This window comes from Rutilus rutilus, assembly GCF_951802725.1.
Source record: "Rutilus rutilus genome assembly, chromosome: 15".
NCBI lineage: Eukaryota > Metazoa > Chordata > Actinopteri > Cypriniformes > Leuciscidae > Rutilus > Rutilus rutilus.
The window spans coordinates 22941291-23013379 of record NC_140220.1 but is presented as its reverse complement, the minus strand read 5'-3'; the positions used below and the strand labels follow the sequence as shown (position 1 = coordinate 23013379).

At 38.8% G+C, this 72089-nt stretch overlaps 4 protein-coding genes and 2 long non-coding RNA genes across 6 annotated transcripts in view; 4 read left to right on the top strand and 2 right to left on the bottom strand.

Annotated features, from left to right (window-relative positions):
* The window catches only part of LOC311305239, a 20877-nt gene extending 8890 nt beyond the window's left edge, over nucleotides 1-11987 (bottom strand). Inside the window, exons 1-2 of the long non-coding RNA XR_014629986.1 lie at nucleotides 11680-11987; nucleotides 10760-10898 (exon numbers count right to left, since the gene is read on the bottom strand). This is a non-coding gene — a long non-coding RNA (uncharacterized lncRNA). The remainder of the gene's footprint in view (nucleotides 1-10759; nucleotides 10899-11679) is intronic.
* An 8211-nt stretch (nucleotides 11988-20198) lies between these two features.
* Nucleotides 20199-22934, top strand: jun (Jun proto-oncogene, AP-1 transcription factor subunit). Its single transcript, XM_084432815.1, has one exon. It carries the CDS (start codon nucleotides 20554-20556, stop codon nucleotides 21478-21480), a length of 927 nt encoding a protein of 308 aa, XP_084288941.1. The 5' UTR covers nucleotides 20199-20553; the 3' UTR covers nucleotides 21481-22934.
* A 1938-nt stretch (nucleotides 22935-24872) lies between these two features.
* caiap (CARD- and ANK-containing Inflammasome Adaptor Protein) lies at nucleotides 24873-28742 on the top strand. Its single transcript, XM_084431431.1, has 2 exons — nucleotides 24873-26308; nucleotides 27883-28742. Exons 1-2 carry the CDS (start codon nucleotides 24911-24913, stop codon nucleotides 28732-28734), a joined length of 2250 nt encoding a protein of 749 aa, XP_084287557.1. The 5' UTR covers nucleotides 24873-24910; the 3' UTR covers nucleotides 28735-28742.
* A 1101-nt stretch (nucleotides 28743-29843) lies between these two features.
* On the top strand, nucleotides 29844-34976 carry LOC311305237 (uncharacterized protein). The gene is made up of 5 exons (XM_084432816.1): nucleotides 29844-29979; nucleotides 30146-30186; nucleotides 30287-30361; nucleotides 32485-32671; nucleotides 33923-34976. Exons 1-5 carry the CDS (start codon nucleotides 29913-29915, stop codon nucleotides 34327-34329), a joined length of 777 nt encoding a protein of 258 aa, XP_084288942.1. The 5' UTR covers nucleotides 29844-29912; the 3' UTR covers nucleotides 34330-34976.
* A 4085-nt stretch (nucleotides 34977-39061) lies between these two features.
* Nucleotides 39062-45215, top strand: faslg (Fas ligand (TNF superfamily, member 6)). Its single transcript, XM_084433397.1, has 5 exons — nucleotides 39062-39128; nucleotides 41346-42031; nucleotides 43106-43151; nucleotides 43253-43309; nucleotides 43735-45215. Exons 2-5 carry the CDS (start codon nucleotides 41735-41737, stop codon nucleotides 44139-44141), a joined length of 807 nt encoding a protein of 268 aa, XP_084289523.1. The 5' UTR covers nucleotides 39062-39128; nucleotides 41346-41734; the 3' UTR covers nucleotides 44142-45215.
* Nucleotides 45216-61153: 15938 nt separating this feature from the next.
* Nucleotides 61154-63496, bottom strand: LOC311305431. Its single transcript, XR_014630011.1, has 3 exons — nucleotides 63001-63496; nucleotides 62365-62476; nucleotides 61154-61372 (listed from the first exon to the last, which is right to left on the bottom strand). It is a non-coding gene; the product is annotated as an uncharacterized lncRNA (long non-coding RNA).
* Nucleotides 63497-72089: the final 8593 nt, after the last annotated feature.

Below are 72089 nucleotides of genomic sequence, written 5' to 3'. Positions count from 1 at the left end.
TATTCAACATCATATTCTACTCTTCCAGAAAGAGTCCAAGCTGAAATGTCTTTAATCATCTGTACATTGAAGGCACATACAGACACACACAACAACAACAAGGCAATTTCTATTTCCAACTGCTGTGGCAAGCTGCAGACAGGCTGGTTAATGTGGAGCCCTGCTGCATGAGGCCCACAGCGACATCAGAGCGGAGAGAGGCACAGATCACATCACTAATGCACCGCTTAATACAGTCTTAGAATAACACATACATATACACATGCCAAGTTCATCACCAAACACACGGCCTGTCTTGCAGCTGAATGGACACTCAAGCCTTTAATGCCCAAGGGTGATGCCAGGGGCCACTGCAGAGCCACACCTGTCCCTCTCTGCCACTTATCTATTGTGTTCAGATTAACCAGACAGACGGCAGACGGACAGTCTGCACATACTGTCCATGCACATATACACTGTGTACCAGTGTGTTTTAATATTGACTCTTATAATGACCATGAACAGTTGTTTATTTGTCCACAGCCATTTTCTGACACTTAGAATTAAACAGGTTGTTGCCACACTGTAAAAAGTGATCGGTTGACCTAACTTAAACTTAACAATTCCACATAACTTAACTTTTTCAATTACGCATGAAGTTTACTTAATAATTTTAAGGCCTCACTTTTTTAAGTTAAGTCAACTGATCACTTTTTACAGCGATACTGTGGCTTTAAGGGATAGTTCACCCTAAAATTTTAATTCTGTCACCATATACTCGTACCCTGAAGTCCTTCCAAACCTGTATGACTCGTTTTCTTCTGTGAGACACAAAAGAAAATATTTTAAAGAATTTTTCAACTTTCTGTCCAAACAAGGAAAGTCAGTGGGGTCCAAAACAATATTCGATTGGACCCCATTGACTTTTAATGTAGACTTTTTTTAAATAAAAATTCAACTGTGTTTTTTATAAATTGTCTGGAGCTATTGTCTGAATAAATTGTTATTAAGCTTCCGTTTAATGTAGTATGTGGACATATTTAAACATCAAAATGTCATACGGCAAGGGTGGGTATACATATTTCTGTGCATGTCTGAGCATGACAATAGTTACATAATGTCCAATAAGCCAGCCAAAATCACTCCTGTGCAACAAACAATAGATGGAACACATCCAGATCAGGTCACAGATGGGTTTCTAAGACACAACAGCACATAGCAACACTGATGAAGTCAAATTCTGTAAGAAATGAGTATGTGTTAAATGATATAGCTAGAAAGTTAGCCACTAAACATGTTCACATTATTCACAACTCACAATAGTGCTTTAGTAGCTGCAGTTAAATGGACCGTTCTTCGAAATAAGATTTTTATGTCAGTAAAAACTTTTCAATCTGTAAGGTGAGTTGAGTTGTTTGTTTGTTTGTTTCTATGAATATAAGCAAACTTTTCAATGTCTGTTCTGTGCTGTATTGACAAGCCTTGAATGCTCATTAACAAATGAATATCTTTTGCATGGTAACCATGTTGATAATGTGTTCTGGGAGATTAGTTACTGGTCTTAGTAAAAAGTGTTTTGTTTTTCCCTCCAATTATGTCATCCAGTTATGGAAAGAAATGGTACAGGACAAATTATGCATCAAAGTTTAATATTTAGGATTAGAGTTAAGCACCACTATAAAAACGAATATGGTTTCTGAAAATTTCTGTCATTTTGTTCATTCATTTTTGTTTTCTATTTGAATGTATGTTAAAATGTAATTTATTCCTGTGATGGTAAAGCTGACTTTTCAGCATCATTACTCCAGTCTTCAGTGTCACATGATTATTTTATGATGATTTAATGCTCAAGAAACATTTATTATTGTTATCAATCTTGAATCAGGATTCTTTGATGAATAGAATGTTCAAAAGAAATAGAAACGTTTTAACAACTGAATGTGTCCTTGCTGAATTAAAGTTATTTTCTTTAAAGGGGTGGTTGATTATGATTTCACTTTTCTAACTTTAGTTAGTGTGTAATGTTGCTGTTTGAGCATAAACAACATCAGCAAAGTTACAACGCTCAAAGTTTAAAGCAAAGGGAGATATTTTCTTTTAAAGAAATCGCTTTTTAAGGACTACAACAAATGGCTGGTAGGGACTACACGACATTCCTCCCGGGTTAGTGACATCACAAACCTTAAAATTTACATTAACCCCGCCCCCGGGAACAAGATTTATAGATGATCAAGACAGAATATGCTAATCAATGACTAGAAGATGACTACACATAAGCTACATAAATTCATCAACTAACCATTCAGAAATGTCCTGTTGCATTCAACATGTCGTCACTTCTTCTTGAGTCTCTCCATCATTGTCTGAATCCGGTTTGAACATAAAAGGCTAAACGTTTTTGAAATTTTCAGGGCATGTCTGTGTAAGTGCAAGCTGTTGAAGCTCCGCCCTCTGTGCCGGGAGCAGCAGCTCACTTGCATTTAAAGGAACAGACACAAAAACGGTACGTTTTTGCGCACCCTCAAAAATGGACAATTTTAACATGCTATATAAAAATATCTGTGGGTTATTTTGAGCTAAAACTTCACATACACACTCTGGGGACATCAGAAACTTATTTTACATCTTGTGAAAAGGGCATTATACCACCACTTTAAATAAAAAACAGACTTTTGAGCGGTAGTGTATTACTTTTTATTTTATTATTTTTTATATACAATTGTGTTAGACTGTAATGGCTAATATATATATATATATATATATATATTACAATAGTAAAGACATTAGAATTAGTAGTATAGCTATGTGTTTTGTTTCTTTAGCTGTGGTTACCATGATACAAAAATGTATAGGCCTATCTTTTTGTTTATGCCTGTTGCCTACATACAGAATGACAAAGCTAAGGATTGTTCTTCTGTGAAAGAGGTGAGAGGAGAGCATTGTACAAGACTGAGAACTCTGTCAGTGTTTATAGGGACGTCCTCAGCCAGTATGTGTGTCTGTGTGTTGAATAAAAGTGTGCTCCTCACCTCAACACTGTTTTCAAGTTCACTTCCAGGAGACAAAGGCACTATTCTGCTGAGGAGGAGAAAAGAAGGGGGAGCGGAGGAAAGAAAGAGGGGCTGAAGAGAAAGACAGTGGAACTTTCCAAATCATTTGAGTTTGGAATTTTGTTAGAAGGTGCTACATAGCTCAAAATATTTGTTGTTTCAGTCAGCATGGCAACCAGTACACAGGCCAGCAGTTTGATAATGAGACTTAACATTGAAACTGCTGCCTCAGATTCTTACCCACATACAAACAACGTGAGAGGTTTCAGGACTCTTCTCGCACTGTTTATTTTTCTCTCATTTTTTCGATTGCTTAGATTTCACTGATGGCATGCTCCAATGACAAATGTTGAGTGACAACGTCTCTCAGGTGAAACCAGTGACCAGAAACGGTAAAGAGAACAGACCAGAACAAACATCTGTCACTCAATTATTAATCTCTCTCTTCTCTCTCTCTCTCTCTCTCTCTCTCTCTCTCTCTCTCTCTCTAGTGCAGACACCCATCGAAAAAGAGTCTAAAGCCATTGAACCATTTACAATTCATTCTAATCATTTAAGGGGCAACACAGGTTAATTATTGTTATGGCTTTGCAATAATGCAAAAGATTAACCACAATCTAAGGCTAGAATATTACAAAGCTAAATTAGAGTATACAGTTCACTCATAAAAAGAAAAGTCTGTCATCATATACTCACCTTGATGTTGTTCCAAAAGCTGTGACTTTCAGCTTGTAGAACAGAGAAGGTAATTTTTGCAAGAATATCCCAGCCAAAGCAAAAAATGACTAAAAAGGACAATTAACATATCATATATGTGATCTATACTAATTGTGCACAATACTCAAGTTTTCTGAAGTCATACAATATCTTTGCATGAGGAACAGATCAAAATGTATTATCTTGACATCTGCCTAGTTCATCTTGGCAAATTTACGAGAGAAGTAACATTTATTAACTATTTGTTCAGATCTTTTTAACGAAACGCTGTGGCGACAAATCTGCAAAATGATATTACGTTGTTTCTTGCACATTTCACAACACATTCAAAGAGAAATGTCTAGTGAGTGGCACTAAAACAGTTTTGCAGCAATTGAGAAATTAAATGTCCAGTGATTGTTAAAGGTTAATGTTCTATCGCATTTGAAAGTAACATACCACCTATATTAACCCCTAAACCTAACCGATAGTGTTGACAAAAGCAAACACGATTAAAAATGCATTTGCTGAAGCATCCGTGCCATTTCAGCTTTCTTTTTATCATGACTTGTGTTTTTATGGGCTCGCACCAAAGTGCTTCACATCGCAAGAGCAATGCTGTGTACCAGGTGAGCTAACAAGCAAGTTTACTATTTGAAAAGCAACACTTAGGGAGATGATACTGCAAAAAAAATATTTTCTTCGTTTAGGATTACTTTTTTTTTTTTTTTTTTTTTTTTTTTTCAGGCCTGATATCTAAAAATTCTATTTAGAATTTTGAAATTTGAAAACATTCTATGTCTTGTTCACAGAAACAGAAACAAGATTCTCACCCCATTGGCAGATCAATTAGCTTGGTTTAGGCAAAAACTCACTTCAAATTTATTTTTATTTTTTTAAATCTGCCATTTTACTCATCTAGTAAATGCATTTAGACTTTTTTCAATTTTTAGATATTTGGACTGGAAACAAGACAAAAAAAAATAAGTAAAAAAATAATTTTTTGCAGTGTATGCTATGCATATGTCAAAATGTATTAGTTTACAAATCGTGCAATATGGTAAACGTGTTTTGAGGTCATAATATTGTGCAATGAACCATGTAAAAATAAGTATTTATCGATCAATAAAAGTTGTTGATGTTTTACTGCCACTAGTGTTCATTTCAGCTGGAAACTTATATGCTTATATGTATAGGTACGCTTTTGGAGGAAAAGAGCAACCAGTAGAATATTCAAAATAAATAAATAAAACTGTAACATACAAAGATTCACCCTGTATTTGATTCTTATATCTAGTATAAGCTTAATTTTTCCTAAAGAGGAAGGTGGGAAGAATAAAGAAAAAGAAAAATAGAAATGACAACAATAAAAAGGGAGAAACGTAGATCCAAGAGGTTCTTCTGTTGCTATGCATGCATGTGTTTATGTATGTTAGAAACAGATACAGTGAAACAGGCATGAAATCTGATCACAGATCAATACTCAGCTCTGCTCCACAGAGACCAGAGAACATCAGATAGTGGCTTGTGGGGTGGAGTGGAGGGTGTCTTAATGCACTCGGCTTGGTACATTGCAGGAGGTGCCCACAAATGCTCACCCAAGTTCTTAAAAGCATGTTTTCTGCTTTGGCTGATTGCCAGAATTGGTGTAGAGGTCTACTTCTAATATTTGAAAAGTAATCATAAATAAAAGCAAATGAAAAACAAGAGTAAAAAGCTAAAGGTGAAAAGACTGTTAAATCTTGCCTCTATATTCAATGTAACTCACGTCAATTCACCCGTCATCTAAAGCAGATGACGGACCAAACATTGTACAAAGCCATTTGGGCTAATTACATCATTAATTATTCATCAGTACTTGACCAGATTGAAGGCAAACCAGAGCTGTACACATTAGACAGAATAGAGGCATGATTAGCTGTAATCATTGAATGCTTAGTGTCACAGTAAGATATGATGGTGGTCTTTTGTAGCAGCCCTCTAACCAAAATCAATTACATAAGTGGACACACAGCAACAGGATTCGTTAAATGGGAAACGGTGTGTGTGTGTGTGTGTGTGTGTGTGTGTGTGATGGATACGGTGGACGGTTGTGTTATCTGATCACTCAAATGCCAATAATCATCTGTGAAAAGAAGCAGTGAGTAGTAGAAATATGAGAAGAATATGGCTTTTAAAATTAATTATACTTTAAAAAAAAACATGGATTCTTTGGCAGATGGAAAATAAGACTTATCTTCCAGAGGAAATGTAGACACCAAAACGAAACATCTAAACATTAAACTAAATGAAAATAAAAAGGCTTTGCACAGACTTGCTGTCTGAGGGGAAAAATGCAAACTGCGGACGAGTATTACTACAGTTTTTGTCGTTTAGAGACTCATGACTGGTAACTGAAAGGTGGTGTGTCCCATAAGGGACCATCCACGAGCTAACACCATTGTGTCCTTGGGGAAGGCACTTAAACCCAGGCTGTTCCAAAGAGACTCTGCCTGTATTATGTTCAACCCAGGCTCATTGGAAAAACGTGCTGTGTCTCCTCTACCTAAAACTCCAAAAACGTACATACACTGTACATGCAAATCACTGCAGTTTCCAGCAACACCAAAAACTTTTCACACAAATTATGATTACAGGGGGTTAATTTTGTTTAATAAAGACTTATTTTCGTACTTTTCCATGTACAAATTATGAGCTTAACTCACTTTTAACATAGTGAATAATTTGTAAATGAATGCATTTTGACATTTGTCTCACCAACTATTACCAGCTTCATATGTTTGGCTTTTCTAATGTAGTAAACTTGCTCGCTGCATGTTTGAGCTCTCATGTGGTTTTATTAACACTATCGGTTAGGTTTAGATTTGTATGGAAGCTTGTTTCCGCCACAGAATAAAACATTTTAAAAGACAATTGCAATTAATCGCAATTATAAATCGCAATTCTGACTTTATTTCTCAGAATTACAAGATATAAAGTCAGAATTGTGTGATATTAAGTCGCAATTGCGTGTTATAAAGTCAGAATTGCGAGATATAAACTTACAATTGCGAGATATAAGGTCAGAATTGCGAGAAATAAACTAGCAATTGCGAGTTATAAAGTCAGAATTGTTTGTGATTGTGAATATGAGCCAGATGCTGAATGAGCTCTGAAGAAGACAGTGATGATGGTATGAAACATCTGCTCAAACTGAACCATTACAAGCTTTAAAAGGTAACAAAATTGCTTTATTTCATTCTTCTGTAATTGTTACTCTAATATCAGGAGAGTCTTATATTATCCCGACAGTTAGAGATCCATCCGTGTTAGATATAGATCCGGGTCGCTTAAGACCCGAATATGTAATAATGATTGGCAAAACATCCATGCATTTAAGGGTTAATAAACTTGCAGATCTGCTTGAAAAAGAGATTGATAACAATATAAAAGCGGTAATCTGGAGGTGATATGATATATTTCACAATTGATAAGAAAGCAGTTATATGATCTCCATTTTGGTTCCCAATTCATGTGAAAACAATCAAGCTGGATTTCGTCTAGTTCACATCACTTGCATCTCTTGGCAAATGCTATTTTGTGCATGGTAAGTTTTGGTAGCAAAACCAAAGGGACAAACACATGAGTAAAAACATGATGTGAACAATGCTTTCCATTTCTAGCGCTTTCCCCTCTTGAGTCATTACAGTGGTAAACAGCTGCCATGGTGAAACTCAAACGCAGCACGATTCGGAGCCAAATAAATACAATGTGAAAAGAAACATGAGGGAGATGGGCGGGGGGGCGGGGGAAGGGCGTATAATCGAACATGTGCACCAACCAAGAAATCGAAAAAAAGTGTGAAAACCGCCTGAAAGGGTCAGAGTTGGGTATTTTAAAGAGGACTTAAGTAAAAACACTAAACAATGACCCTATTTTAAGCCACTGGTTTCTGGAAAATCCCATTGTAGATTATAAACTATTTCAAGCAGTCCTGAAAGTCTTTTACTCATCAAATGTCTATCGGTTTCTCCATCTCGGTTGCTTGCCAGACTTGAGGACATGTACTGTCACTCTTGTATCGCAGAGAGATATAACCGAAACTCTCTCCTTGGGTCATACACTTACCCCTCACGTCTTAAAGCCTGTAAATGTTTCCCACCGAAACTGAGAAACACGAACACAGAGACACACAAGTGCGAGAGAGAGAGATTTTCGCTCTGAGGTGGGGGTCTGTCGAAGTTGCCTGCCACCATACGGGGTTAAATGGTGTGGAACAGGTTTGGCGCAGAGCGACACATTGTTGGGCACCTGTGCAAACAGCACAGCCCATCTGAGCTCAGTGAGTCGCTGCTGCCTAATAGCTATCGATCATTCTGCTTCAGCAGACACACACACACACACACCTCTGTTAGAGGCTCTGACACAGGCTGGCAGTTAAAAAAAAAAAAAATCAAACAGGCCCTCTGAATTATACAGGCAGGAGGGGGGACGCCAGTCTGTCAGATGTCAGAATTAGGCCCAAATGAGCGTCTGGATCTCAGCTGGACTTTTCCAGCGCAGTGGGCCTCTAGTCCAAAGAGAACAAGGTAATGGGACTGGGGAGGAGGTCAGGTTAAGAGAACATTCACCTGTAAGCAGACGAACTGGAAGGGGGCCAGTCGCAGAGGTCGTCAGATTTGGATTTGAGCGTTTGGCAGCCTCACAAAGCTCCACATTGTGGCCAAAAGAACCTGTTGAATGTGTGCGCATTTTAAATAGGCCCGTTGAAGTTTAACATGCCGCAAACATAAGGGTGTGGTGGATTTCACGTAAATACTAGTGGACACATTCGGTTTCGAGAGCGAAATTAGCGAGACACATAACAGACCAACATACAGACATGTACACTCAGACATTACCCACTCTGGAGTAAATCTATGGCAAAAAAAAAAAAAAAAAAAAAAAAAAAAGATTAGACCTCTAATGCAAACTGAGATTTCCACTATTATGGCAGTAACTGACAGGTATATAGGCCACCAAGCAAACCTGTTATTTATTTATAGCGTTCAAAGGTTTGGGGTCAGAAAGATTTTTTAAATGTTTTTTCAACTGCTCAACACAGCTGTATTTATTTGATTGAAAATACAGTAAAAACAGTAATACTGTGATTTTTTTTTTTTTTTACAATAACCTACAATTAACCTATTTTAATATATTTTAAAATGTCATTTATTCCTGTGATGGCAAAGCTGAATTTTCAGAATCGTTACTCCAGTCTTCAGTGTCAGAAAATCATTCTAATATGCTGATTTGATGCTCAAGAAACATCTCTTAATATTATTATCAATGTTGAAAACAGTTGTGCTGCTTTATATTTCTTGGAAACCTTTTTATGATTCTTTGATGAATTGAAAGTTCAAAAGAACAGCATTTAACTGAAATAGATTTTTTTTTGCATCAATGTAAAAGTCTTTTCTGTCTATGAATATCTACTGAATATCCCCATGCTGAATAAAAATAATAATAATAATAATAATAATGTTTATTCTTAAAGGGTTATTTCATTACTTCCGTTACTGGAAGCTAGTGATTACAGTTTATGAAGTTAGAATTAAAACGCATGACTTCAGGAGGCCTTTATTAACCACCTGGAGCAGTATGGATTACTTTTATTATGGATGGATGTGCTTTTTTGGGCTTCAAAATCTAAGGTACCATTCACTCCCATTATAAAGCTTGGAAGAGCCAGGATATTTTTTAATATAACTCCGATTGTGTTTTGCTGAAAGAAGAAAGTCATATACACCTACGATGACTTGATCATTTGTGGGTGAACTAACCCTTTAAAATGTGATGTTCCAAACCTCCTTTACTTTGTTTCCCCAAAGAACATATTTTGAAGAATGCCTTTGTCTACATAATGAAAGTCAATGTGGTCCAAACCAACAAACAAAATAGACATTTTAAACCTCTTTTGTATCCACAGAAGAAAGTCAGTCATACAGGTTTGGAACGACACATAAGGGTGAGTAGGCTATTGATGATAGATTTTTATTATGCTTTTATTTAAAAACATAGGCCTATTCTTAAATCTGATTATCTTGCATACAGCTTTTGCTTCTTTAATACATAAATTAATCTTATTTAAGAATATTAAATAAAAAAATTTACAGGACAAAAATACTAATTAGGAAAACAATTGCTGTGTTTGACAGGTATGACAGTGACGGGTCTATTACCCTGACATTTCCTTGAGATTCAGAGGACATAAAGCATTTCCCAGCGTAAGTTACAGCTCAATGAAGGCGTCACTGAACCGAAACAATCAACGAGAAACAGAACTCCACAGTGTAAACCTGAGCCTCGATTAATCAAGATGTTTTAACGACAGCGCTAATAAACTCAGAAAACGCACTCCCGCTCACCTCCTCCACGCCTCCGGGGAGACTGCGGGGAATCACAGTCTGTTTTATAGCTTTATTAATTAAAAAAGCCTGCTGAGATAACTCTCAACATGTCATCAAACAGAGATGAACGGCAGCTTGCAGACGTTACACACTGGCGTTTTTTCGACCTGATGGAGAAGGGCGCATGCTGATGGATGAAAAGTCCTGCTGTCAGACAATATTGATAGTGTAACACCCCTGTCTGTGGCTATAAAGAGACATGAAGGTGACAAGCTGTAGCGCATCCATCCAGGCAATTCACACACACTCCAATGACCAAATGATTTGACATAATATTTCAACCTTTTATGTCCCGCAATGAATCAGAGATAAAAGGCTGAGCTGACGTTTAAATCTGCTTTTTACAATATCTTACTGACATCGAAAATTAAAAGGAGAGGTCTCAAGAATCCATTTCAAGATCTAAAATACGATCGGGAACACATGTCCGTGTTTAAAACACTTCGCATGTCAGATCATATTTTAACCAGCGCAGGGAAGTCTGCAGGGTCTATAAACTAAGAAATGTACTCTCGGTTCACTTGATTTTCATTTTAGTGCTTCACAAAAAGTCACGATAAAATAACTCACAGAGCAATAAGATCACTCCACTGAGGTAATACTGACCTTTAGATGTGGCGATTCTGCTCCAGATCTTTCTAAAATGGCACCACCATTAATGCGCTATAATTGGCCTGTTTTAAAAGGGTCAGACGACTCGGAGCAGGGCTGCTTGTAAGTTATGCTTCAGGGGTATCATCAAACTCTGAAATAAAGCAAACAACATATAGAGGGAATTAAAAAGTAATTTATGGCTAATCTAGTACTTGGTTAACAATGTGAGCACATAATCAATGGCCAAATAAGAGTACTATGGGTTCAAATGGGAGTACTATTTTACTGGTCTTTATGTTGTTAATGTTAATGAGGCAGCTTTGGCATAACCGAGGTTTTTCCATCATACCGTACATTACAATCGGTTCAGGGTCACGTCCGTGGTTAGCACAAAGGTTTGTTTCAACTGGGTGGAGGGGGCACATGTCACCTTGTGCGACTGGGAACATTTGTCGCATGTAAGCATAAACAATGGAAGTACTTTGACAAACTGAATGAGGGTGAACTGAGGTGCTAATTCTTAATTCATCTCTGTTCATCTGAACCCTCTTTGCCCAAGTCAATCAGTTTGTCATGGATTAATGAACCTGTAGCGATGTCTGCGTGTGTGTGTGTGTGTGTGTGTGTGTGTGTGTGTGTACCTACTTTACTATATTTTGTGGACAAATTTGTACCCAGAAGTGACCAAAACGTGTGTGTGTGTTACAGCTCTGACCCAAGTAAAAAAAAAAAAAATGCATCCTTGATAATCTACTTGCATCTTCTGCGGATCATTTGCTCTTAACTTTCTACCCACCCTCATATGCTGTGAAATGTGACCATGTTTAAATTCGCGCTTGTGATTCTAAAAGCATTTATGATTCAACCTAGTATTTACACAGGAAACATTCAAAATATTCAGTCAAATAATATGTAGACAAATGCAAGCTCACACATTGGCAGGCCAGTAAACTTGACCACAGTTACAGCTTTAAGGAAGTGTAAACGTAGGGATGTTGGCTCTGTCTCATCTCCTGTCACTTGTTGATAGAGACGTGCTGTGGAGAGCAGAGAGCTGGATTGGCACGTCCTTCTGCACTCAAAGGAGTGCTGTGAGACATGCTGAGAAACAGCTGTCTCGTCTCCTTCATAGCAGTGCCTTTAATTATGTCTGACCTACAGAGAAAAGAAGAAACCCGCCACGACCTCACCAAAGCACAGTGCAGTCACTTTCCCCAATAACACCAACTGACCATTTCATAATTCAAACGAACGAGGTGGAACGGCAAAAGAATATTAAGACTGGTACGATGTTTTCACAACTGCTTTCCTGTTATTATTTTTGAGTTGTTGATAAAACTATGAAGAAGAAAAAAAACACACCGTCCACAAGGACGCAGCTGGTTGAGAAAACAACCTGCCTTTTTTCCCCTCTCCGTCAACAGCTGAAACAACAGCAGTTCTTGGAGGGAAAGCCTTTGTGTTATTGGTAATCATTCTGACACCCGGCCAAGCAAAAGAAACTGAGCCATGCGTCATAAGGTTCCAACCTACAACCTCTCAGCCTACACACACCAGCAGCAATCTCCCTTAGCGCAAGACCATGGGCCCACAAAGACCCTCTCTGGAGAATTTACTCGCTTTGACTAAAAAGAGTCATTGTTTCTATATAAAACCGGGCAGTTCTTAAGTGATTACCACCACAGTGTGCACATACACATACACACTTAAAAAATAAAGGTTCCAAAAGATGAATATCACAGTGATGCCATTAGAAGAACCATTTTGGACATCCCAAAGAACCTTTCAGTGAACAAAGTACTTTCTTAACCTAAAGAACCCTGTTCCACTATAAACAACCTTTTGGCCAATGGAAAGGTCCAATGGCAAAGACATAGAACCATCAATGCCAATAAAGAACCTGTATGAGGGAAAACTAGGGCTTAGAGTGTGTTATTGAGCAAAACAGTTGGGAGTTGGTGGAGCGTTCGCGCTGTGTGACAGAAAACGCTCAGGAAGTTCACTCCTCTCACGTGGGCACTGGGTTTTCTGGAAAGAACAAACCAACACAATGGAGCTCCACTAAAACTGTTTTCAAGGCAACGGATTTCCTGCCCTAGTTGTAGTAAGGATAGCTATGCAGAGATTGTATATGAGCGCGAGTGTGTGCACGAGCAGATAATGAAATTGATACAAGGCTAGAGCCGAACGACTAAAAAGACAAACACAACATTCTGTCTTATCAGAGTTAGCCTGAGCATAAACAGTCTCTGTTGATAGGAAAAAGAACACAGGATAGCGTAGGTGGCAAAAAGAAGAGGAGAAAGAGGAAGAGAGTCCATATTCTACACAAATACAATGGCACGGGTCACACCCCCACTTCAGTTCAGCTGGGCTGCAGAGAAGAATATGAACAAGAGGAGAAAAACAGAACGTGTTTCTCCAATATGAGGGTCAATGACAAATAAGAGTGGGTTACGCTTTATTTTAAGGTGACATGCTACATTGCACTTACTCAAATAAGTACTGAGTAATATGAATGAACTACATGTACTTACAATAGAGTTACGGTTAGGGTTAGTTACTTGTAATTATACATAATTTACTGTTATTACTATAGTAAGTACATGTAGTAACGTGTAACTTTGTCACCTTAAAATAGTGTTACCTAAGAGTGTCCACAAAAAAGAAAAGAATTTTTTTTTTTTTTTTAGAAATCAAGTTTAAAGCACATGTGCCATATTGTTAGTTAGTTGCTTTTATATTGTTTAGAAAAAAATATGTATAAAATTTTCAAGAAACAAATAAAATTTTGTCTGTTTTAAAATTTTGTCTGGTGACTACAAGAGTCATTTGGTGAAACCACAATGTCAAATGTAATAATATATTTCCTTACACCTTGAATACATCTTAGAGTATACATACCTTAATCATAAATAAAATGGAAAGAAGGAATATATTTTTCGAAGTATTGTTTTTACAAATATAATGAATTATCATATTAATTATATGATTATATGAATTCATTAATATCATTAACTTTTTGAGGGTTTGCATCATGGGACATTTTACAACCGGAACTAACCTTTCTTTGTAAAACAAAATAATCGTATTATTAAATTATTTTATTATTTTTAATTAGTATTATTTAAATATTATTAAAGAGCCTTACTGACTTTTTTTCCTGCATGTTGGTTGCACCACATGACATAATATTAAAATATTAATATGCTGTAAAGTAGTTTATAAAAATATGATATATACTAAATATATACAGTCTCTGTTTAAAGGAAAAGGAACACAGGATAATATATGAATGGTCATTAATACATGAAAAAAGGTTGTTTTTTTTATTATTTTATAAAAGTTGGATTAGGCACTGTGTAAATACAGAGCTTAGGACTCAGTGAGCTCACAACCTCAGTGAAACCACAAAAACCTGGACGTCACAAAATAACCACAAAAGCGCCTTCCGCAAATGGCAGAGAAAGATGTTATCATAAACCACATTAGTGTCTCACACTGCTGCCAACTATGTGGTGGGCACGATCACGGCTGGTAAACTTAAGATGTGGGTCTGCGCGAGTATTTTTTCAGCCCCTGGTGAATAAGTATAATAAATACCCCAAGCATATCAATCCCAAGATTTCCAACAACTGTCCACCATATGTCCGCCTGCAGAACAATAAATTACATTTTTCTTAAAAGCTGTGCTACCCTTGAACTCAACAGAAGCACTAAAAAAATGCAAGTATATTTAAAGGAGACATCAAACACAATGCATGTTATGGATCAATTAGATTATGTTTTCTATTTTGCCACTAGGGATCCATCTTTGCGTGCAAGTTTCTGTTGTCAGGGAGTTGCTTCATTTAAAGCACTAAGTAACAACACTGAACATGGAGGTACAGTATAGAGTTCGTCTTATCTCCCTCTCCACCTGTTCCAGTTTGTTCTATTTTTTTCTTCCTAAGGAAATGGTTATGAATGAAAAGCCACATGCCTTCACAATCAGCCTTCTTTATCAATCTTTCATTCACTGTAATTCAAAATTACAGGAGTTTATGAATAGATGAATGAGATGTATCAATATTTCAGTTGGTTTAAATTCAGTTAACAAACATGCATCTCAAAACATCTCTGCCTTTGTCCCAATGGAATGTGTTATGAAACACTAAAAACTGAATGAGAGTGAGGTAAGATAAAGACAAAAACTGGAGGAGAGGCTCGACAAAACAATCCAATGTGAAAAAAATGGCTTTCCAAAATTGGTTGAGATTATCAGTCTCTTATTAACTAACTTGAAACATAGTTCTCTACAAAGAAAAAATAGACTATTTTCTGATCAGATTTGGCTCGAACTATTAGATTCAATTAAAAATTGGTATCAAATCAATAACAAACTCAATTAAAAACGTTTGAGCTTTTTTTCTCAGTTCCAATGTTTGTGTAATAACAGTTTTGCCTTTGTATGCCATTAGACCTTATGTAGCTCTTATGTTTTATTGTGTTTTTTCATTTTTATTAGGTTTATTTTTTTTACATCTATATAGTTTGTATTAGGTTTATTTAGATTTAGTTATTTTATTACTTAAATCTAACCTAAAGGAAAATCAGAAATGTTGCAAAAAAATAGAATATATATATATATATACATATTATATATGTTGATATTGATATTCTGTTTTATTTCTGTTAATCATTCATTTCTGTTAATGATGAATTTTTTTATGGATTTAGTTTAGTTGACTATAATAAGTCACCAGGTCCATCCTAAAATGTATATCCGACATTCAACCATGATAAAATGGGTGATGAATTTCCAAGTCTTAAAGTAATAAAAACACCTCAATTCAACAACTTGCAAACTTTAGAGTATATTTACGCGACAATGATGTACAAAAAAATGGAAAAGATTTTCCTTTGCTTTTTCACCTACAGATGCTAATGTTGTCAAAATGATCTCCGTTCACACGGATCCACGAAAACAATTAAAAACGCTGTATTCTGCTGCTAGGCCAGTAGTTGGCGATGTTACTTTGTAAAGAAACACTACGCACCCATAGACTGAACACATAATACACATGCACATGACGTCACCGTCACAAATTTGCGCTTTTGTAGTTTACACTGAGACTATAATGGTAACGCTTTCAAAAACTTGCACTTTGAATAATCTTTTCAAAAGTTTGCGTTTTCAGGCCTCGCAATTTGCTGTTGTCGTGTAAATGAATGGCCAAAAAGCATAAAAAGTTCTCAGTTTTTAGTAGAAAACGGTGTCATGTAAACGGCCCCCGCATCATTCGTGTCTGTAGCACAATTCCATTTATAACACAGTCCTGACTCTAATTATGAGCAATAATAAGGCAAGCATCACTAAAACTTAGGTAGTGAGGTGATTACTGAGCAGTGATCCATAAAAGAGCCTATTCTCTTCCACATAAAAAAAACAAAAAAAAACTATGACCCCCACAGGGTTACCTGTCCTGTGTACTCTTTCTCTCTGTCCTGCTAGCGCCAGTGCTCTGATTTACTCTGACTGGGAGACAGGAGACGGCCGTTAGGATGGCTGTGGAGTCCTGACAATAGGCCTGGATACGACAGGATTACTCTGTGACCCTTGACCAGCCCTCCATTAGGACCCTGGTGATTTCTAACCATGGGCTCGAGGGCAATGAACTACAGAACACTAATTACAGACACACAGTGACAGGCCTGAGACCACAATGGGCTTTTATGAGGGATTGGACAGACTGGCATTAAAACAGAGAAGGGTGCAGCAGGGCAGGGGACATGACCGGGCAGCTGTTCCTCAAGCTCGCCTCAGATATAACATGATTCACAAACTCAAATGCACAGCAGCAACACTGCTCACGATATTATAGTAGACCTAATGCTTATGCCGAAGTTCTCGGAGATCATTTTCACGAACACCGAAAACTGGGATGGAAGATAGCGCCAGTATGACGCGAAACAGAGCAAGCGTGCAATGTGATACGAGAGTCATAAAAAGTTGCACGGGTGATATACCAACGCAATCTCAATTAGTGTGAATGATTATCCGATTTCATTCGTACAGTTTTGTACAATTTGCTTACGCCCAGTGGTGTTATGTTTATGATGGGTTTTTTTTTTGGGGGGGGGGGGGGTGTTTAAACAATGTTTTCGTACAATTCATATTGTACAGCTTCATAGAAAATCCCCAACTTCACTGTAAAAAAAAGTTGCTTCATTACATTTTTAGGTACAATCAACTTTATGTTTAAGTCATTTCAACTTCAACTTAAAAGTTAGTTGAATCCTGTATAAAAAAAGGTTGAAAATTGCTTAACTTATGTTGATGAGTTAAAGCAATGTAAAAACATATTTTTTCATAACTTGTTGATCATATAATTTTTTTAGTGTTGTAAAATAGTTGGATGCTGGATGGCAATCACGTGTTCCAACTCACCATGTAATATTAATTGAAATAATGAACAGTATAAATATCAAAATATAATTATATTTCTAAGTAAATGATCCACCCAAAATGAAAACAATGCCTAAAAATGCATATCAAATCTGGAATTCGCGTAAATAAAGAATTGAAGAATGCACCAAGCATGTAATTACTATAAACACTACTCCTTTTGGATTTATTTTCTTTCTAGGCGTGACCTAGGACAGAACGTAACTGGATGTCATACAAGGACGAACAAGTTCTAGTAAAACAAAACATTCCCGTTCTACTAATGTTAATGGAAAACATGGCTGATTTAGATTCTGAAGCAAACACACCCTTTAACAATAATATAAAAAAGTTTAAACCTGTTTAACAACACAGCAAATTACAGCTGAGTGAACATGCATGTTTGTATGAATCCAGCGCAGTGTGTTCGGTTTTCACAAATTCAGCATGTGGCGGTGGGCAATTACTATACGGCCCCGTCTCAGAGGCGGGTAACTGGGCGATATTTACACAAGACCCTCCTCATAGATGGACGGACCACTGCTGAGACGGCCAGAGGTACTGCAAATAACGACAGGCCACGTCAAAGAAAACAGCTCATGGATATCTGATATTAACCCAACAGCCATATTAAAGGTTATAGTATATACACTGATGTATAAATAATTACTTTTTCCATGGGTCCAAGGGTAACGGTGAAGCCTGGTCCATACCAGCCTCTACCTGGGTGGCTCAGACACTGAAAGATATAACTAGTGATTGCATAAACATTCTCTTATACACGTAAAGAATGTACATAAAGAACATTTATATTAGGGTTACTGTCACACACTATAGATATAACTGCTCTACACTACACTGCGATTGTATTACTGTGAATACGGTTTATGTTAGGTGAAGCAGGTGATAGTGACAAACTGTCACTTTAAGCTGAAAGCCAGAATAGTCTAGATGACACATGAGATTTAAAAAGGAAACATACACCTGGATTTCGTAACACACTTAAATATGTAACAAAGTACACCGGTATGAAAGGTGATATGAGAATACAAGGCAGTCTAAAAAAGGAAAGAAGCAAACAGACATAGTGTGTGGAACTGGTTTCATTGGCAAGCTGCCATCTTCTATGTTTGGTCTGGGTTGTGCTGGCCAAACAAGTTTCTATCAAGTACAAGAACACAGATGATTTCCTCTGTTGTAAGTAACTCTGGACATCCCCTATACTGCCTGCATCATCTGTGGTGATCAGAAAGAGGATCAGGATGCTTCAGTCTGGTCATGACCTTTCATTTACAATAAAAGCCCTCGTCTGACCTTTGTGCACTTCAAATGATCAAAGATTTGTAGAAAAAGAAATCCAACAGAAATTCCAATTAAACTGTCAGTAAATATTGCATAATCCATCCAAAAGCCACATCTCAAGTGACTATATACACACAACATCTATTAACATTATTTTGTATAATTATTTAGGCTCATTATAAAAAGTATAAATTGAGATATTGGATTTAAATAAAAATATTAAATAATCATTTAAATAAATAAATAAATAGAAATGTATGAATTGGCTCTTTCTTCACTTTGGTTAGTTTATATGCTTTTATTTGGTCATTCTTGTATGCATGTATGCGTATGTATTGTAATAATAATAATAATACTAATACTAATAATAATAATAAATAATAATAATAATAATGATGATGATGATGTGTATACTAATGTTATTTGTGTATCTTAGATTAAGATAAAGAGTAATAGAGAAAGTAATATAAAGTAGATAAAGTAGGCTAGATGACTTATATATTACGAGTATGAACTCAAATTCAAACAGCTTTATTAACATGACAAACTTTTATATGTTTGCCAAAGCATTAACTGTGTATTAAAATCTATATTTTGTAATCAGTGACGCGCAATGTCATGTTTACGTGCACGAGCACTTGATCTGTCGCAACAAAGTGAAACCTGCCAGAGACTATCGACAAGTCCTGGTGGTCACGAAAAACGTGTCTTATGAATGTTATGTAGGTCTACTATTGTTCAGACTTGTTTAACTATATTTATGCTATTCCTACATCAAACGGTAGAATCTGAGTCATATTGTTTAAGGAAACAATTACAGATAGGATACAGGACAAAAGCATACCAAAAGCATACATCTCAACATTTAATCCAAGTAAATGTGTTAATACATCTTTACATAAGTGTAAGACTGGTGTAAATTGAGTTAAAATACCCCAACCTAGTTCTTAAAAGTAGGCTACTTAACAGCTGTCATGTTGAACTCGATTAGTTCGCGGTTGTGGTTTAAACAGTGACGTTTAACGTGTGTGTGTGTGTGTGTGTGTGTGTGTGTGTGTGTAGTTTTGAGAGGATCCCTAGGGACGGTGGACCTTGTGGCACGCTGTCACTCCACGAGAAGACACGCCCCTTTTCAAAACCATTGGCTGACGGACGGAGCAAACGCACTTTGCTACAAAACAGCAGACAATTGCCCTGTTTCTTCGCGCCACACGAGAGTGTATCTTACTATCATATATAAACAATTCATATTTACTCGTCCGATAAACCTGACAGTGTTTAACAGTTCACATATCATGTTATTACGGACGGCTGAGTCTTATGAGACGCACGAATGAAAGTGCCCAACTCTCAAACATTCTTCATACACACATAGCCTACTGCCTCTTCTTCTTAAACTGAGACGTCGTGACGTGAAAGATTAAGCTACAAAAGTAACACGTTATACATTACTCGGCTTCTTTGTATCCCGCCACTGCCACAGTCTAAAACAGCTAAGCGGGTAACCAGATATTCAAAAACAATACGTAATCCCACAATGCACCGCTCCTTCGCCTTACAGCATTACCTCATCCCATCAGCCACCGCGAGAAGAAGAATCTTCTGGGTGGTCGTCTAGGCAACGCGCCTTATCTGAAACTGCGTTCCGCCCAGTAAAGCGCCTCCAGCCAATAAGAGGCCGCGCGCATGACATCATCGCTATTTTTAGTGGGGCAGCGGTAGCAGATAAGGTTTGCCTCCACGCTGGAGAAGCTCAGAGTATACAGATCTCGCCACAGTGAAACATCTAGGCAACACACACTTGAACTAACATAAACAAGAACACTTTTATGCTCCGCGCTGTTTAAACACCGGCATCTCAGAACGGCGCGGCGGAGGAAGAGCCTCTATCCGCGAGACGAAGAAGAAGAACAGCTCGGGACACTGAGCGATAACTTTACGCAGTAAGTTTCTCGCGGGACGGGGAGTTTACGGAGCGAGCTCTAAACTTTGCGACTCTTCTCGCTTTTGTCTCCGAGGACACTCGCTGAACTTCTGACAGACTGTTTTTAAACGAAAAAGTTTCGTTTTCTCTTCTATGTCTACCAAGATGGAAACTACTTTCTACGATGACTCTGTAAACAGCGCTTTCTCTCAGCATGACAGCGCCGCTTTTGGATACAACCACAAGGCTCTGAAACACAACATGACGCTGAATCTGACCGACCCGGCCGGGAACCTGAAGCCCCACCTGAGGGCCAAAGCCAACGAGATCCTCACCTCGCCCGACGTGGGGCTGCTCAAACTGGCCTCGCCGGAGTTGGAGAGGCTCATCATCCAGTCCAGCAACGGCCTGATCACTACAACGCCGACTCCGACCCAGTTTCTGTGTCCCAAGAACGTGACCGACGAGCAGGAGGGCTTTGCGGAGGGCTTCGTGAGGGCGCTGGCCGAGCTGCATCACCAGCACATGCCCAACGTCACCTCGGCTCCCCAAACTACCATCAACAACAGCATGGCACCCGTGGCATCCATAGCAGGTGGCGCGGTGTACAGCTCGTCCATGCGCCCCGATCCGCCGGTGTACGCGGACCTGAACACTTTTAACCCCGCCACCAACCCCGCGATGAGCTTCACGAGCGCGCCGCCGCCGCACAGCGTCAACGCGCCTCTGCCCGTCCAGCACCCGCGGCTCCAGGCGCTGAAAGAGGAGCCCCAGACGGTGCCGGAGATGCCCGGCGAGACCCCGCCTCTCTCCCCCATTGACATGGAGAGCCAGGAGCGGATTAAAGCCGAGAGGAAGCGCATGAGGAACCGAATCGCCGCATCCAAATGCCGGAAGAGGAAACTGGAGAGGATCTCCCGGCTGGAGGACAAAGTCAAGAACCTGAAGTCGCAGAACTCGGAGCTCGCGTCCACCGCCAACATGCTGCGCGATCAAGTGGCCCAACTCAAGCAGAAAGTCATGAACCACGTCAACAGCGGCTGCCAGCTCATGTTGACGCAGCAGCTGCAGACCTTCTGAGAGGAACCGGAGGACATTTGAGTTCACTTACATGGACGCGAGGGACAAACTGCGAGCCGGCGCGACTGCTGGCGTTAGCCCGCTGGGACCGGGACCGGGAGCGTCCGGCCGGCCGCGTGCCGTAAAAGGATGTTCTGACTGGACTTTAGAGGAGGGCTAAACTTCTCCAACTCGGTCCGACAGAGACAGCGACAGAGAGCATGAGACTCACTCTGTTACATGTTTTACTTTCTGACGAGAAAAGAGACTTATCCTTGTTCACTTCGAGCAGGTTGTGCATGGACCTGTACGCTCCAGAGGAGCGCTCAGTATTATAGGAGTAAAACAGGGGACACGAGTAGGGATATTCATGTCTGGCTCACCAAGCAAGAAGTTCTGTCCGCTAAACTCTTGCCTAAAAAGCTGCCTGACTTCCGAGTGACACATTGTACTTTTTTTGTTCTTAAACTGAATGGAATTGACTTTTTTTCTTTGAGTTAGTCCAACTTCAGCAGTTTCTTTTTTTTCTGAAAAAAAGTTCATTAATGAGGTTTCACTCATTGTTATTTGTAAATAAGATCAACCAGGAGTACTTAAGTTTACCATTTGTAAGTAAAGTATACAATATAATTTTTTATGTTTGTTTTCTGAGCACATCAGAAACTAATCAATATTTATGAACTGTAATAAAGTATGTGAAACGAAAAACAAATGTCTCTGTTTCTCGTGTGTGTGTGTGTGTGTGTGTGTGTGTGTGTGTGTGTGTGTGTGTGTGTGTGTGTGTGTGTGTGTGTGTTCACCAAGACAAACAAACGTGTTTTGGGAGAGACTGTGTTTTGAAATGTCCACATACATTGAATAATGGAGCTGATGATGTCCAAAAGTTCTGTCAAAAACTACAATAATTTAACCCATAATAGTCATTCAACGGTAGCCTAATAAATATGATAGTATGCATTCTGAACTGATTAAAGTGTGAAATGAAAACCTCTTACACGCAATTAAAGCTTGTTTTTAAGAATTAAATTATCAAAAGATTGAAGCAGCACTTAAAACTTGTTTGTCAGGTGCAATAACGCTGAAATTAACAAATCATCTTCAAACAATTCAGTATTAAATTTTTAAAACGAAGTATGCATGCCTTTAATCACGTTATTGTGTCAACTGAAAACACAAAAGTTCTCATTGGTTCATCATGATAATGCAGTGTTCAGCAGCACACCCCTTTGTACCAGCAGAGGGCGCCCTCGGCCTACACTTCATCAATCTGAAGCAGCCACTTGTTTCTTTTGCGATTCCAGTTTCTTGGAGTCTGATTAGACTGTTAACTTCGGCGTGACTAAACGGCAATAGAAGACACACATCTTCTTTAAATAAGTATACTATACATGGTATACTTCTTAAAAAGAATCTCACCGTTATATTTGTTTTGTGGGGAGTTTTTTTTTTTATGTATGTCACCATACACAAACAAGGCAAGTAAAAAAAAAGAAAAAAGAAATCTCATTTCGTATTCAGGTCACCAACACAGTACAGATTAATATTTAGCATCTTTCAGATCCTCTTATTTCACCGCCCAAACTTGGCAAACGATGACATCATACCGGAAAAACGGCACCTACCTATCCATATAAGGCAAGCGCGCGGTCGGAAGATCTACGTCATCTGAACTAGTGGGTGTGTATTACGGGAAGAGGAACTCCTCAGACTAAATCTCCAGAAGACTAGACCTCTAGTGCACTCTTTTGGAAGAAGCAGGGGATTGATCATTATCGCATTATCAAATTGAAGCAAAGTGAAGCAAGGACTTTACTAAAATACACGACACATATTCTATTACCAACAAAATATGAGCAGAATCTCTGAAAAGTGGCCTTTTTATAGTAGGCTATTAACAGTACAAACATGTATATTAGTGTTGTGTGGTCATATACATACTGACTTGAAGTTCAACAAACCTAAAAGTATATTAGTCATTGACAACATCATAATAAATTAGTTTAAGCTTGATTTTAAAAACTTTTGACATGATCGTTTTTGGTCCTCGTACCACATATATTTTTTTAAAAATGTCAGTCAATTAGCCTGTTAGCATGTGAGGTAAAAGTGTCGTAACATTTATAAATATGACAGTTTGCTCAGAAATGTTATGGAAATAATACTTCAAAAGAATATAGGCTACTTAACTGCAAACTGATTGTAACATTTTCGGACGCGTAATTGTTTGTTAAATGCAATTAATGAAATTGTATTATAGTTTAAATTTATATTAAATGCAATTAGCTAAACGTTTAGAATTGTTTTCTTGACCGGCTTTATATGTAATTTAGAGTTACTTCTATTGTCTTTGAAATATGGAGAGTGTAATGCCGAATATACTGACAAGCATTTATGAACTAAAATTATACTTTAATGTAATTTCTACAATTGTAATGATGAAGTTGCAATTTTGTATTTAAAATATATGAACTTCAAATGTAATAGTGAATAACACACTACAGTTAAAATTATAATCAAGAATTTTTACAATGTTAGTCAACACATAAAAATAAGTTTACTTTAAAATGTGACAAAATGTTATTAAAACAAAAATTAAAAAGTGAACTTAAAGGGATAGTTCACCCAAAAATGAAATGTCATAATTTTTCTCACCCTCATGTTGTTCCAAACCTGTATGAGTTTCTTTGTCCTGTTGAACATAAAAAGATATTTTGAAGAATGTGTGTAACGAAACATTTGGTGGACCCCATTGACTTTCCATAATGTTTTATTTTCTCATACTATTGAAAGTCAATGGGGTCCATCAACTGTTTCTCCATCAGCATTCTCCAAAATATCGTCTTTTATGTTCAACGGGAGCAAGAAACTCATACAGGTTTGGAACAACATGAGGGTGAGAAAATGATGACAGAATTTTCTTTTTTAGGTGATCTGTCCCTTTAAGTGTGAAAATGTACTCTCTTTAAGTGGCCTTTATTTCATTAATTTGAAGTAAACTACAAGTGCACATTAAAAACAACTAAGCACTCTTCTTTTAAGGGTAATATCTGATTCAAGATCAAACTGCAAGGGCACTGTTGTAAACTCAAATACAAAAGACAGTTCATGTCATGGTTACAGTATCCACGCGCAGGTTTCTTGTTATAGAGAACTAGACCATGTGCACTTAATCAGAAATGGTAAAATGTGATCAAAATAGGTTACAAATGTGCCTTTTTTTACTTCATAGTTATATTAACACTTTACTTCAGAAAATTACAAAACCTAATGCAGATTTTTACTATTGTTTACTTTCGTATTGTTGCTAAGAGACAATTTTTTTTTCTCTCAGTGATAAAGACGTAGAAAATCAGGTTCTTTCAGGCACAAGACTGCTTTGTCATGTCCACACGTTTCAGTTTACAGAAGCTCACTGCTTTCCTTCAGAGCGCTGAACCATCAAGAGGCTGACATGGGTTCAACCAGCTTTACCAATCCCTATGCGATCGAAGTCATTCGCATGAAGAAAAGCGAGCTGGTCAGTGGCATTTCAAATACAGAGGATCTGCTGGATCTCCTCATTGCAAACGGAGTTCTTCAACCCGACAGCCGAGCTATGATGTCCAGCATCACTGTGCAAGAGGAAAAAAACTCCAGGATGTTAAATGTCTTGATCGCGAGAGGAGAACGTGCTTGCCGAATCTTCTTCTACCCTTGTCTGAAAAGAGCGGAGCCTGACCTTTACCAGCACATGAGAACTTACGTGGGTGGGGTTAATGAGGGCATTAAAGATGCACGGAGACAGCTGATTGGATATCTGCTGGAGAAAGACAAACAAGGTCTTGTCAAATCCTCAAAATCAAACAAGGAACTTAATCCTGAAAGAATCCAGCCGAAGTCTATACGGAACAAGGCTACGTCTTCAATAGAACAAAAACAAATCCCCAAATCTGAAGAAGATCATGATGCCATCCTCAGAGCCATATCCTCAGGTGATCTCCACCTCCTCCAGGAGCTTATCAAAGGTTTGGATGTCAATAGTTCTCGCTCGTCCTCTGACACTCTGCTACATCTCGCTGCTGAATATGGCAAGGAGGCCGTTGTGTACTTTCTGCTCAGACAGGGGGCGAAACTGAACTTAAAGGACTCGGAGGGCCGTACTGCCCTGCACAGAGCTTCAGGACGGGGCCATACTGCTGTTGCTCTGGCCCTTGTGAAGGCCGGGGCCGACATCCATGCTACCGACCACACGTCAAAGACACCTTTGCATCTGGCTGCTCAAAATCAACATGAGAGTACGGTCAAAGCTCTAGTGCTCGAAGAGAAGAAAAGCCTCAAGAATCAGACAACAGTTCTGCACATGGCGGCCATTGAGGATGAGGCAAAACTGGCAGAGGTTCTTCTGAGAAACGGCGCTTTAGTAGATACCCGAGATGGTCAAAGGAAGACGGCTCTCTATCACGCCGTTCGCCACGGAAATGAGAAAACCGCCGCTGTGCTGTTGAAGGCCGGAGCCCAAGTGGACTCTGTGATCGTGGATGCTGCCTTTGAGCTGAACAGAAAGTCTCTGTTGTCTCTGTTTTTGCGGTATGTCCAGATGTCCATGTCTCAGAATGAGATGAACTCGGCTCTTTTTAAAGCGGTACGGAGGAACTTGGACGGGGTCGTGGCTGCGCTCATTGATCATGGTGCAGATGTTAATAGTTTTAATGAGCTTGGATACACACCTGTGCTTCTGGCCGCGGAGCTGGGGAATGCGGAGGCCTTCAAAGTGCTGGTCTCAAAAAAGGCCAGACTGGATGAGAGACTGCCAAACCAGATCTCTGCTCTTCACCTGGCCATCCAAAGTGGCAGTATGCAAATAGCACAGGTAAATGGCTTAGCCTTTAAATTAAATTTTAATTCATTTTATTAAAAAAAAAATACACACACACACACACACACACATACATACATATATGCGTTATCAGGGGTTTTCAACTTGGAGTCCACAAGGGGATGCCATTGAGAGGACAAAAAAGAGGGCTGTCAAAGTTAATTTATTATAAATGTAATATTTTAATGCAATATTTATAATCTTAAATGTTTTATATTAATTTTATATGTATATCATTTCATTCTGCTTTTTAAAGACTGGTCAGAAATCAAGAAACTAATTATGATCAGTGCTAGTAATTTACATGTAACCTGGATTATGTAAATAGATTTTAAAAATCAAGTACTTGTAATTAGATTATATTACATTTTAAAATACTCCTAATCGGACTACAGTTACTTTTTGATTGATTACTTGATTACATGTTATGCTCACAATGGAAGTAAATTATTCATTGATTCCACTTCATTGTTATATTCTAAATTTGCCTTTCTATAAAAGTCTACTGCTTATACATTCAGAAGGTCTTCCAGGTTTGAATTGCGCACACAGACCAGTAATACCAGTACTGGTAACGCTTAAGTTTAGGGTCCAATTCTCACTATTAACATGTTGCTTATGTTGCAATACCTAAACTTAACAACTATCTTACTCACTATTAATAAGCAGTAATTGGAAGTTTGAGGCAAAAGTCATGGTTAATTATAGTGAGAATTGGAACCTAACCTAAAGTGTGACCAATGTAATATATATATATATATATTCATATCAATATGGTACAATATTATCCTATTCAAATCAGTGTGATGAATGAATCAGGTCAAAAGTAACCTAAAAAGTATTCAAAAAGAAATTTAATAAAATTTGTAATCTATACCTTACTAACTTTACTGTTTTTGTCATGTAATTTGGACTACACTGTAGTCACTGACTACAATGTAATCTAGCACCAATTATGATTATTTTATTCTACTGACAGCCCTAGTTTTAAAATAAGAAAGGAATCATTAAATAATAAAATCTCTAAATCTAAAGTATTTAAATAAATACATCAATAAATAATTTCTTTCTTTTTTAGATTGATATTCACACACACACACTGACACACACACACACACACACACACACACACATTATCTGCCTTTATATTTTGGGTCCCTTGCAGGGGAAGTAGAGAATTAGACTAATCCCTTAAAGGGATAGTTCACCCAAAAATTGAAAATTTTGTCATCACTTACTCACCCTCAAGTTGTTCCAAAGCTGTATGAGTTTCTTTCTTCTGTTGAACATAAAAGAATGTTGGTAACCAGACAGTTGACGGTAGCCATTGACTTCCATAGTAGGAAAAAACAACAACATGGAGGTCAATGGCTAACATCAACTGTCTGGTTACCAACATTCTTTTAAAATATATTATCTTGTGTTCAACAGAAGAAAGAAACTCATAAAGGTTTGGAACAACTTGGAAATCCGAAATGTAATAATCTACAGCAATAATCAAAGCTGCTCTTTGGGTCACTAAAGTACATTATAAGTATAATAATCTGAAATCTTCTGTTCTAATCCAGATATTGTTGGATAAGGGCACAGACCCCAACATCAGTGGCCCTAAAGATCAGACCCCTCTCCATCTAAGTGCATTACATAACCAGCCAGCGTTGATGGCGCTGTTGTTGCGTGTGGGGGCTCAGATTAACTCTTTCACCCAGGATGGACTCACTCCCCTGCACCTTGCGAGCCAGAGCGGTCACTCTGAAGTGGTCGCCCAGCTGCTGGAGGCCAAGGCTGACCTCTGTGTCAAAGACAAACAGGGGAGAACAGCCCTGCATTGGGCAGCAGCACAAGGGGAGGCGGGCGTCATACAGCTACTGCTCGCTGCTGGGGCCGATCCCAACGCCTCTGAAAAAGAGAAAAAGACCCCACTGCACCTGGCTGCCATGCAGGGACAGACCAAGGCGGTTTCGGCGCTGCTGGCCGGTAAAGCCAAAGTCGGAGCTAAGGACATGGATGGCTGCTCTCCACTGCATTACGCAGCTCGAAGCGGGAAGGAAAGAGCAGCTGGCGTTCTTCTCGCATCTGGTAAGAACATGAATGTGGATGATAAGAACGTGTGGAGAAGGACTCCTTTGCATTTAGCGGCAGAACATGGCCATGAGCCGCTGGTGGGCCTTCTGCTGGAGAACGGTGCCAAGATCAACTCCCTGGATAACAATAAAGACACACCACTGCACTGCGCTTGCCGTGACGGGCATGTGGAAACAGTACAGAGACTAATAAACTGGACAAATGGAGAACGAGCCAACCTTCAGGCAACTAATAAAGTAAAAAAAACGGCCCTGCAGGTGGCAGTGTTAGAGGACACACCGGCTCACCAGAACATAACTACCCTGCTAAAGAAGAAGATGTTCCTTGTGAAATAATTAGAAGAAGAAGAAGAAGAAGAAAACTGTATCTTCATAAAATACGTTTGGCAGAAATGTTTGCTAAGCTGCATTATGAATCAGTGACTTTCACCCCAACCTGCTAGCAGCTTTCACTCTTTTTGCATCATCAGACTCATTTTACAAACATTTAACGTACAACAGAGACTGTCATAATTAGCTAAATGTAGGCTTATACTAATATTATCTAACGCTTAAAGTCAGCATGAAATATTCGTCTTCCCTATTTTGATGTGATGTTCCAAGTGAAATGGCATCTTGAACAAGAATTTTTATTTTTATTTGATTTTGTCTATCGGGAATTGAGTGGTTGTGGTTTGCTATTGCTGTGATGTCATGTGAGTGACAGGTTGTCCCGCTCTCATGTCAGTAAACACGTCATCAGAGAAAAGAAGAGATACAAGAGGGAGGGAGTTATTTTGATTAAAGATTACGAGGGCAAGTGCATTAAAAAATAATAATGATGTGCATGGATAAATATTCTTTTTAATTTACACTGCAATATTCCATAAAAACAAGAAGTGTCCATTTTGATTTCATGATGACTTTAATGTTGCATGATAAAGCAATCCACAGTTTCATCAATAGGTGTCACTCAAATCATGCATTTGGGAACCTTCACATGTAAAAACACCTACAGTAGGCTATATGGTAAAAATAATAATAAAAAAAAAAACACTTTTTTTTTAGGTTAGCCTATATGACGCACAATACTGTGGAAACGCTAATCTAAATATGGGCTAGCTAGCTAGTTGTCACACTTTTCACTCTAATGTATATTTATCCGGGTATATCTATTTTCGAAGTCAATTTCTGTAACTAAAATTAAAAGATTAAAATCTTGCCTACAAAAAGCTACTGAACATTAATCCTATTAATGCCTAGAAAAAAATAATCCCCAAAACTTTAAGATGGTTTTGTTGAAACCACCCAAAAGCCACTCACAGAGAAAACACACGTTTGTCTATTTAGACGTTTGACTCAAAACGTAGTTTATAGTTACTCAAACGGTTCTTGTGACGACAACTGATGTAAACATAATACTTTTTTACATGTGGGATTAAAGGATTGACGTAGTTTGAAACCACGGTCACAAGTCATGTGACCGTCTGTCCACTCTTGTCACGTGACTCCGTGTTGACGGAAATGCTGCAGGAATGGCAAGAAACGAAGAGAAGCAGTTTGGAAGACTGAATCGACTGTGGCTCCAGAAAGAGAGAGAAGGTATGAGACGCATTCATGGTTTATTTAACCAAGTGAATTCACCCTAATGTAAAACGATGGAAAATGCCATCGCCATAAATGTCCGTGTAAGCTTCTGTGTTCTCACATTCGTTAGCACATTGTCAGTGTGCTGCATAATGTAACTTATCTGTGTTTTTATTTCCAGAGGGTCGCATTAAAGATGTCAACGTGTCACGGCCAAAGCTTGTGAGAAATTTATTTCGTTGTAATGCATAACTTATAATTTCAATGAGCCCGCTAGCATAAATGACAACCTTACCTTTTTGATGGACCTTTTGTCATGCAGGCAACGTTAAATTCAGTGGCAGCAGTGACGAAGTGGATGCCGAGCATTAAGAAGGAGATAGAGTACTATCTGCAGGTAGGTTACTGATCATACTCTCAACACGTGAAAAGTAGCAAGATAGTGCTACCATCTATCGGCGAATAATACGTTATATCGGACGCTAACTAAAACACACACAGCCAGGCCACTTTATTAGGTTCCCCTGTTCAACTGCTTGTTAACGAAAATGTCTAATCAGCAACTCAATGCATTTATGGTCATGGTGATCAGAATGGTGAAGAAAGATGATTTAAAGTGACTTGGTTGCTGGTGCCAGATGGGCTGGTCTGGGTTTTCAGAAACTGCTGATCTGCTGGGGTTTTCACACACAACCATCTCTAGGGTTTACAGAGAATGGCCCGTAAAAGAGAAACTATCCAGTGAGCAGCAGTTCTGTGGGTGAAAATACCTTGTTGACGTCAGAGGTCAGAGGAGAATGGTTACAACCGAGGTCTGCAGAAGAGCATCTCTGAACACACAACACACTGTGTTCAGAACTATGCCTACGTGGCATAGGTTCAACAAGGTGCCGGAAACATTCCTGATGGCATTCATGACTGCATCACGCAGTTGAGATTTGACCATGTCTACATGCCTAAATGCAGTGAGTTGCTGCCATGTGATTGGCTGATTAGATTTTTGCATTAAAGCAATAGAACAGGTGTACCGTTTATATATATTATTAAATTGTGTAGCAAGTATTTCAGAGGTAGCATTGCAACTTTCAACAACTGTAACGTACAGAATGTGCTTTACATTAATAGCAATAATTAAATAATTAATTAAATTTCCTCGCTTCCTTTCCTCGCGTCTCAGCTCCACCCCCTGTAGGATACGAGGGAAGGCTGCAAGGAAAGAAAAGGAGGACAGAGAAATCGAATGAAAGCTTTTTTTATACATTGGAATACTTGATCACTCGAGCGTCACTTCACAGCGTCATCAACTGCGCTCAAAGGATCTGCCCTTATGTTGTTGAAGTTTGTTTATTTAAGAAATTCATAATAAATATTAATAAGGCAAGATACCCTGTTGAAATATGTGAGATGTGTGGTTTATATAAACCATTATTTTTGAGAGATGTGAAGGGGGAGGAGAATCTATACGTGTGTCACGTTTAGTTGATAAAACTCTTCCGCATAGGATACACCTGTGTATCCTCGCTCATGACTCCTCAGGAAGCCTCCTCACTCCTCGACTCCTCACGGTGCAATTAGAGAATTGAGATGTTCTTCAAGATGGCTGAGCTCGATCGGTTTCCGGGTCATAGGATGGAGGAGAGAGGAGACGAGGAGGGATATTGAGTAGTACCCCTGGTCTCCTCTTTCCCTGAGGGCTCAACTATTTCCCCCTGCTCTAATGTCTCATGATTTTCTGTCAGTGGACTTTCATATTCATCTTCTAGTCTTGTGTCTTTTCCTTATTTGCTGTCTCGGGGTCACATGACTTCTTGGGGGTTAGATGCCCACATTGAGATAAGAGCCCTTTTCTTTCCTGTCACTTTAGAAAACATCCTGTAACAAACTGTTCAAGATTGATCTAGGTCTAGATAGATTGATTGATTTGGAATTGAGCATTACTAGTCAAAAATCTGCAAAATGAGAGTGACAGGGACTGACAACCTCAGTTTTTGATACTGATCTTGCTCAGGAAGCAATTTTGCGTTTAAAAGATGTCTAATAGCCGCCCAAACACAGCCCTGACGTCCAGGCTAAAACAAGGCAAAATTTGGGCTATCTGTGAAAATCTATAGACCATAGAAAAACCATAGAAAATGTCAAAGAAATGAAACCAAACACCTTGTAATTACTGTAGACTTTTCTTACATGACTGAATATCATACATCTTGCAAGTTATTTTGGCAAAACCGACATTTAAGCAAATTCAACGTTATTTTGGCTAGATGTGGGTTACTAATAGCCGGACTATATCTGGTCTATAGTTAACCAAGATGGTGAAATGATGGCTATTGCTTGCTGGGTGCACAAACTTTGGATGTCATGTACTAACCAAAGAGATAAAGATATGGTCTGTTTTATCACAAGAGTCTCACATTTGGTTTAGTAAGAATATGATCTTTTGATTTGTTGAAAACAAACTGTTGATAACAGTTGCGATCTGAAAAGCCTGGAAGTCAACATCTTTGCACTTGTGTTTTGCAGCAGTCGCAGTTATCTCACTACCCAGAGAGGAAGATAGACGAGTTCCGTCTGCATATTGAAGAACTCGAGAGAGAATACAAGCGCTACCTGAAGAAACTGCGCTCCCTTGACCCTTCCTGCAAACACAAGCCTTGGGAACCTCGAGCATACACCAAGAGGAGGCAGGAGCCAAGCCATCAACACACCTGTCAGTTCATGCTTTCAAATTACTAGCCTTGTGAAACAGTTCACTTATTTCAACATTCAAACTTACTGGGTTTTTACTGATCAGATAGCTATCTGATTTCATCCGGTTTCATTTGCACTTGGCCTCATAAATGTGTCTCCACAAAACAAATATAAATCCGATCTTTAATTCCCACGCTATTTGAAAATGACAGTGTTGAGCCTTCAGGATGTGACTGTGAATGTTAAATTTAATTTGTGGCAGTTTGCGCATCTGCTTGCTGAAGATAGATGGATTGGCATTTTCCATCAAAACATTTATTTAAGGAACTAGAGGAAATACATTTTTGTGGTAATCAGCATTATATCAATCTTTATATTTATCAACACAAATATTGTCGATTTGGCCTAATGTGTGTACCAAAACTGTAATATTCCATTAAAAACAGTACTCTTTGTAGCCACCATCTTGTTTAAGATATTTAGATACTCAGATATTTTTTTATAAAAATAAAAAAACATTTACTAAACTGCATTTTTAGCATAAATTCGACTAATTTGGGGTATTTTATCTTTAGTTTGACATCTTCTGTGTAATAAATCAGCATGCACAAAAATAGCTGAAGAGAAATAAATAATGCACATTTTAAGTAATATGCATCAAGAAAACACTGAAATTAATGTTATATTTAGTGTAAACTGAGCTTATTCATATTAATGGATGCATGTACATGAACAAGAATATGCTAATATTCTGATTTTGTGAACACATTCATCTGATTGCCATACAGATTAAGCTAATATGGTTTATAGAAATCGGAATGAATGTATTAAACACATAATTTCATAACAAAGGGCATTCTCGGTGATAACAGTTATAGATGGTTGTGAAAAATCTAGCTGTGAAAAGCGTGTTAAAGATGAGTTTTTTAAACTAGCTTTTTTATAAGCAGTAAGTACTTAAATAAATGTAATGACCTACATTTTGCTATTTGTGAAAATCTTGTGTGCTGTTGAAAGGACATTAACAAGAACTAAATTGATAAAGAGTTAATTAAATGACTAAAATTGATTGTAATAAAAAGCATCTCCAATACTTCCACAAGACTGGCAGGGGGAAATAATCATTTCTTAGTGCATGGAATATGCTGATTATATGTACACAGGAATTTTCCAATAGCTGTGGATCATGTAAATGTCAGAATAAAATCTTAACTTGAATATAGATTTTAATTGAATGTAAATGTTGTCATTATTCTCTTCTTTTTCTTAGCCAAAAAGCCGTGCCGAGCCAGAGGAGAAGAGGATGTTAATGAGGACACCAACCCCGAGGCAGCAGGAAACCACACATCTCTCACTAATGTACAAGAGCTTCCCACCCCGTCAGCTCCTGTTACCACCCAAGCCTTTGATCCCCCGGCCCAGGACCTCCCGCTGTGCTTTGATCGGGCCCGGCTCGCGGTGGCAGTGGCAGGTTCACGCGTGGCTCTCGCCGGGCAGCGGCAGGACACCGGTACACTGACACGAGTGTTGCTCTCCGGCCTGCCCAACCTCCACAGCCTCCCGCTAGCACAGGCAGCAGCGAAAGAGGGAACACGGGGGCCTTCTAATGCTGAGACAAAAACTGAACATTTACTGGGACTCGGCTGCTACTCGTCGTCCTCTGACGAGGAAATTTAGCTCAGTGAAATTTCATCACGCTCATTTGATGATGAAACATTCGCAGTTTTTATATCATTTTTTGTTGTCTGTTAAATACATGGCAACGTTTAACATTTGATATTCATAATGTCATTTAAACATTTTCAGATTTGGTGCATGAAAGTGAAACTTGAAAGTAAAGCATTTTCAAATGAAACCTGAAAGCTGTAAATCACCTGTGTTTATATTTGTCTTAACCTAGTTTATTCCAGCTGTGAAAGTGTTAAGCAGTGTTAGAGTCTCAAGAAGAGAAAAGGAAATGGTTGAGATGTGGTTAGAGTAGAATTCTGAATGGGAAATTTGTGATTGCTTAATGCCATAAACAAAAGTATGAAGGGTTGTTTACTTTTTACAGAAGTTTATCTAAGGAGTACATCTCCTTCGGTGTCTATATGGTTTCAATTTCAACCGCAAGATTTTGTACAGCTCTGCCATAGGAGACACTTTTTAAGATGCATGGCGAACATTTTATTCTCGTTCTTTACAAAATCGATCATGTTCTGGTGCTTTGAAGAATGCAGAACACAAACACTGATCTGAAGAACTGAGAATGTAATGCTTAATCATTAAAGCACCATGAAGTCAACTCAAGAACCGTGCACAATAAAAAAAATGTTTTTGTTGAACTTGAAAGTGCACAGAGCCATTGAACAGCCTTTATGTGAGAACATTTGCCATAGCTTTACAAACCCCAAAGTTTCAGACTGACATATTTTGAAGTCTGTCATAAGAGGTTTGATAATGCACCAACCACAGCAGGCCTGATTAAAACGATTGCGAGACTATTAAACCCTCAGTATGTACAGGGATGCTGAGTCAGAGAGATACAGAGAAAGATATCTGCGTACACCAAAAAAATACAGCATTTTTCCAACAGTTTGGTAACAGAACTAGGGCTTTGCGCTGCGCTGCGGCCCACGATTCGACCCCAAAACCCCTCATGCATCAACTCAAGAACTGCTTAGCAGGCATCACTTCTGGGAAACTGAGCAAGAGCAGACCATTGTTACTAAGCAACAGTGGTGATCTCTTACTCATTTAGAATGTCATTGTGTGACTTCTAGCACCTTTGGCTACATTTGCTTACATAGTAGACAGGGTTTCCCATACTTGTAAGGTAAAGTAAGGAAACTGATGCAACTACCGCTGATGTCAGTTGTCAAATACGCAAATATTTCCTCCATGGAATTTACAATAAAATATTTTTTAGCTGTCTTCTCATGCATGACATTAAAATGTCTTGGAAAAGGCTTTGCTTGCATAAGTTTCACATTTCCTGCAATGACTGGACATGACATGCATATTGAACAATTGAAATTTGGTTATTATACCAGCCTCATTTAATTCAGAAGATTTATTATATATAGTTGCTTTTACATTTAACTTAATGTAAATAAATATGAATAAATCTAAACCATATAGTATTTGGAAAACCTCAACATTTTTCATCAAGGTAGGAACATTCAAATAAACACAAAATAAAGAAAATGTATTAAGCAGTGTCATTTTAGTAGTTTTCATCAACGTTACACTTGAGTGGACTTGATGGTCCACTTTAGAAATTCTACTAACTATAAGTAATTTTGGAACTACATCTCAACTAACTCTCATTAGAGTATTAGTAGAGTATTAGTAGACTGTTAGATGTTAGGGTTAGCAGAATAAGTAGACATGTAGTTGCAAAGTTATTTATAGTCAGTAGAATGTCTGTTGGGGAGAAATAAAATAAAGTGTTAGCAGATATTAAGCAGACAGTCTACTAATACTCTAATGACTGGTAGTTGACATGTAGTTGCAAAGTTACTTATGGTTAAAAAAGTGACCATTGAAATAAAGTGTTACCTTAATATTTTAATATATTTTTCTGTTTCTATCATTGTAGTTAACGTCAATTTTGAACAAATTGCAGTTGTAAATCTAGGCTACACCACGATAATGTTGTGTCAAAAATGGGTAGAAAATGTTTCACCAAATTCCCTAACAAAGTAAACATCAAACCTTTCCAACATTTATGGTACATTTTTTAATTACTGGCTTTCGCATCATGTACGCTACATGATCACAAACTTCCATTTGATGGTTTTTTTTTTTGCTTCACTCAAATGTCTGATTAAATCAGAACTTGATCCACTTTTGCTTTCGCTCATTACGGTAAAGCAAATTTCCGCTGATGCAGCAACTGTAGCTCCTCAAATGAAAACTGGCAATGACAAGTTACACATACAGGGACTTGGGAAGAGGGAACAGTTTGGGGGGAAGAGGGAACAGTTTGGAGGGAAGAGGGAACAGTTTGGGGGGAAAAGAGCAAGAAAGTTAACATTCTTTATCATGAATAGCATGAGAAGTGGGTAGCCTATATGAGAGTGAGGCCAAGCAACTTACGGAAAAGGCAGATTCTTCCAGGAAGGCATAGCAGCCAATGACTTGCAACAGGGTACGCAGCAGGGTGAGGGGTTAAGGTGAAGCCTTTTCCTGCCTCGCTTGGTTTCAACCACACTGTTCACCTCACTGTCATAGCATCACCATTCTCATGCAGCCCCCTGAGAACGTATGCTGCAAGATCGAAAGCACACGCATATAATCATATGCGTTAACAGACTGTTTCATGTGGCAGCTCCTGCTCTTTAGTGGTATGTGAGAATGGGTTTACTGAAACTCATTTTCTGCTGCATCACTGTTTACAAACAGTCAAGCAAAACTCTAGATGTTCTAGATGCAGTTAAATGTTTTGCATATGATTGTTGAAACTAAATGGTTCAGGGTTTGGCACATTTTCAGTTAAATTCAACTTAATGCCTAACATAGCCCCTAATCGTGGTGTAAATGGTAAGACAAAATATGACATAGAAAGGAAAATGACATTTCATTTTTTTTCAAAGTTTGCTCGCCAACTATTTGCCTTCCCCCAAGAATCATTGTGTTCTCTCTAGTTTTGAGTTCCCCAGAGAAATTGGAAAGTTTGAGCTCACTTGCAAACTTTTTGCATTCACTCTCAAAAGCATTGAATTGAAATATAGTTTTACCAGACTTAATGAACTCAAAACTTGCGCTTGCACTTGCACATGAGTTTTTAAAGTAAACGCAAAGTTTCTCAAAAGCAGTGTTGGGGAAAGTTACTTTTAAAAGTAATGTGTTACATTATATTTTGATGGTCCACTTTAAGTAACTTTGGAACTCCATCTCAACTAACTCTCATTAGAATATTAGTATGTTAGATGTTAGGGTTAGTAGAATAAGTTGACATGTAGTTGCAAAGTTACTTATAGTCAGTAGAATGTCTGTTGGGGAAGAATCAAAATAAACTGTTAGCAGATATTAAGCAGACAGTCTATTAATACTCTTATGACTGGTAGTTGACATGTAGTTGCAAAGATGCAAAAAAAGGCATAAAATCCAGGCCTGGTCCTCTCTAGTGAATGCTAAAGCATTGAAATGAAAATTTTCCTCCAATCTCTCTTTTTTTTTTTTTTTTTTTTACGTATGTCCCTAGCCTGACGTCGTCATACTCAATTCTAGTCAGAATGTGAGTCTGATACTTTTCCATAGAGATTTGATTATGGGGCGTGTCTCAACCAAACCAGGAAAAAAAAAAACTCTGCACTCAATTGGATAGACCTACAACCAATCAGAGCAACGGAGTAAATGACGCATGTTCTTCATTCATATTTTCAACCAACAAAATGTCGCGGCTCTCTGTTCCGCTTTTAAAATGAATGCGCTGTCGATATAACAGACGCGATGGCGGAATCTACACATGATGTTTCATAAACAAAGTTCGGGAGGAGCACGTACAAATAACCAATCCAATATAAACTTGTCATCAAACAATACCATGTCTAACGTTACCCTATCTATCAGCATGAGGAAGCATATTCACTCTGTAAACTTACCTAACACTCCTTGACAGTTTTTCAGCATCCCTCCACCACCCCGAATCCTCACTCTTGTCTTGTTCTCTCACAACCAGGAATACGGGGGAGCATGGCTACCGAGCCCACAGCCCTCTCCTCGGACAGCACGTCATATACGCATTTATTCTATCGACTTATTTGTGTGAAATCTTATAAACGCATTTATTCTATCTGACTTATTTGTAAATGTGAACTCGTGAAATCTCAATTCTCCAGCAGCAGTCGTCTTTGTTGTAAACTAATTCAAATCAAGCGCTCTTTGGTGACGTGGACGATTACGTTGCATTGCTCATCTGTCCATCATCGTATAAAGCCCGCCCTGACAATTTGATTGGTCCGAACAATTTTTGTTCGGGCATAATAGCTCCTCAACGGAGCGAGTCCAGACCGAACTTCCCGACCAAAAAATATTGTGGGCGGGGTTCGGGCTGGCACCCAGGCTAGTATGTCCCCTTTGGGGCTCCATATATTTCTCTACTGCTTTTCACAATAGCCTGCCCTACATATAAAAAATGCCTGTTTGGCACCAATTCTATTAAGTGTTTTACCATTTTTGATATCTAATGGCGCTTTTCCATTACCAGTACCAGCTCGACTCGACTTGACTCGACTTGCCTCAGCTCGGCTCACTTTTCGCTCCGTTTTCCATTGCAGATAGTACCTCCACAATAGTACCTGGTCGCCATAGCGACGCCGCAGGAAATGATGACGCAGTGACTAGTGACGATTCTCTCTGACCAATCAGCAGTCTGCCATGTTTTCACGTCACATTTTTTCACGCTCGGAACCTTGCCGGAGGTGATACGAAAAAAAGTACCTGGAAGCAGGTACAGATAAAACTTTTACACAGTGGAAAACCAAACAAAGGTGAGTCGAGGCGAGCTGGTAAGTGTAGTGGAAAAGCGCCATAATATAATTTTTTATATATAGTCTAGCAGTGGGACAAATTAATTGTTAAATAAACAAACATTCCAGTTATGCATAATAACAGCAGGATTAGCAAAGCGCCTGGATTATAGCACATCATATGTAGCTCAGCAACTCAATGAGAATGAGGGATGGGTTTGATAGTGAAGACTTGCTGCTAAATGGGTTTATATTCTCAGTCAACCTTTATACATTACAGGATGGCAGACAGGATGCTAGTGGTCTTTAAAAAGATCTGTGGCCCTTCTGAAGAATTATTTCTAGGTCACAGGCTTTCCTTCGCCTCTTATGCAGATCAGTTGCCACACTGACCTATAGGAACTTAAGAGCCTGAGACCTACATTAAAGCAAGTTTTGATTTGTTGCAGTGCACTTATGGACGGATAGATGGATGAATGAATGAATGCATGAAAAAAGACATTAAAAGTTGAATATTATCCTAATCGTTTGATCAAAGTTTTGGCTTTTTTAAAATGATCAAACCAAACTTTTGGCCAGGAAAGACATACAGTAGTTCACCCAAAACTGACAAATTCTTATGGAACAAACGATTTATTTCACAGAGGGCTTTACCATTCAATGAATTAGGGCTGGTTAGGCTCCAAAATGAAAAAAAAAAGCACCATAAAAGTACACTGTAAAAAATTATATTATTAATAAGTTATGACAATATACTGTATGTTTTTACATTGCTTTGACTCATCAAAATAAGTTAAGCAATTTTCAACTGTTTTCAACAAATTCAATTCAATATTTTTAAAACTCAGTTTAATGTAGTTTAAGTTGAAATGACTTAAAGGGTTAGTTCACCCAAAAATGAAAATTCTGTCAGTAATTACTCACCCTCATGTTGTTCCAACCCCGTAAGACCTTCGTTCATCTTCGGAACACAAATTAAGATATTTTTGATTAAATCTTAAAGTTGTCTAACTCCTCCATAGGCTTCTAAGGAACCGAAACTTGCTGGCCCAAAAAATGTATTAAAGACATCGTTAATATAGTCCAAGTGACTCCAGTGGCTCAATCTTAAGTTTATAAAGCGACGAGAATACTTTTTGTGCGCAAAAACAAACAAAAATAACGACTTTATTCCACTTTTCATTTCCTTCTCTCTGGGCCCCGGGTCTTTTTGCGTAGTGTTTAAGCGTAGCGCGTCTGTGTTGCACGTCACCACGTATCACACATGACAAGCGTCGGCCAATAGTGAGCCTACGTGGTGACGTGTAACACAGACGCGCTGCGCAAAAACACTACGCGAACCAACTAGAGGTCCAGAGAGAAAGAAATAAATAGTGGAATAAAGTCGTTATTTTTGTTTGTTTTTGCGCACAAAAAGTATTCTCGTCGCTTTATAAACTTAAGATTGAGCCACTGTCGTCACTTGGACTATATTAACGATGTCTTTAATACATTTTCTGGGCCAGCAAGTTTTGGTTCCTTAGAAGCCTATGGAGGAGTTAGACAACTCTAAGATTTAATCAAAAATATCTTAATTTGTGTTCCGAAGATGACCGAAGGTCTTACGGGGTTGGAACAACATGAGGGTGAGTAATTACTGACAGAATTTTCATTTTTGGGTGAACTAACCCTTTAAACATCCAAGTTGACTGTATTTAAACATTTAAGGCAGCAACTTTTTTTACAGTGATAATTTAATTTGAGAACCTCTGTAACCAGATTGAGTCTGTGAGTTGAATTTGGATTCGTGAACAAATTAGTCTAATTTGTGGTCAAATCATCCAGTCTGGTTTGTTGAAAAGATCCCACTCATTTACTGATTCTCAATGAATTAGACTAATTTGTTTATGATTTAAAAATCAAATCACTGATTCAAAGATCCAGTCCCAGTGGTTAATAGCTGAGTTAATAGCTTAATGAAGGTGAAGATTTATCAGTGAAAAACCATGTCTGTCACACAAAGTTATTGAATGGTTTCATAAGATTTGGAGTACAGCACATAAGTAAATGGACTATTGAGCTTTTTTGTCATTTTTGAACTGTCATTTAGTGGAAAAGACAAAAAAATTCCTTTTGTGTTCCAGAAAGTTTTGAGTTTGGAAGGACATAAGGATGGATGTAAATGTAGGCTACATAACAGAATTGTCATTGGTGACCTGTAAATCTTTAATTGAAAATCTTTTATTTTGTTATGCAAAGGTTGCAAGTGCACAGAAGACCCGAGATGAATAGTTTCCTGTCCGTGATGTCACCATCATATCCCTTTCAGATATGACTTTATGCATATTGGTTCACCACAAATGCATGTGAATGCTGATACATTGACTAAAAATTTCATAATAGTGAATACATGAGTGTGCAGGAGTATCTGTGCATGACTGAATGAAGGAATGGATCAGAGGCGGAGAGTGAGTGAGATAGATAGACCGTTTGTGAGTGTGTGTGTGTGTGTGTGTGTGTATGTAGGTGGGTGGGAAGTCTAAACCGCACTGCAGGACCTTTTTAAAAACTGATGTTCAGCAACAACCTTTTCAAGACATACTCTCTTGTCGCTCACACCTTCACACACTCTTCTGAGCTCTGCAAACATGAGCAATAACTTCGGTCCCCCATCCCAACCAGTGTTCATGGTGGATTCTGGCAGAGGTCACCCTAAACAACAACAGTACTACCACCAGCGGATGCCCAGGCACGTCGAGCCACCCATGGTTCCCTGCTGGACGTTCCCCCCTGCCCGAGCAGAGATGAAGAGAAAGAGCTGGGGAGGGTTGAATGCTGGGATGGCCTGGGTACTGACTTTGATACTCCTGCTGGTTTTTGCAGCCCTGGGACTGGGAGCCTATCAGATCCTGAGGTTACAGACTGAAGTGGAGCGCCTGACACAGGTAAGAACCACTGGGCAGTGCATCATATTATCTAATATATATATGAAGACTTCAGATGCAAAAGCCTCTAAGTGCCATCTGAAATTTTCTTCTAAAATGAGCATTTTTTTTTTCAAGCTTGTATGTTTAAGTTCAGTAATATCACTTTAATGACAATTAATAGGTCATTTTCATTGCCATTAAAGTGAAATAACTGAACATAAACATACAAGCTTGATAAAAATGATCATTCTAGAAGTCTTCATATATATATATATATATATATATATGTATATATATATTTGTGTGTCTGTTTATATAAATAGGTTTTATATAAAGACAGTAGCCCAAAATGTATTCTGATGCATCAAAATGAATGAATGTTTTTGCATTAAATGTCCTATGATTAAATGATTTATGAAATTTAATGAAATTTAATTTAATTTCAAGAAAGATAGTACAAGCTCAACATTTCACAAAAAGTTGTAACCTTAAACAGCTCAGTTCATGCACAGTTAAACATAGAAAAATCTTATCTATGGTTACTTTCTGGTTACCAGATGTTAGTGGATCATGTTCATAGTAGCCTACATTTTATAAACTACACCTGGTTTCCAGGACACCTGCGAATTTTGCAATATTAATTTAACACGATTTTTAAAGTGTCCAAATACTTCACTGTATACTAGCTCACATATATACTGAAACACCACATTTTTTAGATAAAGATTTGGAGCCTTAATTATTGAAACACCTCGAAAGCAGCCAAGTGCTCCATTATGTGTTTGTTATGTCATTTGAATCTCTTTGATGTGCATGGGAGTATCATTTTTCAGTTTCCATTCTGACATGAACACGCGACTGAGTAGGACAGAATTACAAGAGAGAGAGAGAGAGAAAAACTTGTGGTCACCTGGTCACAGGCTACAGGATATCCTCTACTTCAACTAGCAGTCTAACACCATCTTCTCCTTTTCATAACTAAGAGTCTATTAACTTTAGCCATATCTATTTGAGCCAAATGACTTTTGAATGCACAATAATGCAAATTTGTGACACTACTGAGCAGTTTGTGACCCATATTTTCAATGACAGGAAAGGCCCACACAAATACAGAGCGTCGCTCCACAGAAACAAGTTGGTGAGTTGCATGACCAAGTTGGCATTTATCAGAGCTTGATCCTCTGCTAAATCTTATCTGGTGAACATGATGACCTGATGACATTCTTTATTGTTCAACAGGCCTGAATCCTGCTGAGCTCAACAAGAACAAACAAAAATCTGCTGCACACTTAATAGGTACGATTTGGATTCCGAAATGCATTTGTCCTCATAGTAAACCTCTGGTTACACTCTATTTGGATAGTCCTCCAGCATTCTACTAAATTTGCAACTACATATCAACTATCTCTCATTCATTTGTAACTACATGTTAACTAACTATCATTAGAGTATTAGTAGAATGTTAGGTTAGGGTTCGTGTTAGTAGAATAAGCTGACGTAGTTGCAAAGCTACTTTGTCAGTAATGTCTTTTGGGGGACCATCAAAATAAAGTGTTAGCAGAAGCAGACAGTCTACTAATAATCAAATGACTGCTAGTTGACATTTAGTTTCAAAGCTACTTATAGTTAGTAGAATGTCTAAAGTGGACTATCAAAATAAAGTGTTACCCATTTTTTTTAATGCAAAACAATATGTCACCTGCATCTTTTTTCTAAAACAGGCAGCGCAGAGCAGAGCACATCATCTGGCGCTCTGAAGTGGGAAGCGAAACACGGCAATGCCTTCACACATGGCATCAAGTACAGCAACGGTGGCCTTCAGGTCAATGAGAGCGGTTTGTACTTTGTTTACTCCCGAGTGGAGTTTCTTTCACGCACGTGCAAGTCCTCAGACCTTCATTCTCACAAAATGAGTCGGCTGAGAAACGGGCATTACCGCATAATCATGGAAGATCACACAGAGGGGTTCTGTACGCCGGGGAGAAACCAGCCATGGATGACGGGAAGCCATCTTGCCTCCCTTCAGCAACTCAAGGAGTCCGACTGGCTGTTTGTCAATGTCTCACACCCCCATCTGCTCAGCAAAAATTATCACAACAATTATTTTGGCCTCTTCAAGATCCACTGATCATAGAGGACATCTAGGTGGTGCATAGGAAGGGCATGATTGTGAGTTCAGATGAAGAGGTCAGCGGTCTTTGGACTATAATCAACCCTGAGATCCATACCGCAATCTGTCCGCCTGATATTGTCAAATCATAATTGATTTTGAATGTATCAGTTACCTGTAGCCATTAAGTTTGGAAAGTTGTGCAGAAGAGTTTCAGATTGAATGAACACTAATATACTTCTGTATCAGGAGAAGGTAGATTAAATACAAATATTTATTGTCCTTAAACTCTGATTGTATATTAATGTGATCAGTGGTCATATTGACTGAGTATTATATCAATAATGCCTATAATAAATCGTTTGATTGTAAAAAACAAAAACAAACTGCTGTTGATTTCACACTGAATGTGAACCAAGAGAAGATGTCTCACACTCTTTGAGAAAAATAATATTGTGTGGTGGGATGTTTCCATTCCCACTAATATTTCCATGTAATAGTGGGTTGGTTGTCATAGTAAATTATGCTGATTTTTGGTTGAAAGTTTCCAGAGCTATATTTATTTAAAAAATCTAAATAATGTTCCTTCATTTTCTGTTTTATTGGGTATTTCATTAAACATATGGACAACTTAATAGTGTTAGTTTGTTATATACTAAATTATGAACAGAGAATTATATTGCATAGATGAACATAACTCGAACGCTGTTTTTGAATATCCTCAATGGACCACAAGGCAACTTTTGCAGGGTTGCGGTTTCATTCCTCGTCATTTCTGCAAAGACCCTCTGGTTTGCTTCATTGCAGTGTTGCTGAGCCACACTTAAAGATTTAGAGGTTTTTGTGCAAGTATAACTGTGGCAGTACACTCTGTGCTTCTTCATTTCTCATGCTTCCTTCCTGTGTTTAGGTATGATGTTTACAGGGGTCAGAAAGCTTTGATGAGAAATGAAAATGAAAACCTGCTTTTGTCACTCATTCATTCAATTACTTACAAGACAAAGTGTACATTTCTCACTGTCGCTCTTAGTATGTTTTTCAGCTGTTTGAGTATGTTATTAGGCCTGACCAATGAAACTGTGTGTTATGCAGTACAGTGTGTGTTTTTGTCTTGTAAATCTATTACACCTCAATATTCCACTTTCTACGAGGGTGAGTGGAAACAAGGCCTACTCTGTCACCTCCTCCAACTCTTTTCTACAGGGACACACAGACACACACCCACAAAATGCAAATACCACAGGAAGTGACCACTGGAGAATCATCACCCACGATTCATCCACTCTCTCTCAAACTCTGCTTCAAACTAAGTCTAAGAGACAATATTAGCACATAAATGGATAGGCTAATATATACACTGTAAAAAAAAACAGATGAGGTACTGGTAGACAAGTACATATATATATATATATAGAGAGAGAGAGAGAGAGAGAGAGAGAGAGTATATATATATAGGCTATATATATATACATATATATATTACTGATGGGAAATAAAACAGATCAAACAACCCAAATACCCAAGTAATTACATGAATAAAGTCCTTGGGTGTGCAAGAACAACTGAAGGTGGTACATAATTTAGCTCAAGTTTCCAAATGAATCACTAGGCTCACCACCCAGAATCACTTCATCATAAATGGCAAAAATACTCACTCTAGTCTGTAGACTTCACTAATGGCCTAGTGGAAGGACCCTTTGTGAAGGAGGTCAGTTTTTTAGTTTAATAAATAAAAAAATAAAATAAAATAAAAAACCTTTTCCAAAGTGACCAAAGGTGCAAAATAGATGACAGCCTACTGAAGCCATTTATTTAACACATCAGACTTAAAACATGCACCTTTTCTAGGACAGTTCCAAAAGATTGTATAAGTTCTGACCTAAAAAAAGGGCTGCTCATGCCATTATCAAAGGCTTTACAGAAAAGGGGTCACTTTGCTCAGACACAAATGCATGCTAAATTCTCTTGGACTGAACTATATCCAAGTTTGTTTAAATATTTACAATTTCTTGTTAATGTGTACATAAAGGAGACCCAGGTGTATTTACAAAAAATAATTAAACAAAACCTAAAATAGCTTTTGTCAATTATGAGCTGAGGTTAAAGTTATCTACTTTAAACACTTGTTAAGTTCTTTTACAGTTTTACATCTTTTACGTTCAAGCATTTACGTTTTTCATTAAATTTGGTGTTGAAAACATTTTATCATTTATTTATTTAAATTTAATGACTACAAAAATGTAGACTCCATCTAGTCTACCTTAAGTGCTCACATCTTAATCATTATACATATATTTTTAGATTATATAGTTGTATGTAATTTTTTTTTATTCTTGTCTGAATAATTGGCACCCTTGGTAAATATTAGCAATGAAGTAAAAACAATAATAATAAGAAGAAGAAGAAGAAGAAGAAGAAAAGAAGTAAAACAACAACAAAACTCTATCCTAATCCTAACCCTATAGTAAGTACTTAGATAATATTACTCAGTACTTAAATGTATAATTACTTTGTAATACAGACACCTTAAAATAAAATGTAACCAAAAGTTTTCTCGGGTGGGGCTCAATGGAGCGAACACTCGGTTGAGCTCTGGGGTGCAATGAAGCGGACTCTGGGTTGAGCTTTGGGGCTGGAGTGGACTCTGGATTGAGCTCTGGGGCTGGAGCGGACTCTGGGTTGAGTTCTGGGGCTGGAGCGGACTCTGGGTTGAGCTCTGGGGCTGGAGCGGACTCTGGGTTGAGCTCTGGGGCTGGAGCGGACTCTGGGTTGAGCTCTGGGGCTGGAGCGGACTCTGGGTTGAGCTCTGGGGCTGGAGCGGACTCTGGGTTGAGTTCTGGGGCTGGAGCGGACTCTGGGTTGAGCTCTGGGGCTGGAGCGGACTCTGGGTTGAGCTCTGGGGCTGGAGCGGACTCTGGGTTGAGTTCTGGGGTTGGAGCGGACACTGGGTTGAGCTCTGGGGCTGGAGCGGACTCTGGGTTGAGCTCTGGGGCTGGAGCGGACTCTGGGTTGAGTTCTGGGGCTGAAGCGGAATCTGGGTTGGGCTATGGGACTGGAGTGGGCTTTGGGTTGAGCTCTGTGGCTGGATTGGACTCTGGGTTGACCTCTGGGGCTGGAGGGGACTCAGGGTTGAGCTCTGGGGCTGGAGTGGACTCTGGGTTGACCTCTGGGGCTGGAGGGGACTCAGGGTTGAGCTCTGGGGCTGGAGCGGACTCTGGGTTGAGCTCTGGGGCTGGAGTGGACTCTGGGTTGACCTCTGTGGCTGGAGGGGACTCAGGTTTGAGCTCTGGGGCTGGAGTGGACTCAGGGTTGATCTCTGGGGCTGGAGCGGACACTGGATTAAGTTCTGGGGCTGGAGCGGACTCTGAGTTGAGCTCTGGGGCTGGAGAGGACACTGAGTTGAGCTCTGGGGCTGTAGCGGACTCTGGGTTGAGCTCTGGGGCTGGAGCGGACTCTGAGTTGAACTCTAGGGCTGGAGCGGACACTGGGTTGAGTTCTGGGGCTGGAGCGGACACTGAGTTGAGCTCTGGGGCTGGAGCGGACTCTGGGTTGAGCTCGGGGGCTGGAGCGGACTCTGGGTTGAGCTCTGGGGCTGGAGTGGACTCTGGGTTGACCTCTGGGGCTGGAGGGGACTCAGGGTTGAGCTCTGGGGCTGGAGCGGACTCTGGGATGAGCTCTGGGGCTGGAGTGGACTCTGGGTTGACCTCTGTGGCTGGAGGGGACTCAGGTTTGAGCTCTGGGGCTGGAGTGGACTCAGGGTTGATCTCTGGGGCTGGAGCGGACACTGGATTAAGTTCTGGGGCTGGAGCGGACTCTGGGTTGAGCTCTGGGGCTGGAGCGGACTCTGAGTTGAACTCTAGGGCTGGAGCGGACACTGGGTTGAGTTCTGGGGCTGGAGCGGACACTGAGTTGAGCTCTGGGGCTGGAGCGGACTCTGGGTTGAGCTCGGGGGCTGGAGCGGACTCTGAGTTGGGCTCTGGGGCTGGAGCGGAATCTGGGTTGAGCAATGGGACTGGAGTGGACTCTGGGTTGAGCTCAGTGGCTGGAGTGGACTCTGGGTTGAGCTCTGTGACTGGAGCGGAATCTGGGTTGAGCAATGGGACTGGAGTGGACTCTGGGTTGAGCTCAGTGGCTGGAGTGGACTCTGGGTTGAGCTCTGTGACTGGAGCGGAATCTGGGTTGAGCTCTGTGGCTGGAATGGACTCTGGGTTGAGCTCTGTGGCTGGAGTGGACTCTGGGTTGACCTCTAAAGCTGGAGTGGACTCTGGGTTGAGCTCTGGAGCTGGAGATTGGTTTACGGCGTACAGTGTGCACATCTCTCTAAATCCCTCCTTTCCGCGAGCTACTCTGCTCTGATTGGCCAGACAGCTCTGTCTGTTGTGATTGGTTAACCATGTTGAAAACAAAAACGTCCATTGCCATAACAACGTCAGCTCTGTGTGTCCTGAGGCTTCCTACACCGTAAACTAAACACAGTAACGAACAATGATGTCGATTTTACCATATCAATGCGAGCGCGAGTCCGATGATGAAACATTGGAAGAACTATTCATTCAACCCGAACCTCCATCGCAAGGATGACTCTAGCAGGACATTTCTCAGTGATACGCTACTTAGTTTGAGGTACATTATGAGATGTTGCAACTGTAATTCCTCACCATCAGCATTAACAAGTGCATGTCCATCAACAAACCGATTATTTTATTTGTACTAATTTATTTACTGAGTATTTTTCTAATATATTGCGGTGAACACGTGGAAACTGTATCAATAACAGTGCATGTATGCAATGTACACATTAGCCGAGCTCTAGCGTGAATGACTGATGTAACATAAACGTTGGTAAAACAAATCTTGCTCCATGCTTAATCTTTCCTCAAAGTTGTGAGAACGACAGAAAATCTGCATTAATAGACATAGTTATAGGTAATACTATAGTAGCCCACAACTGATTAGCAGAAGTATTTCAGTAAGACAATGATAATGTGAGTTAGCCAGTTAGCAGGAGACCTACACAATATAAATCGAATATTTAAACAATATTTGCGAATCCTGCACTGAACTCCAAGTTTTGATAAGCAGTCGTCAGTAAAATAAAGGGAACACAGCAAAAGTTTAGGATTATACTGCTGTGATATCGTGGTAAAGATGAATTTTAACCACTGATTCTTCACATGCTTGTCCTTGGGCAGTGAAAAAAACTTCACCTTCTGGCTTTACATTCACATTGTAGAGCACAGCATCTTCTCGACATGATGCTATCCAGTATCCACAGGAATAAGCTGCCGGTTTGAAAAGGTGCAAGTTTTCCCTGGTGTCTGCGCAACTAATGTTTTGTCTTGACGTCACAACGAAACGGCTTATGACTCGTTTGAAAAACGATTAATTTCGACTCTTACTTTTGAAAGACAATATCTTTATATACTGTGCACTTTCAGATTTAAAACTTTGCATGATTTTTTCATTCACTTAGAGCTATGTTAAACACTACATGAAAGGTCATTTTCAAAAATCCAAAATAGGGGCCCTTTTAATTAGATGTTATTTGCCTGGTTCCACAGACAAGGCTTCACTCTAGTCCCAGGGTAAAATGTATGCATTGTCATGGGACAGGCTATGTGAGTAAATGGAAGAGTTCTGAGCCCCCCTGTTTAAAGCTTGAATTTGGATGTAGCCTAATTTGTATTGACATATTTTTTTTTACTGTATAAATGTACATAAAATGTTTTAACAACATATCAAACATTATAGTAACTGCAAATTTAGATTACATAGTGCACTGAATAGGTGTTTACAAGTAGAAATCTTGTCATTACTAAGCAGTTTAAAAGTATAGAGCAAAATGTTTTCTATTATCTGTTGCACAATTATTATTATTATTATTATTATTATCATTATCCTTTCTTTGAAATTATGTTCAGTTGAACAGGAAAAAATTAGTTCTTATGCCAGATCACTCAACATACCCCCTGAACTGATCTTTAACCTGGGACAAGTTGTACGACTTTTTTAGTATTAATGGGGTCATCATTTGCAACAATCGTACAAATATTTCCAATACCGTTGTTGTGGTTATCTTAACCCATTTAAGCCCATCGGCAACTATAGTTGCCGCAGTACATAGTTGTCATTTTCCTTTTGTAAATATTTTTCTAGATGTTGTCCATGTTTTATTTCTCAATGGAATGCAAGCAAACAACCAAATAAAGGATTTCAAGAAAAAAAAAAGGTATTCACTTCCTCCCTGTCACATGAGGCTGTCAACTTCCTACCCCTATTTCCAGGAAGCAGGGCGAAGGCAAACCCTCCCAAAGAAAGGTCATTTTCATGTTACTAATAAGTATTTTTTGTTGACATATATATATCTACATAATCATGAAGGTCTCTAGAATCAGCCAAACAAAACAAATCTTACAAGAGATCTATAGTTTTTTGTATACTTAGTCAAAAGTCCAAGCGGCAACTATAGTTGCCGGTGGGCAAATGCCTTGTAAGTACATATATCATGGGAAAATGGGGTATACTGTGTTAATAGGTTAATAAATCAAGTTTATTGGTCTTGTTTAGTGCATAAACATAACTTAACCCTTTAAATGACATCTCTATATAGATATATTTTTTTCTTCATTCTATTTATTTGTATTTATTTATTTTAATTTAACTTTTTGATACACAATGCCCTGTTATGGCTGCACTTTGTTCTGCACTATGTTCCACAACTTTAACCCTTGTGCGCTGTTCGTTTGCGGTTTACAGTCAGGCTGTTTGGGGTCTGAGAGACCCCAGGCAACAAAATGTTATTTTGTAACAACATATATATTTTAAACAAATGTAATTTTACTCAGTTTATTAATGTTTTTACTCTACATTTGGACATTTTTACTCCACAAAATGTTCAAAAAAAGAAAAGAAAAATTCTCCCAAAAAAAAAAAAAAAAAAAAAAAAAAATTTGCCTTATAAAATACCCACATTTCTAACTTTCATTCATGGGGATAACATGGATAATTTGACATGGTTTAGTGTAAGATTTTTGGCCAAATCTTGGAAAATGCAGTTTTAAAAGTAAAAAAAAAAAAAATCACTTTAACCAGTAGATGGCTGCAGAGCTCTAAAAGTACTAAAATTTTCAAACTAAAAGACACCTTTTCACAAGTTTTTCCAGTTAGATTCATATCTACATATAATGAAATCACAATTATAACAGTAAAAGTTACTTTTTGTCAAAGTTTAGCAGTTTTTGTACTGTTCCATTATGATTAGAATCAAACCTGATCAGGATGTTACAAAGAGAAAAGTTGGAGTTTTTAGAGTTTATCATTTATTTCAAACATCTGTTTTTCATATAATTCTACAAATTTAAAGTGTGCCACTTCATTTCTGTCTGTGTGTTCTGTGTTGTTTCTGATTTTGAGGATGAATTTTGTCGATTGATCAAATTCATTTGATTCTAATCATAATATATAACATTACTGAAAAACAGATTTTTTTTCAGTACAAAAAGCAACTTTTATTATTATAATTGTGATTTCATTATATGTAGATATGAGTACAACTGGAAAAACTTGTGAAAAGATGTCTTTCAGTTAGTCAAAAAGCAAATAGCAAATAGTGGTGCTCTGCAGCCATCTACTGGTTAAAGTGATAAATTGTTACTTTTAGAACTGCATTTTCCAAAAGATGGGCAAAAATCTTTTAAAAACACTTAACCATGTCAAATTATCCATGTTATCCCCATGAATGAAAGTCAGAAATGTGGGTCAAAAAGCCCCTGAACAGCGCACAATGGTTAAGGCAAATGGATTTGTTGTTTGTTGTGTTTTCATATTCAAGAGATTATAAGCTAGATGCAGTTTTTATTGGGTCTGCATCAAATGTTTTTCGACTTTTAGACATAACAAATTTGTTTATGAATAAAGATTGATCTGTTGAAAGCAGTTATTTTGAGATAAATGCCAAATGTTCTCCTCCTATTCATATTTTACATTGAAGGGGTGCATACAACATATTTGCCCACCGGCAACTATAGTTGCCGCACATAAAAAATAAAATAAATGCAGAACATGTTCACATAGGACACTATTAACAGGATTATATGCATGAAACCATTCAGAAAATTTTTGGCACAAATGGGTTAAGAGTCCTTGAGAAAGATAGCTGGGTGTTTGCAAAGACCACCGAAACCAGTTCGACTCATATTAATTGTTAAAAACCTATGTGTGATAAGCATCATATTTGGAAAACTGTGTTATGACTGCGCTGTTTTTCCGACACAATTTTATTGTGCATTCTTAACAGTCATTGATTTCGAGAATCACACCCATTGTTGAGACATAGTTTCACTGTCGAATCTTAAAAAGAATGGTGACGTATGTTGGGAGAGAGGTTGGAACTGATTGATCTCCGATAACCTTTTTTATCATGTTGCTCATATTGTCAGGATTCTGTCACTTCTGTCTGGTTTGTATCTTGGTTTGGTGACAGAGCTCTGACACTCCCGGGGCCTGTACCATGAAGGTAGCTGAACAAACTCGGGGTTACAGGATTAGTTTTGAGTTGACAAAACCAAACCGATGCAATCAGGCTTTATTGGTTCCATGATGCAGCTCATAAACTTTCTCTGTCAACTAAGGCTTTGCTATGATTACTCCACGCGCGTGTGCACATAAAAGAGTGACGTCGACACTGAACAACCAATCGCGGGTAGAGCGAGAGCGATATATTTTTCCGCGGAGGAGCAAGAGATAATCATTCAGAATTACGATGAATTTAAATATGTATTTCAAGCTCGAAACACTACGGTCTCTGCTGCCAAAGCAAGAGAAGACTGTTGGAGAAAGATTGCTGATTGTTAATGTGTAAGTTAAACAAATACGTTCTATATTTATGTAAAATTATGTATATATGTATGTGTAGCCTATACGCGTAATATAGCCTATAGCCTATTTTTATAATATATAAAAATGTGCATGTACTAAGAAAGATTAATATTCATTGATTTTTAGATGCAACCCCAACTCCAAATGTTCTTGGCAGCAGATAAATACAAAATATAAAAATATAATTCAAAGTGGTGAGTATTTACCACAACCTTTTATTACTTTTGTGAACATTTTATCACAAACACTTGTTTGCAGCAAACAGAAATAAAGAGTTAAATTCAGAAAACCAGAATACACTGGCGGAGGAGTTGGCTCTGAGTAGGCAATAAGGGACGGCCGATTATGGATGGGATTACAGGTGCTGTACAATCTGACCCTGGTGCTGGCTCCTCTAAGCAAGTAACACTGGGTACATGTGCAATACATTACTACTTTTAAGTTTTAAATATGGCCAGGCTGACTGTATGTTCTGCAGTAGAGGGAAATACAGTGTCCCTGTTGAAGCCAGCACACATACACACACAGAGGTCAGTATGCAGCAGACAGAACACCAAACATAACCTGCTTTACAACAGTTATGCTTTACATTGGCCTATTTTTATTTATTAGGGTGGAGGAAATGAAGACACTCCGTCTGTGTGTTCTCAGACAGTTGCTGATGTGAATGCACTGGGCTTTTTATTATGGCAAACAGTTGAATGTGTGGCATAAAAAAGGGACTGGCCCTTACACCTCTTTTATTGTAGGATTTTTCACAACCTGCCCCAGAAACTGAGGCCTCCACCTCAATGGGCTTCAGAAGAAATGTGTAAGGATTTAAAACCCTTGACATAAATTAGTCAGTCCTGTGTTTGTAGGAAGTCAATGAACTTTTTGTGATTTGATGAGCCTCCAGAAAACTTGTAATGATCATGTTTGTGGTGGAATTATGTTTCAGGTGGAAACAGACTCAGTCAGGGCCCTGTACAAAAGGAGTCTTGAACTAGACTGCACACTAAAGGAGACTCGAACTAGACTGTTCACTAAAGGAGCTGGACTGAGCTGAGGAGGCTCCAAAAAAAAAAAAACATTAAATTGGAGATCAAACAGCTGGATAAAACTGATCTCAGAATGTGAACTTATTTAACCCAGTAACACTTTAGTATGAATATTTATTAATGCAAATTTGTCTTGCTCTCTTTCTCCCTCCCATCCCACAAAACCAATAAAACAGTTTGAGACCTATCTGCAGTTTCAATGTGCTTTTATTAAGTGTAATATTGTATGGTGATTGCATCTACATCTGCACCAGCTGGGTGGTCCGCTCTGGTGACTCTGAAGCGCCGAACACAGTTGAAACGTGCCTTTAGGAGGCCAAAGGTCATCTCTATCTTCACTCTGGTTTAACTGAGGGCCACATTGAAGGGGTGCTGTGGCTCTGTCTGAGGGTCATGATAGGGGGTTATTGTGTAGGTTTTTCTATCTCAGTTCAAATTAAGTGTTTTGTACTGTACCAAATTTAACTTGCTTTCCTCAAAGCGCTGACACAACAAAGACTCACAGAAAATTCATGAGTCAAGCACTGGAGCCAGGCCATTTGGCATCCAAACTTGTGATCATATGTTCATGACCACCACAAGTCGTCTGCAGATGAAATGTTTAGTAGATCATTGTTATATCTGTTAATGTTACTATTAATTTAAAGATTCATCTCACAGAAAATAATCATCTTACATATTCACATCATCTCTACCTGAACATTAAGGCTGTGATAGGACTTCCTATTAACATAATCTGCCTCATGTTCCCCTAGAGCAGTGGAGATTGGAGCAATACACTGCATACATGTTGCAATGACTCTAGGGAATCATATCATAAGATTAACAGAATAATAAAAAAAAGATTTAAAATAATTCTTAACATGTATTGTAAAGTAGCCTACATTTGTGAAATTTGCTTTAAAAAAAAAAAAAAAGTGTTCATGTGATGTCACCCTATCAATATATCCTACCGCCAATTTTATAAAAGCCCTTTTTTATGGACATGGTCGATAAATGTCCGGGGAACACTATTAATGAAACTATTCATGTACTCCTGCAGAGCGACCTTGCGAATGGTTCGACAAACTGTTTTCCCCATAGACTGTGGTTTTCCCCTAGCTTCTGTGCGTCACCCACCGTGCAAGTATGTACCACTTGCAAAAAAACGCAACGCAATATTTGCGGTACAGTAGTGCATGAATTCGACGTGTTAAATTCTTTATGTGCGGCTCAAGAAGTTCGCAAAGATAAGACATTGCTTCCGCGGAAAATCTGTATCTTTCATACAAATAACTATCAGGAAAGGCAAGGGGATTTTGTCATGCTAAAAACTCTTTCTTTACGAAGTGCTCGTCTAATAATTTGCGCTGAGATGTCACAGGATTTGGAAGAAAAGGTGAAGCCATTGCAACGGACACTGGGAATAAGTTACGTCACCTACAGTGAGGAAAATAAGTATTTGAACACCCTGCTATTTTGCAAGTTCTCCCACTTGGAAATCATGGAGGGGTCTGAAATTGTCATCGTAGGTGCATGTCCACTGTGAGAGACATAATCTAAAAAAAAATCCAGAAATCACAATATATGATTTTTTAACTATTTATTTGTATGATACAGCTGCAAATAAGTATTTGAACACCTGTCTATCAGCTAGAATTCTGACCCTCAAAGACCTGTTAGTCTGCCTTTAAAATGTCCACCTCCACTCCATTTATTGTCCTAAATTAGATGCACCTGTTTGAGGTCGTTAGCTGCATAAAGACACCTGTCCACCCCATACAATCAGTAAGAATCCAACTACTAACATGGCCAAGACCAAAGAGCTGTCCAAAGACACTAGAGACAAAATTGTACACCTCCACAAGGCTGGAAAGGGCTACGGGGAAATTGCCAAGCAGCTTGGTGAAAAAAGGTCCACTGTTGGAGCAATCATTAGAAAATGGAAGAAGCTAAACATGACTGTCAGTCTCCCTCGGACTGGGGCTCCATGCAAGATCTCACCTCGTGGGGTCTCAATGATCCTAAGAAAGGAGAGAAATCAGCCCAGAACTACACGGGAGGAGCTGGTCAATGACCTGAAAAGAGCTGGGACCACCGTTTCCAAGGTTACTGTTGGTAATATACTAAGACGTCATGGTTTGAAATCATGCATGGCACAGAAGGTTCCCCTGCTTAAACCAGCACATGTCAAGGCCCGTCTTAAGTTTGCCAATGACCATTTAGATGATCCAGAGGAGTCATGGGAGAAAGTCATGTGGTCAGATGAGACCAAAATAGAACTTTTTGGTCATAATTCCACTAAACGTGTTTAGAGGAAGAAGAATGATGAGTACCATCCCAAGAACACCATCCCTACTGTGAAGCATGGGGGTGGTAGCATCATGCTTTGGGGGTGTTTTTCTGCACATGGGACAGGGCGACTGCACTGTATTAAGGAGAGGATGACCGGGGCCATGTATTGCGAGATTTTGGGGAACAACCTCCTTCCCTCAGTTAGAGCATTGAAGATGGGTCGAGGCTGGGTCTTCCAACATGACAATGACCCGAAGCACACAGCCAGGATAACCAAGGAGTGGCTCTGTAAGAAGCATATCAAGGTTCTGGCGTGGCCTAGCCAGTCTCCAGACCTAAACCCAATAGAGAATCTTTGGAGGGAGCTCAAACTCCGTGTTTCTCAGCGACAGCCCAGAAACCTGACTGATCTAGAGAAGATCTGTGTGGAGGAGTGGGCCAAAATCCCTCCTGCAGTGTGGGCAAACCTGGTGAAAAACTACAGGAAACGTTTGACCTCTGTAATTGCAAACAAAGGCTACTGTACCAAATATTAACATTGATTTTCTCAGGTGTTCAAATACTTATTTGCAGCTGTATCATACAAATAAATAGTTAATAAATCATATATTGTGATTTCTGGATTTTTTTTTTAGATTATGTCTCTCACAGTGGACATGCACCTATGATGACAATTTCAGACCCCTCCATGATTTCTAAGTGGGAGAACTTGCAAAATAGCAGGGTGTTCAAATACTTATTTTCCTCACTGTATATGTTTCTTTGCTCTCAGCTGATTGGTCAAACTTCAGTCTGAGATCTCGAATCCAGATCATAACCTGCCCCGGAGCAGGTTAGCCGTGCAGCGTAAGATACCATGGCAACGAACACCGATTAAAGCCAAGCTACTTTCATAGTACCTAAAACCCAGGGTTGGCGGAAACTAAACTGAAACATAGCTGGCTAGCCACCTAAACCAGCTTCATGGTACAGGCCCCAGGTTTGTCATGTGTTTGTGTATAGTCTGGTTTGTTGTGAGCACATGGCTTGTCATGTATTTCCTTGTGCCACTCTCCTGTCTATTGTCTAGCCCCTCCCATCTTGTTACCTGATTATTGATTAATTTGCCCCACCTGCTTTTCTCCTTACCCTCTTTTGTTTGCTTCCCTATTTAGTCTCCCTGTGTTTGCAGTCCTGTGCTGGTTTGTTGTGTATGTTCCAAGTTCCTGTCTGATTTGCACTCCCTCATGGGGAGGTTTTGTTTGTAGGTTTGGTATTGCTTTTTATTTACTTAATAAATATTCCTTTTTGCACTTGAAACCTCGCTTCACCATTTTTCCAGCCCGTGACAAATATATGTGAAAAGGTGCAAGTTTTCCCTGGTGTCTGCGCAACTAATGTTTTGTCTTGACGTCACAACGAAACGGCTTATGACTCGTTTGAAAAACGATTCATTTCGACTCTTACTTTTGAAAGACAATAACTTTATATACTGTGCACTTTCAGATTTAAAACTTTGCATGATTTTTTCATTCACTTAGAGCTATGTTAAACACTACATGAAAGGTCATTTTCAAAAATCCAAAATAGGGGCCCTTTTAATTAGATGTTATTTGCCCGGTTCCACAGACAAGGCTTAACTGTAGTCCCAGGGTAAAATGTATGCATTGTCATGGGACAGGCTATGTGAGTAAATGGAAGAGTTCTGAGCCCCCGTTTAAAGCTTGAATTTGGATGTAGCCTAATTTGTATTGACTTTTTTTTTTTTACTGTATAAATGTACATAAAATGTTTTAACAACATATCAAACATTATAGTAACTGCAAATTTAGATTACATAGTGCATTGAATAGGTGTTTACAAGTAGAAATCTTGTCATTACTAAGCAGTTTAAAAGTATAGAGCAAAATGTTTTGTTGCACAGTTATTATTATTATTATTATTATCATTATCCTTTCTTTGAAATTATGTTCAGTTGAACAGGAAAAAATGAGTTCTTATGCCAGATCACTCAACGGTATGTTGAACTGATCTTTAACCTGGGACAAGTTGTACGACTTTTTTAGTATTAATGGGGTCATCATTTGCAACAATCGTACAAATATTTCCAATGCCGTTGTTGTGGTTATCTTAAGAGTCCTTGAGAAAGATAGCTGGGTGTTTGCAAAGACCACCGAAACCAGTTCGACTCATATTAATTGTTAAAAACCTATGTGTGATAAGCATCATATTTGGAAAACTGTGTTATGACTGCGCTGTTTTTTTTGACACAATTTTATTGTGCATTCTTAACAGTCATTGTTTTCGAGAATCACACCCATTGTTGAGACATAGTTTCACTGTCGAATCTTAAAAAGAATGGTGCACAGTAAAAAACGCAGTGTCAAATTAACACTTAAAGTGTTAATTTTAACACTACTCCGGATCATATATGGTCCCAATCTATCTAGTGTAAAAAGTACACTGTTTGTAGTGTTGAATTTAGAGTGCTAATTTAACACCTTTTATTGTAAAAAAATTACACTCCGAGTGTAAAGTCTTACACTTACAATTGTTGTTCAAGTTTTACACTATGGGGTTTTAACACCCCTGGTGTTGATTTAATTCCATTGGATTACACTCATTACATTACACTATAAGTGTTATTAATAAAGTATTCTGTTCAGTGCAAAAAAAATAAAATTTACACTATTATATATCAAAAGCCTTCAGACAGATGTATAAATCCAAAGTTTATTAACAAATGGGCAAAATGGCTCCTTTAAAACATATGCCAGATGTGTAAAGGTCAAATTATCACATTCACGAGGTGTTGCACAGAAGGAAAAAAAAGTCAATAAAACGCAAACAATCATCAAATTTGCCTAGACATGAACAAATATGACAGGTAGATTGGAACAAGATTGCAGAAAACTACCTGTCGACAGTTGTAGCATGAATGCAGTTCCTCTTTGTCCCATCAGCGAGCAGGTAGTAGTAGTAGTCTTTGAGTTTACTGCCATATCAGCATCACCGGCAGCGAGCAGGTACGCTGTGTGGTCTCTTCAATGCAATCAAGGTGTTCTTGTATGCTGGTCCCTGCCAAAGACAAAAATAACACTCAAAGTCAGCTCTCCAATTGGCCGTCTTTATATTAGTTTTCCACAATACAATCAACCCAAATGGCAATATTTTTAGGCAGACAACAGGTCCAAATTTACCTTTTTGATGACGACAAGGTGTTGTTCAGCTTGATATGAGGACATCTTTCCAGGGGTCTCATTTATAAAACTGTGCGTAGGATGGCGTACGCAAAAAAAATATTCAGACTTATAAACCCGTTCGTACGCCAGAACTTGCGCAGAATTCACTTTATAAATCCCAGTCAGCGGAAGATTGTGCGCACATGCATCTCCACCCCGAAATAACCATATATGGAGCTTACAACGCCTAGTTTTACTATGCAGATCCTCATCTGCATATCATTTGCATATGATTATTCATCCACGTGATAACGTTTAACGGTACAAGACACATTACATTAATAAAAATCAAGTAGTTGCCTATATCTTGCCTTGTTTTTGAATACATAAATCAAATAGTGTAAAAAACATTTCAGAGAAAGTTTTTCTCAATCTTTTCCACTTGCCGAATTGTATTTTTAATTGATTTATATTTTTAATGGAAACAGATATAGGCCTTGGGCATTATTTGCACGAAACTATTTTCTCAGACAATCTGGTCATGATAAGCAATTATCTCTGTGGTTAAAACATTAAAACACAACATGCCACAGGAAAAGTGTTCAAAAACATTGCATCCACAACAAATATTTCTATTGATTGAATATACATTTTTTTTGTAACTTCTCAGTAATGATTTCATGTTTAAGTGTTAAACTCCATTAATTTGAATGGCATATTTAATCTAAATGTTTATATCAGAAGTAAACCATAGTTTAAATCATTATTTTATTTATTTAAACTGTTATTTGCGTCAGTTTCACTAAACGGCCCAACGCGCTCGCTGGCGCGGACATTTAAGAAGGGATGGATATTTGCTTCAAGTGATAAGCTTGGTGAGTGAAATTATATTTTGTATTATCTTTCTGTATATGTCTTTAGATTTTCTGTCTTAAAGTGACCAAAAAGACATTTAACTCCAGCTCACCATCGGTGTAGCCAAATTGCTCCATCTCCAAAACGTTCGTACGCATGGGTCAGAGTTTGCTAGCCTGACTACGTCAGACTTCTTACTTCCGCTCAATTTCATTTCGCTTCTGTAGTCAGTCTGATACAGCGTAATAGCTTTCCGTTTGCCTCCGGCCTGAAAACAGCCGGGCCAATCAACGAACAGAGGGCGGGCTGAGAGCCGTGACGTAGACGCTGATTGTACCGTGGATGCGTTGATTTTTACTTCACATAATCTGCAAAAGTCGCGCACAGCCATGTTCACTCCGGTATTTCGCTCGATGGTTTTGTTTTCGCATCATATGTGTTTACAGTGGAAGTTAGATGCGGCTGAGCATGCGCATAACACACGCCATAACCAAACGTTATGTGATTGGCTTACGGGTAACCAATGATTTTAAACTTCAGACAAGCGCCCCCCCGCGAGAGAGAAAACACTTCTCTATTATGCCATTCCAGACTCTGTCTACGAAGCAAAGCGAAGTAGCAGAGTTTGGTATTAGCAGGCTAAGAGTTTGCGTGCAGGTGCGCAAATTTTCCCGTCAAGTTTGTTTTTATAAATCACAACTTGTGCGTCGGAAGTGGCGTACGCCTCTTTCAGGGCCTGTTTTGTGCGTACACAACGGTTATAAATGAGGCCCCAGGTCTCTTGCAGCCTTGTGGTGGTGGTGGAATCAAATCAAGGAGGAGACAAAATGATGCAAGATCGCTGCCCCATTCTAAATAACAGATGTGACAACTTCAGCAAAAAATGCATGAACGCGTATAGATAATCCTATTCTGAACTATAGTCTAACCTGAATCATCAGTTTCATCACCTTTTACAGCAGATTCTGCAGTCAATCAGGTCCTTGAAGGTCTTGGGAGAAGCCTTTCCAGGAACTTAGCTGAGGTCTTCTAACCAAAAAATCTAAACAAACAAAACAAAAACATCATCAAACAGTTACATAGCATAATGACAACCATATCTCTCTCAGGAACCATTCTGTTCAGATGATTGTGTAGTCACACAGTAGTGCCGTTCACACCTGGCATTAACATTCATCTTGGGTGACGCACAAGTGAGCAATTCGAAGTACAGGTGTAAACGCACCCAAGACGCATTGAGATTCGATTGTTCTGATGAGGTCTAGGACACGTTCTTTTATTAAAGGGTTAGTTTCACTCAAAAAAAATTTATTCTGTAATTTACTCACCCTCATGTCGTTCCAAAACCTGCAAGACTTTCTTTCGTCTTTGAAACACAAATGAAGATCTTTTTGATGAAATCTGAGAGCTTTCTGTCCCTCCACTGACAGTTACGCAACTACCACTTTGATGCTTCAAAAAGTTCATCTTAAAATTAATCCATATGAACCAAGCAGTTTAGTCCACATTTTATTTTTCTTCTGTTTATGTTTGTTGATTAATGTTTATATGCGAATAAAAGTCTAAATTCAATCTCATCACAAAGCGATCGAATCTCTTCCAAAAATTTGGACTAAACCGCTCAATTCATATGGGTTATTTTTATGATCTCTTTATGAACTTTTTGAAGCGTCAAAATGGTAATTGTGTGGACTGTCAATAGAGGGACAGGAATCGCTAAGATTTAAAATATATTCATTTGAGTTTCGAAGATAAACGAAAGTCTTTTCATGACATGAGGGTGAGAAATGACAACAATTTTACACTTTTGGGTCAACTAACCCTTTAACTTTTTGTTATAGTGATTGATGTGTCATCATGAATTATGGCAATCAAGACACACCAATCACCCAAGACACATGTAAATTCCAGGTCTGAACAAAGGCATTGTGTGGTTGCCCAGTTAGGTTTAAATTTGTAAATTAAAATTAAATTTTACATTCGTCATGTAATAAAATTTGTACTGAACAAAGAATAAAATATAATGATTCTCACAATTCTGGATTCATCTTCAGCATTCTGTTGCTTTCGTCTTCATGTCTGTTGGTTGCTTTCTGTTGCAATCTCATGAGAGGAGCTTTCTTCACTTGACTAGTCGAGGCCAAATCTATTGAAAAAGGATTTGAAAAAAATATGTCAGTTGAGGCTAATATTTCCAAAATTCAGTAATGCAATACAATTTAAATTAGGGCTGTAAATATGGTAAAATAATTGTGATTACCCTTTCTATAAAGCATGGGTGTCAAATTGTAAAATTATTTATATTTATATATTCACACATCTACACTTGAATATTCACATATTCAAGTGAATAGCCACAAAACCTTGTGCATTGTTCACATGGAGGCCTGAAATAGTTTAAATATGCATTTAATCTGATTATTAAATATATTTATATAATTTAAATGAGTAAATTGAGTGACAAGGCATCTTAAATTGAACTTGGTATACTACATTAGATGAAGACATTTAGAATTTATTTTACCCATAATTTATTAATTATATTCATAATGTGAACAGAAAATACAGATTCATAATAATAAAATACAGACAGATAAATAGTTAGGATATAATTTATCCCAAAATAACATGCAGTATGAATTGATAAAGAATGATTTCAAGCTTAAGTACCTGTTTGCTCTGCCAGTGCTTTCGCAAATACCTGTAAACTGAATTGGAAGACAGACGGATTTTTCACAATGTTTGAATTTAACAGTCATAAAAAAAACTTGATGGTAGTAAGTTTTTCTTGACGCAGATATGACGACATGATATTCAGTGCTAAGAACAAAATAAAGATTATGTAATTCACACTTAAACAAAGGGCGAATAAAAAGTTTGTAAACGCTTCCCCACCTCAGTCTACAAAAAGACACTTAAGTTAACGTAAACAAGCTGTTAGTGTTAATAATGCGCATGCGTCACAAAAACGGAATTCTTGACCCGTTCATGTGTAACATTAGCTGCGTCTGAAACCGCTCACTCGTTCACTCATTCACTAATCCCTACATAGTGAATGGCAGTTGAGTGCACTACACCAGCAAAGAGCGAACGAAAATGAGTAAGCGAATTCGGACGCTGACATAATTATCACGCGCCAGAGAGCTCGGACAATTTCGTCATAAACATTACCTACCCATCTTTAATATTTCCTTTTTTGGCTGTATGAATTGTATGTAACAATTGTATGTATGTATTTTTCACGTTTATTGCGTTATTTGATAAAAAAAGATAATAAAAACACTTGCTTATCATATTTATTTACTTTTTACATTTATATGTGAAAATAAAAGAGAACAAAACACTACACAGCACATTTGTTTATTCAAATATAGATATAACGGTATATATATAAATAAATAAACAGGCATCTGGTCTTATAAATTATTGTTTTCTATCTCGCGTGCGCCGTTGCCATGGTGACATTTTTGTTTATTTTTCATTCGCGCTCTATCGCCTTATCATGTTGGATTGTGGGAAATAGTGTCTCAGCAAGTGTACATCGGATGTACACTCGAATTCAGAGAGGATTGTGGGTAAAAGTAGTGAACGAATGTAGGGAATGATGTCGTTCACTCAGAATTCGGACACCACTACAAAATGGCCGACACCCTAAATAGTGCACTATATAGTGGATAGGGAGCGATTTCAGACACAGTCACTTTTATACACACAAAGCAAATATAAAATTACCATTTGAAGAATTCTCTCATCTGCGCAGAAAAATAGCCCAAATGGTGCTGCTTCCTCATGACCTTCAGTGCCAAGCTCGTCGTAAACCCAGGCCTAGGCGCGACTGGAGGCGGGAATGCTTAACATTACTTTCATGAAGGCTGTCAACAAACCAAAATGAAAGAAGCTAAACATATATATAACAAATTATAAGCACATTCCAACACATTTATTTTAAACGTAAAATCACCTTCATCCAGCAAATCAAATCGGCATGAGAAACTTTCACATTCTTCTGTAACATTACATCTCTGCATCTCATGAACTTGACGAGCTTCCTTAGTCCTGACAAAAACGCGCAGTTAATCATTTTAACTGTGCAGCGTAAGATACCATGGCAACGAACACCGATTAAAGCCAAGCTACTTTCATAGTACCTAAAACCCAGGGTTGGGCGAAACTAAACTGAAACATAGCTGGCTAGCCACCTAAACCCTGTTAGGGGAGGGGCAGCGTCAGGGGCTCCGATGCGTCATCAAGTAGGGGCGTGTCCAGGAGCTCAGGGGCTCCAGTGCGTCATCGAGCCCCCGTTTTAGCCCCGCCCAAAAAATCCGGAACACAGCAATGGTGAAAAACTGTTTAACGGTCTAACTCCACAATTCAGTACTTCACAGTTCACAGTCTTTGTAATATGTTTTATCAATACATTTCTAACATTTCTAATGTGTTTAGAATTTTTTTTTAGAATTGCCTTTACAGGGACTTTAAAGAGGGGGAAATCTTCAGAAGATAAGCTGAAATTCTGATAAAAAAATGTCCACAGCAGTTAGAAATGGTTGGCCGGTTGCGGTCTTTGATTTGAATCATGGACGTCTCTTACATAAGTGAGGATCAGATTATTATTCTGCATTATGTTGCAGCTTTTAATAAAGACAGTTATATTGTAACTGTAATTATGTCAACATTTACTCACCTTCATGTTGTTCATACAAACCTGTATGGCTTTCTTTTTTTTCTGTGGAACATAATAAAGGTTTTTTTAAGATATGTGGTTTTGTCCATATAATGTTTGGTAATCAGCATTGTTTAAAATATCTTAAATATTTACAGGTTTGGAATGACATGAGGGTAAGTAATTTTCATATTTTGGGTGAAATATCCCTATAAAAAGCCACTTTATCTTCTTGCAAGCAATAACACTAACACTTTAAAGTTCTTTAATAAACAATTTTGAAGCTATTGGGTCATAATGGCATGGTTTCACAGACAGGGCTTCGATCAAGCAAGGAGGAGGAGAAGTTAAATTAGGACATTTAAGTAGCTTTTATAAATGTGCCTTAGAAAAGAACATACTGATGTGCATCTTGAGACAAAACAATGGCACTGACATATTTTAAGATATGCCTGCACAAGTTGCTTTCAGTTAAAACAGCTCAAACAAGTGGACTCGAAATAAAGTGTTACCTATATTCCCTTTGATTTTAGGGATACTTATGGGTATGGTTAGGTTTAGGGGTAGGGATAAGGTAAGGGCTAATTTTTCGTACAGGAATGTTGTTTCTTGATTTGGAAAATGTCGATCTAGGAACATGTCTGTCTTGGCAAAATCACGGTGACCTTAATTACGCACCTGTTTCTGTTCAGCTCATTACCACTCCTTGTGTTTTTAAGACCTTAGTTTCCTCCGTTCATTGTTCTGTGTTGTCTTAGTTTTACTAGGTTGTTGTTTATAGTTGTCCTGTGTTCTTCTGCATTCCTTGAATATTGTGATTAAAGACTTATTCTAGTAATTCTCCTGCATCATACGATTTGTGCAACCATGCGTGACAGTAGGCCTACTGTCAATTCCTGTACACAGCGTCATTGCGTACCGTTGTAGAGAGTTCGCGCAAAACGCTTCATTCACGGTAAAGCAACGATGAAGAAGCATCGCTTGTGAAAGTGTATTCATTAATATCATCCTTTACAGGTCTGAAATGTACAAAGTGCATACCATCATTGTTCTAATCGAGGTATAAGAAAGATGTTCACTATATTAATTGTTTTACGATGCATATGTGAGTGTTATGTCTGTAAAACTGTAGCCTATTAGCGTTAATGGTCGGTTCTGAGCTCAAGGTTAGCATAAAGGTGCCGCAATTAGTGTTCACGCTGGTGATGCTGAGATAAGTGAAGTATGTAGAGTTATTTTAATAATAATAATAATAATAATGCATTTTATTTATAAAGCACTACAAAAATGTAGCAAAAGTGCTAAAAAATGTTAAACACTAAAAGAAATTTAAACATTGAAAAACTTTTTAAAAATGTACGTTTTTAGGCCATTTTTAAAACCATCAGTCGTTTGTGGAGCCCTCAGATGTTCAGGGAGGGCATTCCACAGGCAAGGAGTGGCGGCGCAGAAGGCTCTGTCCCCAATGGTGCGAGTCTTAGTCCTAGGGGGATGAAGCTGATGAGTGTTTGTGGAGCGGAGAGAACGTGCTGAGATCTGTGGAATAAGGAGTTCTTTAAGGTCAGTGGGGGCATTGCCATGAATGCACTGATGTGTGAGGAGGGAGACTTTATACCCGATCCGGGCGGAAATGGGAAGCCAATGTAAAGATTGAAGAATTGGTGTGATGTGTTCATATTTACACACTCTCATCAGGATTCTAGCGGCACTTCAGCGGCACTGTTCTGTATGTGCTGGAGTTTCTGGATGCTCTTGCCAAGGATTCCAATGAGAAGAGCGTTATAATAGTCCAGTCTCGAGGAAACAAAGGCGTGAATGAGTTTCTCAGCATCATGTAGGCTGAGTGTGGGACAGAGTCTGGCTATATTCCTGAGGTGATGAAAAGATGTTTTGCAGAGATATTTAATGTGGGCTTCAAAGGTTAAGTGTGGGTCAAATCTGACGCCGAGATTGGTGGCTAATGATTATAGGAGAATGCCCTGGCCAGAGAATGTAATACAGATTATGGTGGATGATCTGGTCTGATGAGGGGAACCAATGAGGATGGCTTCTGTCTTTGAGCTTTTCAGCTGGAGAAAGTTGTGATTCATCCACGCCCTCATCTCTACCAGACAGGCAGTGAGTGTAGTTGTTGATAATGACAATGACGAGGATGATGATGAATGAGTGTCAGTTTTCATGTATAATTGTGTATCATCAGTTTAACAATGGAAAGAAATTCCCAAGCGACTGATGACTTTGCCAAGGGGGAGCATGTAGAGAATGAACAAGATAGGTCCTAGAACTGAGCCCTGTGGTACCCCACAACCAATCACATGTGAACGGGACATTGAGCTTTCCATGACTACAAATTCAGATCGGTGTGTGAGGTATGACTCAAACCGGTCCAAGAGGGTGTTATTAAGTCCAATAGAGTGATAAAGTCGTTTGAGAAGTATACCGTGGTCAACGGTGTCGAACACTGCAGAAAGGTCCAGGAGGACATGGAGTGATGGTGAACCTGCGTCAGCTGTCATTAGCAGATCATTTGTAACTCTCACTAAGGCTGTTTCCGTGCTGTGGGCGGGACGGAAGCTAGACTGAAACTTTTCAAAGATGTTGTTGTGTTTGAGGTGGTCCTGAAGGTGCCTGGCAACTATTTTCTCCAAAACCTTATAAATAAATGGCAGGTTGGATATGGGCCTATAATTAACCAGAGTTTGAGGATCAAGGGTAGGTTTCTTGAGTAATGTTATGATTATAGCCATTTTTAGGTCAGACGGTACGTGACCAGACTGAAGTGATTGAAGATATTTTAAAACAGCAAAAACGTCCTTAGCGTCTTCTGTTCCTGTTTTAGATAAAAAGCCAAGTCTAACTCGTTCATTGTAGCGGCCAAAGCCGTTTCAAACAAATGGTATTCATCCATAGCCATCTTGCAATGTTTACTAATGACTTCGACGTCACAGCGCTGTCGTCATCTGTTTAGCTCGCCTCTGGCCCGCCTATATCAGATAACCCGATGTGATTGGTGCAGCTCAGATCGAGGGGCATATTTAATGAGCATCATTACTCGACACCAGAGTAACTCGCTGAGCAAATTCAACTTGTGCTCTCGCGAGAACTCTGGATTACCAGGGTAGCAGGCAGCAGCGTCTATAGGAGCTTTCGCACCGGAGGAACCTTTTCGTAGTTCCTAGAACTATTGGCAGAAGTACCCGGATTTTGGCGTGTTTGCAGCACAGGAACTAGGAACGATTTTAGTTCTAGGAACTCCTTTTGGAGGAACTAATTTAGCTCCTACTTTAAAGTCGGGTCTAAACCAGCACTATAGGAATTACCACGAAACACCAACACCCACCATTTTTAAAATAGCTGCGTAAACACACAGATTATAGCCAATATATTTACTCCACAAACTAACTCTACGAACATGGAAAACAGTGATGGACCTCTCAAACTTTATGCTAAGGAGGAAATTCAACTCAAGCCAAACATGATTATGTATTTCTGCTCAGCTAGCAATACTGGACATCAACCACACGGCATACGCTAATAACTTTTCATATACTGTCTACTTTCTATGTATAACAGTTTTATCTAATAATGTATTAGACAGGACTGTTAGACAGATCATAAACTAATGAACACGGAGCGGTGTGTGCACACAGTATAGGCCAAATAAATAAATCACCTTTACCCTTTAAAACAAGTTTAGTTTGCGGACAAATTATAAGTTAGTGATCCTACAAATGTAAATTTAAATTGAGTGACTTATTCAAAACTTCAAGTTTCCAACATGAAACAAATTCACAGTTTTGGTAATCCATGCCACATAATATACAAGCGAATTTCAGATAATGAAACATTTTAATGCACTTCACACTACATCACTGACCAATGCATATACTATATATTTACAGATGATTCAGCTCAGGGAAGATCAAGGTGTTATGCAACAGTTTAGGGAAGATTGAGGTGTTATGCAACAGCTCAGGGAAGATCAAGGTGAAATGCAACAGCTCAGGGAAGATCAAGGTGATATGCAACAGCTCAGGGAAGGTCAGGAGGGCCCACACCTTGTCATGGAAGGTCAGGAGAAGGAGATGTTTAAAGATGGCCAGAAATACAATTTACTCAGGAACCACAACAAGCCTTCCTAACACTTAATTGTTCCATCACAATTCCTCCCTGGCTGCAATAGGGCATTGAAGCATGGGTGGTTGGAAAAATATGGCTGGTGGTTGGTGTACAGTTCCATGCTTGATGGTGCCTTCTGTGCGTGCTCTGCTAGTCAATGCTCCATTCAAAAAATGGCACAAGAAAAGCATGGTAATAGGCAGCCATTCAACAAAAGCATATAACTTAGCTGTAGTCGAAAATGCTGAGTTGTTTCTCCAGTCAGTTGAAAAACTTCAGACCCAAATCTCGGTCCTTATGGACAATAAGAAGGAAGCCAATATCAAAGAAAACAGGCACATACTCAAGTCTGTAGCAGAGAGTGTACTATACTTTGGTCCCCAGTGCATTGCACTTAGAGGTACATCTGAGAAGCAGCATTCTACTGGCAATACTGGAAACTTCTTGGCCTTGATGAAACTACTTGCAAACCATGATGAGAAGCTGAAGCAGCATATGGAATGGCCAAAGCTCAGAAATGCCACCTACCTCTCGCCCCAAACCCAAAATCAGATAATTGACGTGATAGGAAAGTGAATGATTCAGGCCCAGATTGTGGATGCAGTCAAAAATGCACAGATCTGTACAGTCATGGCCGATGAGGTGACATCCCATAGTGTTGAGCTGATACCTTACATAGTACCTGATACCTTACATAGTGTGTAAGGTTTGTGGACAAAGACCTAAATATCAGGGAGGAATTGCGGTCACCTCAACATAGAGATTGGTTATTGCAGAGGCCAGGGATATGACGGTGCCTGCAACATGAACACCGAAAATGTCGGTGTCCAGACTCTGATCAAGAAGGACGCACCTAAGACAGTGCACATGCACTGTAATGGACATTGCCTGAACCTTTTCATCGCACACCTGTGCTCTTACAGTTGTGCGCAACATGATTGACAAGATAAAGGCCCCGTTTACACGATGGGAAAACGCAGATATTTCCCTGCGTTTTGGCCTGTCATTTACACGAAAACGCAGTTTTTATCCAAGAAAACGATTATTTCTAAAAACTCCGACCAAAGTGGAGATTTCTGAAAACGCCGGTTATGTGTTGCCGTGTCAACTGGGAGAAACAGGGTTTTAGGTTCTCAAACGTCACATTATGCGCCAGAAAATGCTTACGTCATGTGAGCGCCCTATGTTTAGAGTTTGTTTGGCTACTATTTGATCATGGATGCTGTTAAGGTGGTACTCATTTTTACTTTTGTCCAAACGTTTTTGGCCTGTTTGCATTTGCTTCGCTGTCTGTCCACACAAACGAATCTCGTGCCATGTCTGTTGTTTTGAAAGGAACTGGAAGTCGCTCGTGCTATTCGTTGTTGTCGATTTTGAGGATTCTGATTGGCTTGCATGGCTTTATCCTTCTCCCTACACTGCCGCCCATAGGTTTGGCATAATTATGATGTTGTTCGACGGCGTATTTATGCGGGTTGATGTAAACGACAACTTTTTTGAAAACGATGTTGTGTGCACGATGTTATTTTTGAAAACGGAGGGGGAGAAATATTCGTTTCTCTAAATACCCGGCTATGTGTAAATGTGGCCGAAGTCTGCCATTATATTCTTCACCTACAGCCCGAAGAGGGAACACTTACTCGTGAAGGTTGTCATAAGAATGCACACTCTACCAAACTGAGGAAACCACTGATTGACATATGTCACACAAGATGGGCAGAAAGACATGACGCCTACAGCCACTTTAATAGTGCCTTCATCTTTATCATTAAGGCTCTAGAAGTCATCACACTTGGTCTCCATACCTGTACATAAGATTACAGCCAAGATGTCACCACTGGATGACAGTACTTTGCAAGTACAAATCAGAGGCCTACAGTCTCTTGTCTGGGCTCCAAACTTCGGTTTCATCCTGACATTCCTCACCGTCTATTAAGTTTTGTCCCACCTTACAGGCATCACAGTGAAGCTGCAAAGAACCTCAGTTGACATCGTGGAGGCATTTAGCAAGATGAGGTCAAGAATATCTACAAGGAGCTACGCAAGACAATTGAGGATGACTTCTACCAGATCTATGAGCAAGCAATCAGGATGGATGCTCAGGTCAATGTGCAGCCTACCAGTTAACCACGGGCTGCTGGAAGGTAGACACAGAGAAAATGTACCTTCTAAAACTGTGAAGGACTACTATCATCGAAACATGGCTATACATTTCCTAGACCATGTCATCTTGGAGTTCAAATCCAGATTTAGTCCTCTGTCTGTACCTGTATCAAGGCTCCTCGGTCTAATTCCTTCTACACAGTGCAACTCAAAAACAGTGGAATTCTCTAAAGTACTCCAACTTTACCAAGATGACTTACCTCACCAGAGCCAGGAACTGAAAGTGGCAAAACAAGTCATCAGAACTAAGGCCAACTTCATGTGCTGAGGCAATCAAAGAATGCGATGTGCTGATCTACCCAAATGTCTTCAAGCTTCTCAAAATAGCTTGCACTCTGCCAGTCACCTCATGTGAATTTGAACAGTCGGCCAGCACTCTCCGGAGACTGAACACATTCATGCGTAGCAGCATGGGAGAGGACCACTTGTCATCCCTGCCCCTCATCCATACACACTATGACATGGCAGTCAACCTGGGTGAAGCTGTGAACATATTCTCCAAATTGTACCCAAGAAGATTAGAAGTGACTAGTGTACTTAATCCATAAGTGTCAAGACAAATACAGCAACAAGCGAAGAGGCATTGACAGAGAGACAAGAGGGGATGATGATAAGTTATAATTAATATTTCAGTAAAGTTCCTTAAATCTATTCTGTTGTTAGTGTGGTCTTTAAACTTGTGAACTGTGTGTGTGTGTGTGAGGGAAAAAAACTGCAAAAAGGTCTACTCCAGCTGGTGATCGTGACAGTATCATACTGGGTTAATGTCCACGGTGCAAAAAATGGCCCTCTGTGAGTTTTTGTTTTTTATAGA

What these genes read in the sequence shown, in the direction of transcription:
- jun (XM_084432815.1), top strand. Translation starts at nt 20,554, where the DNA reads ATGTCTACCAAGATGGAAACTACTTTCTACGATGACTCTGTAAACAGC.
- caiap (XM_084431431.1), top strand. Translation starts at nt 24,911, where the DNA reads ATGGGTTCAACCAGCTTTACCAATCCCTATGCGATCGAAGTCATTCGC. An exon ending in GCAGTATGCAAATAGCACAG is followed by an intron (nt 26,309 to 27,882) that starts GTAAATGGCTTA and finishes GTTCTAATCCAG; the next exon opens with ATATTGTTGGATAAGGGCAC.
- LOC311305237 (XM_084432816.1), top strand. Translation starts at nt 29,913, where the DNA reads ATGGCAAGAAACGAAGAGAAGCAGTTTGGAAGACTGAATCGACTGTGG. An exon ending in GCTCCAGAAAGAGAGAGAAG is followed by an intron (nt 29,980 to 30,145) that starts GTATGAGACGCA and finishes TTTTATTTCCAG; the next exon opens with AGGGTCGCATTAAAGATGTC. An exon ending in GCCAAGCCATCAACACACCT is followed by an intron (nt 32,672 to 33,922) that starts GTCAGTTCATGC and finishes TCTTTTTCTTAG; the next exon opens with CCAAAAAGCCGTGCCGAGCC.
- faslg (XM_084433397.1), top strand. Translation starts at nt 41,735, where the DNA reads ATGAGCAATAACTTCGGTCCCCCATCCCAACCAGTGTTCATGGTGGAT. An exon ending in CGCTCCACAGAAACAAGTTG is followed by an intron (nt 43,152 to 43,252) that starts GTGAGTTGCATG and finishes ATTGTTCAACAG; the next exon opens with GCCTGAATCCTGCTGAGCTC. An exon ending in ATCTGCTGCACACTTAATAG is followed by an intron (nt 43,310 to 43,734) that starts GTACGATTTGGA and finishes TTTCTAAAACAG; the next exon opens with GCAGCGCAGAGCAGAGCACA.